General features: G+C 36.4%; 2 protein-coding genes and 1 long non-coding RNA gene across 3 annotated transcripts; all 3 read left to right on the top strand.

Annotated features, from left to right (window-relative positions):
- The first annotated feature begins 5265 nt into the window (after window positions 1-5265).
- Window positions 5266-17589, top strand: LOC140170299 (uncharacterized). The gene is made up of 4 exons (XR_011861521.1): window positions 5266-5343; window positions 12914-12970; window positions 15091-15173; window positions 16816-17589. It is a non-coding gene; the product is annotated as an uncharacterized lncRNA (long non-coding RNA).
- Window positions 17590-17756: 167 nt separating this feature from the next.
- Window positions 17757-19956, top strand: LOC140170298 (uncharacterized). Its single transcript, XM_072193668.1, has one exon. It carries the CDS (start codon window positions 18314-18316, stop codon window positions 19640-19642), a length of 1329 nt encoding a protein of 442 aa, XP_072049769.1. The 5' UTR covers window positions 17757-18313; the 3' UTR covers window positions 19643-19956.
- Window positions 19957-40616: 20660 nt separating this feature from the next.
- Window positions 40617-64872, top strand: LOC140169077 (monocarboxylate transporter 12-like). The gene is made up of 4 exons (XM_072192354.1): window positions 40617-40890; window positions 60086-60229; window positions 62478-63305; window positions 64499-64872. Exons 1-4 carry the CDS (start codon window positions 40686-40688, stop codon window positions 64615-64617), a joined length of 1296 nt encoding a protein of 431 aa, XP_072048455.1. The 5' UTR covers window positions 40617-40685; the 3' UTR covers window positions 64618-64872.
- Window positions 64873-72089: the final 7217 nt, after the last annotated feature.

The raw sequence follows: 72089 nt of genomic DNA, 5'->3' as shown, positions 1-72089 counted from the left end.
GGGGAGACAACCCAAGTTGGAGGGGGAGAACACCCCCATGCCCCTTGATGTCGAGGATTAGAAAAGACTGCCTTATTGTTAACACTTCACAATGCACTGCACAGCGATGTAGACATACGACTTTTTGTAAGGATTCTATGACCAGAAAAACAATCTTGTTGTTAATATTATTTATTATTATAAAAATGAATTTTTACAGTTCACGGCGCACAGGGTGTTTTTATTTAATTTTTTTTAATTTCCAATTTTGTTCTCTGTACATAGGTTTGGTAGAAGGGGACACCAAACTGAACATTCCAGTTACCAGCACGTCTGTGCTCATGTACAATACAATGTATGAAAAACAAGATCATTACAAGTACATTTTCATAATTTATTATTATCAATAAGCAAAGTTGGATAATGAGCTGTGATCTTCATTTTTTTGAGAAGCAAACCTAATGTACAACACAAAACACAGATCAAAGGACAGAGACAAACATGCACTCACACCCAACTCATCAATCATAATGTTGATGGTGCCAAGACAGACATGCTATATTGTAACTTTGCCTTTGATAAAGATCCTGCTAGGATCGAAAGCTCAGGCCCCTAAAAAATTTTAAATTTTAAATAAATAAAAATTCCTTTAAAAAAGGAATGTGGCGTCCAATGTGAGCTGGACGGGATATGGTGAATTCCATGGTGATTAGATTTGGTATTATAATGATTTTTTTAGGGAAGAGTAGAAGATGATCAAATACGAGAGAAATGCTTCATGGAATGAAGCTTTCGTGTCAATTTGCGATTATGTGGGGCGGGAGTTCTGTTTTGGGGGCCTATTGTAGTGCGGATATTGCTTTGGATATTGAATATTGTTGAATTTCGTTATGCAGGGCCTAGGGAGGGCGAGTTAGCGCAGCGGTAATTCCCTCGCTTTGCACCACTGAGGTCCCGGGTTCAAGCCTCGGCGCGGCCCAAGGACTCATGTGCACTTGGTTTATCCCGATTCCACGCTCGCTCTCGCAGGTTTTCTCCGGTTTCCTCCTGTATCGCAAAAACCGGTGATTAGTTGTTTGGTTATCAAAAACTTCCTTCACCCAATGGAATTTGGGGACCTGCACAAATGGAAGAGGAAAATCATGAGGCTTCAAGAACAAGGTCCATTTTTTACTTTAAGTGCTGCCTGAGCAATATTATAATCGATATTTTCTTAATTTTAATCAACTTTAAAAGGCAACAGAATTGGGGTTGGTTGGTGGAAGTTGCATCTGTAATTTTTTGTCATCATAGAAGAGAACAACGAAATATAATTTCATTTAACTACGAACACGTGCATGTTACTATACTCAAGTGGAATATATTGAATAAAAAATGTTATAATGAATTAATAATTATTAATAATATTTATTATATTATTTGTAATATTAATTTTATTTAATAATAATAAAAATATGTTATTAATAGTAATTTACAATTTGCATTTTTGTTTGCTAACCAGTGCCGTCTGACATGTTAAGAGCTAGGATATGTGCGTTTCGTGGTTTGAATTCCGGAGGGAGGCTGTTCAGAAATTGCATGACCTTTACCTCTTGATAAAAATATTGAAGCAGAACTGGGGATTGAACCCGGCACCTAATCGGTGTGAACTGTGGAACGCGTTTATTTTGTGAGGATATCCAGGGACAGGAAAGACAACCTTGTTGTTACACTTCACAATGCACAGTGATGTCTACGAGTTTATTTTGTGAGGATATCCAGGGACTGGAAAGACTACCTTGTTGTTACACTTCACAATGCACAGTGATGTAGAAGATTTTATTTTTGTGAGGATATCCAAGGACTGAAAAGGCCAAGTAAAATAAATAACATCGTCTCCGCCCTCACCGGTTTTTAGATTTTTTAATATTTTTGGGTTTTTTCTTCTATGCTCGTTTACTTTGTTTCTAAAATTATTATAATGAAAAGACATGTTAGAAAGTTATTACACTCAAGTGGAATATATTGGAAAAAAATGTTATTATGAATTAAAAAAATAAAATAACATTTATTATCATTAATAACATATTATTGTTATTATTAATTTTATTTGATAATAATTAAAAATAATATTAATAATAATAGGATCAATTGTGAGCATATCCAGGGACTGGAAAGACTACATTGTTGTTCACTTCACAATGCACAGTGATGTCTACGAGTTTATTTTGTGACGATATCCAAGGACTGGAAAGACTACCTTGTTGTTACACTTTACAAAGCACAGTGATGTCTACGAGTTTATTTTGTGAGCATATCCAGGGACTGGAAAGACTACCTTGTTGTTCATTTCACAATGCACAGTGATGTCTACGAGCGTATTTTGTGAAAATATCCAAGGACTGGAAAGACTACTCTCTAAATTCCAAAGATTTTAAAATAAGTCTAAAAAACTTTTGAAATCTTTATTAGAGTATAATTTAAATCCATTAGATTTGAATTTTAAGTCTTTTCAAAGTTTTGTCATTTTAATAAGTCCCTGGAATTTAGAGACTACCTTGTTGTTACACTTCACAATGCACAGTGATGTCTACTAGTTTATTTTGTGAGGATATCCAGGGACTGGAAAGACTACCTTGTTGTTACACTTCACAATGCACAGTGGTGTCTACGAGTTTATTTTGTGAGGCTATCCAGGGACAGGAAAGACTACCTTGTTGTTACACTTCACAATGCACACTGATGTCAACGAGTTTATTTTATGAGAATATCCAGGGACTGGAAAGACTACCTTGTTGTTACACTTCACAATGCACAGTGGTGTCTACGAGTTTATTTTGTGAGGATATCCAGGGACTGGAAAGACTACCTTGTTGTTACACTTCACAATGCACAGTGATGTAGAAGATTTTATTTTTGTGAGGATATCCAAGGACTGAAAAGGCCAAGTAAAATAAATAACATCGTCTCCGCCCTCACCGGTTTTAGATTTTTAATATTTTTGGGTTTTTTCTTCTATGCTCGTTTACTTTGTTTCTAAAATTATTATAATGAAAAGACATGTTAGAAAGTTATTACACTCAAGTGGAATATATTGGAAAAAAATGTTATTATGAATTAAAAAAATAAAATAACATTTATTATCATTAATAACATATTATTGTTATTATTAATTTTATTTGATAATAATTAAAAATAATATTAATAATAATAGGATCAATTGTGAGCATATCCAGGGACTGGAAAGACTACATTGTTGTTCACTTCACAATGCACAGTGATGTCTACGAGTTTATTTTGTGACGATATCCAAGGACTGGAAAGACTACCTTGTTGTTACACTTTACAAAGCACAGTGATGTCTACGAGTTTATTTTGTGAGCATATCCAGGGACTGGAAAGACTACCTTGTTGTTCATTTCACAATGCACAGTGATGTCTACGAGCGTATTTTGTGAAAATATCCAAGGACTGGAAAGACTACTCTCTAAATTCCAAAGATTTTAAAATAAGTCTAAAACACTTTTGAAATCTTTATTAGAGTATAATTTAAATCCATTAGATTTGAATTTTAAGTCTTTTCAAAGTTTTGTCATTTTAATAAGTCCCTGGAATTTAGAGACTACCTTGTTGTTACACTTCACAATGCACAGTGGTGTCTACGAGTTTATTTTGTGAGGCTATCCAGGGACAGGAAAGACTACCTTGTTGTTGCACTTCACAATGCACACTGATGTCAACGAGTTTATTTTATGAGAATATCCAGGGACTGGAAAGACTACCTTGTTGTTACACTTCACAATGCACAGTGGTGTCTACGAGTTTATTTTGTGAGGCTATCCAGGGACTGGAAAGACTACCTTGTTGTTACACTTCACAATGCACAGTGATGTCAACGAGTTTATTTTGTGAGAATATCCAGGGACTGGAAAGACTACCTTGTTGTTACACTTCACAATGCACAGTGATGTCTACGAGTTTATTTTGTGAGGCTATCCAGGGACTGGAAAGACTACCTTGTTGTTTTGCTTCACAATGCACAGTGATGTCTAGGCCTACTAGTTTATTTTATGAGGATATCCAGGGACTTGAAAGACTACCTTGTTGTTACACTTCACAATGCACAGTGATGTCTAGGCCTACTAGTTTATTTTATGAGGATATCCAGGGACTTGAAAGACTACCTTGTTGTTCACTTCACAATACAAAGTGATCTCCACGAGTTTATTTTTGTGAGGATATCCAAGGACTGGAAAGACTACCTTGTTGTTACACTTCAAATTGCACAGTGATGTCTACGAGTTTATTTTTGTGAGGATATCCAAGGACTGGAAAGACTACCTTGTTGTTACACTTCATAATGCACAGTGATGTCTACGTGTATATTTTGTGAGGATATCCAGGGACTGCAAAGACTACTTTATTGGCAACTATCGCCCTCAGATATCAGTGCTACCTATTATTTCAAACATTATTGAACATGCATTTCATAATCAACTTTATGAGTATCAAAGGCATTCTTTCCCCAAGTCAATCTGATTTTCGTCCTAATCATTCTTGTGCCGCCACTTTACTTGATGTTCAAGATTATATTTTGAAAAATTTGAATGATCGTCGTGCCATAGGTGATATTTTTAAAGAAATCCTTGCAGTGCATGGCATTAATGGGATTACCCTGCTTAAGGGATCTGGAATGAGTGTTTCAACAGTATTTTTGTGGGACATGAGAGCAAATCAGACATATCGAATTGCATTCTGAATACGAAGAATGTCTTTCTGATATCAAATAATTTTCATTTTTTGAAATTCACGATAGGCCTATAATACAAATTTTATGACAAATTATTAAAATTTGATATTTTTCACATTTTTGATATAACAGTCCTCGAAGTAAATCTTATAAATCTAATGATATATTCTTAAAGTGTAGCTGAGAGGAAAAGCCGACGATCAATTGAAAATTTTGACCCCGGGTTTTGACCTTCCATGTTGAAGATATGGATTTTTTCCCCCAAAAGACCTAATGCTATATATATATAAAAAAAAAGCATTTTGAAAAAATTGTCCCATGCTTCCTTTTGTCAGACAAACAAACAAACAAACAATATTATGTGAAAAAAAGTGCTGCTCCCGGTGCTGCTACATGTAGCTATCTTCAGTAGATAGCAATACAATATTTTATACCCCACAGGGATTTCGGAAATCACCTTAGGGGATTTTGGCCCCTGGAATTCGCAAAGAACTGGCAACCTGCGAATTAAAAAAAAACATCGATAAACAACTCAAATCTGGCATGCAGCGGAAGCAAAGATCTATTGTTCCGAGATTTCTGGGCTTTTTTCTAATGGAATGCTGCGGAAAAGCTCCGTAAACTAGTATAAAGAGGTAATTTTGGTACATCTTAATATTGTTTAATAAGGAATATTTTATATTCCAGTATAATTTGGGCGGTGAATGAGCAGATCAATTTTAAGCTTACCTCCGGCTCCGCCTTTGATGCACTCAACCGTGACATTCATGATCGCTCACGTAATACAAAGAAAACCACACGCACTGCACGGACACGTACACAACTTACATCTTGCACAACTTACTCGAGAACTAGCTCTAGCTTCGAATTTGCATACATTCTTTGATATTTTCTATTTTCTAAACACAAATCAAGTGATCAAAATATTTGAAAGGGCATTTTGGGGCGATCCTGACTTTTAGACCACCCGCGCTATATAACTTGAGGTACAAATTGCAAATTTATCATATTAAACTTTCGCAACAAGGTTAAACATGATTTCAACTGAACAAACATACCTTTTATTCCATCGAACAAGCTTTATTTTGTTCCAAAATTCACGTTTTTATAGCTATTTTTGACGTAAAAGAGCTGGTAACAAAACCGGTGATGCCAGCTCCGAAGTTTTCGCGTAGCACAAGCGCTTGATGTACGCTCGTTTTGACGGCAATTTACGCGAGTGTATCATGCACTTTCAAGCGTGTTTGACATCGTTTTACTGCGTGACGCAATTCTGCATTCATTCAAGATGGCGAATTTCTCGAAAAACGTGATGTATTTTGCCCCGTAATTTCCCTCAGTACTCAAAGCCCTGCCCTCTTTCACAATATTTTAGCTTCTTGGATATCATCGGAAACATAGATTAGTAATATTAGGTGGGTCACTGTATTTTTAAAGATTTTTTAGATGATTTTTACGATGAAAAAATTGATGTTTTAAACTTCTTTTCAAAAATTGGTTTTAGCTTGTTAAAAAACGGGTAAAAAATTGTTTTTAGCTTGTTGGATATTTTTGCTTAATAGTTTAAAGCTTGACTCCTAAGATGAAACTTTTAGTTTAAGCTTGTTAGAATATTAAACCTTGATCTTGATGAAATAGTAATATTTGAGCCCTATATAGCGCGGGTGGTCTAAAAGTCAGGATCGCCGCATTTTGTGATCCAGACCACACGCTCTGCATCTGCCTGCATCTGCTCTGCTAACAAAAGTTGAGATTTGTATACCACAGCCTCTGGTAGCTCGAGATACTCTAGCTAAAATACAGGTTTCATTTCACTATCTTACATTATCTTGCAGTATTTCAGCTAGAGTGCCATCTAGATAGAAAACCTGTTTTTTTTCTGAAAACTTGTTTTTACAAAACACGTAATCTTTTCATGACTTGACGCGACCAAGAATCCAAGATGGCCATCATTTTTATTCAGTCACCATCTGCATCTGCATCTGTTTGCTACTGCGTAAACACCTGGTAGAGGTTATCTCACACAGAATTTTATAGCGCATCAAGGAGTCGGAGGGCTAATTTTTGCTACTCGGTCGTTTGTGCAGTTTGTCGATGTTGATGGTCTATATTAGGGTGCATCAAACGCCCCTCATGTCATGCAAATTTTTTCTACCTAGTCTTAAAATGTTCCATTGGGCTAGAAAACACCCTGTGTAAAATTTGAAAAAAATTGAAGGTGGTCTAGGGTGGCCTCGGTGGCGTTGAAGTTGCGAGGTATTGAAATTGCCTTCTTACATACGGCAGCTATATTAAAGACACCTTTGTTACCACAAGAAAAAATAGCTGCCATTTGTTTTATTGCCTACATTGATATTAAGTGATCATAATGGATATCAAATATAAAAACAATCATGCATAAGCTTTAGAATCCTCAGTTATCATCTTACAAAGGAATAGCTGCCATATGTGCTATTTTCTAATAATGCCTGTATGTTGTTTATCCTCCTAGTTCCTAATATACGTTAGGTTTAAATGATATTTGTTTCTGCAAAAAACATAAATGAGGTATTCCCAATGCTTAGAACCATTCATTTCTAACATAGTATAATAAACATAAGCATAAAACATAAACAATGCAATTTATAAAGTTCCTTTTACCAAAAGTAGGCAAAGCGCTAAAAGAGAGAAGACAAGAAAGGAAAAGAGCTAATCAGTAGGGAAGAGTAGAGGTGAGTTTTAAGGAGATTCTTGAAGCGTGATAATATTTTCTTGACCTCACCTCGGACAGTGGTGGGCAACTCCAATGCCTATCATTCATAGAAGTTGGGAATGCTGCAGATTTCAACATCTGGGAAATTTTGAGCTGTAATTTAGTTCAAACGACCTGGCGCACTGCATCTAAGTCTTAATTGATGGCAAAAGTCTTGTATTCAATAAAGATCTGTCTCCTAGAAGAATCCATTTAAAAGCAACTTTCTGCAGGAATGATCACAAAGAAGCAGCAGTTATCAAAGTTGCAAGACTTTGTGACTTTTGTAACACCCTTGGTGGATCACTTGCAGTGTAGCTGATGCTCCTTGGAATGATCTGCAGCTTTTTCAGTCTACTGCATTACTATGCTGTGAACCCTGATGTCCCCAGCAGCACTGTCAAAGCCTTTAAGCATACCTCTGGTACTTAACACCTGAAATGGTACCACTTTCCTCTCATACCTAGTACCTGAGGATGAGGAGCAACAGTTGGCTGATGGACTCCTTAAGCTTCAACCAAGTGAAGAAATACAAGCACCAAGAGACAGATTTGGCACAGGTTTGGAAGTTCCCAGAAGATATCAATGAGTCCACTACTTTAAATTATTTAGTGTCACAAGACTTCTAAGTTATGGTTTACAATTCAGCATCTCCACATCAACTCCACTTGGGCCAGTGAGGAATTCCAGGTTGATAACTGCTGCTTCTTGGTGCTTGTTCCTGCAGAAAGTTGCTTAATAGATTAGATTCTTGTACATGTAGGAGACAGATCTTTAATTGAATATAAGACTTTTGCGATTCATCTAGACTTATGCAGTGCCCCCAGGTTGTTTGAACTTATAATTACAGCTCAAAAAGGATTCTTTTAGGAGACAGATCTTTATTGATTACAATTACTTTTGCCATCCATCTAGACTCAAGCAGTGCCCCAGGTCATTTGAACTTAATTACAGCTCAAAACTTCCCAGATGTTGAAATCTGCAGCACCTCTGTCACTTTCAAAGAGGTATTAGAGGAATTGGATGAGACAGGTGCCCTGTTCAATTCTAAGCAAACTAATGCTGTATTGATTACAGGGTCATTATTTCTCAAATCACCCAAAAAAAATATGATTTTACACCTCACCCCCTTCAAATTTGTTCAAAATTGGTATACAAGGTGATTTTGGCTGGCAAAGCTCAAATTTCAAATTTTAGCTTAATCGGACATACAGTTTTCGCTATGCCCCGCCCATTTTGGAGATTTCAGCGAAAAAAATGGCGCCCATCACAATATTGTCGCGACCATATCTCCGTAACCGTAGGTCCTACTGAGCTGAAATTGGTGTCATTTTTTAGCTAATCTCTCAAAGAATCCAAATCTACTATCATTTAGTGTGTAGGAGGAAGAGAAAAAATGTGACCTCTTTTTCTGTACTTTGACCTTGAATTTGACCTTGTTGCCCACGTGACCGTGAGGCGAATTTGCGTTGGAATTACACCTCCATATGTTGTCTACATAATATCAAAAAATTGGAGGGTAATATTTTTGTTTTCTTGCTAGGCTTTCATAAAGCAAGCATGTGGTTGAAAAACTGTAATTTTGTATGTAGGCTCAGTATATTGTACACATGATACTATTATAATATAGGCCAATTGTACATAGGCCTATATGTACATGCATTAAATACATATGTTTTCACCTGCATGCCTGCTTTGTGAAAGCCTAGCAAAAAAACAAAAAATATTACCCCTCCAATTTTTTGATATTTTGTAGACAACCAGTATAATTCAACCCAAATTCCAGGGTCACGTGCAACAAGGTCAAAGTGCAGAAAAAAGGTCACAAATTTTCTTACTCCTACATACTAAATGATAGCAGATTTAGATTCTTTGATAGATTAGCTAAATAATGACACCAATTTCAGCTCAGTAGGACCTACAGTTACGGAGATATGGTCGCCGATAATATTGATGGATGCGCCATTTTCACAAATCGCAAAAAAATGGGCGGGCATAGCTAAAACCTGTGACGTCGGATTAAGCTAAAATTTGAAATTTGAGCTTTGCCAGCCAAAATCACCCTGTATACCAATTTTGAACAAATTTGAAGGGGGTGAGGTGTTTCCCATTGGGTGAATTGAGAAATAATGACCCTACATGTTTATTTGCTCCAATATTAATGCATCACAGATATACTTAAATTTAAATATCTGTGATTGCATTCACATTCACGAACCTCCTCTCACAGTGAATGAAATTTATCCAGCGTGACATCACTAGGTGTCACCATAGCTGGAACATAAATGAATGGTTTTAAGCATTAGGAATACCTCATTAAATGTGTTTTTGCAGAAACAAATATCATTTAAACCTGTAGCATTGTCAAGAAACCAACATATATTAAGGAACCAGGAGGATAAACAACATACAGGCATTATTAGAAAATAGCACATATGGCAGCTATTCCTTTGTAAGATGATAACTGAGGATTCTAAAGCTTATGCATGATTATTGTTTTTATTTTGGAACTTTTTGATATCCATTATGATCACTCAGTATTACTGTAGGCAATAAAACAAATGGCAGCTATTTTTTCCTGTGGTAACAAAGGTGTCTCTAAATAGCTGCCGTATGTAAGAAGGCAATTTCAATACCTCGCAACTTCAACGCCACCGAGGCCACCCTAGACCACCTTCAATTTTTTTTAAATTTTACACAGGGTGTTTTCTAGCCCAATGGAACATTTTAAGACTAGGTAGAAAAAATCTGCATGACATGAGGGGCGTTTGATGCACCCTAGTCTATATAGTTGGTCGGGTAAAACATTCCAGGTGGGTATAGTTCTTGGGTAGTATAGAATGATCTATTAATGTAGCAGTTCTTGTTTGCAGAAACATGGGTGTACTGTAGATGAAATTCCCAGCACTTTGTCGCATCTTTGGTCTAGATCCCGGGGGGGGGCACTCAACTTAAATTTTGGTAGGGGTGTGCGGCGCGGAGCGCCAAACTTTGGGAACTAAGAACTGATTGTTGGCCAAAATAGGGGCTTGAAGAACTGAAATTAGGGCCAAATTATAGGCTGTTGAGCTAAAAATTTCTAAATTATTTCCAAATTTGAGCTTAAAGAGCTACAATTGTCAGAGTTTGAGGCTCAAAGAACTGGAGCAGATCCAAATGTTGGGCTTAAGGAACTGCCGGAGAGCCTGAAAAAGGGACCCTTGAGCGCCGCACATACCCGTACCACCTTAACATGTGAGTGCCCCCGGGGTCTAGATGTCTGGTCTTGGGTTTTGAGGAGGTGACTAATATTGTTTGGTACAAGTCCATGGGTTTCTTTGTAAACAAGCTGAAGGCGGGCTCTGGTGCGACGAGTTTCGAGGCTATCCCAGTCAAGTTGGCCAAGCATGTTTGAGACACTTGAGTGGCGACTGTACAGTTAGCAACCTGGACAACCGATTCTTTTGTTATGCAAGGCTCACTCAGTCATTTAATGAGGCAATACAAACGATCGAATTTGGTGTTGAAATGAGCTAAATTTTGAGTGACACCTTTTCAATGTAAAATTAATTTTCTCGGCCAAATGAAAAGCAATCATTTTCATTTTTTCAGTAAATGTCAGGAAAAACTGTAGTGCTTGATACTGTATTTTTTTTCAAATCCTAGTGTTAAACTTACATGTAGGCGTGAAATTCAGTCATTTAGTGTAAGATTTTTGATTATGATAGGCTTAAACTCTGCCCATGAGCCTTTTTTTTTTTATCAACCTTTTAGCTTTTCAAAGTAATATAGTTCGCTAATGAAGGATTTTTCCCAACTTTCTAACGCACATCACCGTGAGCGATATATCATAGTTTTGTCAGAATTTCCGCTTTGATTTCACCATTTTTTACTGCCGGCTGAAAATTTTTCAAAATCAACGCGTGAAATCTAAGGCTAATACTAGCATTGTGGATCGATATCCCTGGGTTTAATATGTAGACCGGCATGGCTACAGTGTTGCCAGAACTGCAAAGAAATTCCCAGGCCTTAAAACCAATCTTTGTGAATTGATTGTTTTTATGTTTGATGGTAAATTTCGTGCTTTACGCGCTTTGAGTTCCTCATCGGAAGATATTGTGCATTATAAGAACCATTCATTATCATTGTTAACTTTTACAGGTTTTTGTTTTGAAACAAAAACAAAAACCTGTTCAAGCAATTATTTAAAATTGCTTGCCTAAAAACAGAATAACTTGGATGTTAATACTTGACGTAGTGTTTCAATTGTCATGAAGGTGACTGGGTATGGTGCCTTTTGTTTGTGTTTGTTTGAAACTGATTTTGGAAACCCACCGAAAGTCATAGGCCCTAATGAAGCAGCCAAAACAATACCAGGTTAAACATGAAGTTTAAAAAAACCTTATAACCTAAAGGAAAAAAAATGAGCCTTGCATTGAAAGTCGTGGTTAAAGTGTGTTGAGTACCACCCCAGAGTTTCCCTACATACACCCCCACTACCCACCTCACACACCTCTGCACCCACCCTACCCCATAGGCCTACATGATATTACACACTGGTACATAATAATATTTATATAGCACGACTATAGCTATACATTTAGGTATAGCGCTAAATTATGACAAATAGGGTTATAGGCCTATACATGTCAAATTAAAAACAAACCCGAACACAAGTCTGAAGGGTGTAATGAAAATGCCAACACACGATGGGGGGGGGGGCATACAAAATTCACCTGGAGATAGGAGGGACAGAAGATTAAAATCCCCTATAATAACACGCTAATTTTTCTAGGTTAGGACCGTGGATTTTCCCATGGACCTCAAGCGTGCGTCTCTTAATACGGACTAACCTAGGTAAACAAACAAACAGACAGACAAAATGGTTTTCATAATCATGGAATAATCATCGCAACAAAATCAACCTAACGTTCTGTTTGCTTTAACATTACGGTACTCGAGAACTCTAGCTTCGAATTTGCACACAATAGTTACGCATTCGATGCTTGAGTGCGTTGCTATTGTTTTTTGGTCGGACAGCGGTGCAATTGTTTGCACCGGAGGTTATTTATTCTGTTAATGTTGAAATTTGGATGAAAGTTATTTCGATGAGTCAACTGCATCTTTTGAGCAAGATTTGCCTATTTTGGACAGTCTAAAATTTTGCTGAAGTGTAATTTTAGCAACATTTTTGATGTAATCGCCTATCGTGATATGCTGTGTTTATATACTTCTGAACTTCCATTGCTTTACACGGTGGCGTGCTTCAGCGAATCCGACTAGATTTTGAATGCAATGGTCTCTAGCCTAGAATGTGAAGCTATTGGTGAGCAAATTCTTGGCTAGACTTCTCGAGCAACTTTAACAGCAACTTTAATCAATAATATGCTTTCTCCATGACATATCAGATGTCAATTCCACACCCAAGTATTGAATAACTGCATTTAGTCGGAAAAGTTAAATAATTGCTTTTCTAAATTATTTCTTTCCATTAGATCCCCTTCTTGAGATGTGAATATCGGTGCATGTAACTTCCGGCTCATCGACTCAAGGTATTGTATGCTAAATAGGCCACGTAAAATTTGGTTATTGGGAGGATTTTCTTGAATTGACCAGGGCAGAATTTTTTTTTGTGTGCAAAATTGGCATTGCTAGCAGTTGTAATCCTTTTTTAAAGGGTGTCTCTGGCAATCACAATATTAAGCTTTATAAATATGTTAGAAAATTAATTATCAAGCACGAATCACATGGTTTTATTTGAAACATACTCATATTGACCATTAATACAGCCGTCTCTCAACACACGATATTCAAAATTCCTGGGCGCCAAAATTGTCCAGTGCAATTACATCCATACAATTAAAAAATATAAATTGTAAATGAAGGCTGACAACAATTGAGCACAAATAACCATGACATCATTGCACTAGATTTCGGTGCGAGAATTTTGAATATCGTGTGTTGAGAGCCAGCTGTTTTTATTCATTTTTATGGTCAATATGAGTCTGTTTAAAACCATGTCATTTGTGCTTGATAATTATTTTTTAAACATTTAGGCATAATGTTGTGATTGCCGGAGACATCCTTAAAATGTATTTTTGGAAAACGACACTTAGGCACCCGCACTTTTTATTTGAAGGTTCTGTCAAGGTGTAGAATAGGGACTGCCTTTTCAGGAGAGCGAGACCATTATTGCTCTAGATTGCTCTCCTTAAATCTGATATAGGAGAGTGATTTTAGCTCTCCTTATTTGACCACTCTCTCCTTACATTCTATTGTAAATGCTCTATAATGCTCTCCTTGAAGGCCCCAGAAGAGCTATTTAATGCTCTCCAATGCTTTCACAAGGTCATATCTTAAAATTCTGTGCATCAAAATGAACCAAAATTACACACAGGATTACTTCAATACTCTACTCTAAACACATGTCAGTAACCAAGCAGTTGTCCAACTGACACAACAGTAAAATGCACTAACATGGAACAGCTTCCTGGACAGCATTCACAGCCCAATAATTGACACCCAGCACAAGAAATCTGTGAGAATGCATACGATCCTTACAAGATGACAATTTCCAAAGAGTAAGTGGAATACATGTAGTCTCGAACGGGGCTGAATTTCTGCTTTTCACACACTTTCCTCAAGAAACAGGTCTTGTTCTACATTATTCCACTTACTCACTCTTGTGTTTAGAGTCTAGTATTGAAGTAATCCTGTGTGTAATTTTGGTTCATTTTGATGCTCAGGATTTTAAGATATGACCTTGTGAAAAATTGTAAGTTCCTCTTTTGGCTTAGTGTATGATGTGCAATTATATAATTGATGATCGTGTGGTAGTGAGTTAGAAATTTCTCCATTTAGTTTGCTTGAAATCCTAAATGTGACACGATCTGGTCCATGGGGGCCAAAGGAGGCATTTTTGAAAATTGAGTTACTGCAATTATTACATTATACATTCAATAGGCTTCCATTTACTGAAGACACCAAAGGTCTAGCATACTTGGATCAAAAGTTATGAAGTTTTTTGATGCCTATTTTCTTATGTATTTTATTGTTTTTTACTCCATATTTTTACCTTTATCTCAGTTTCAAATTTGCAGCCTTAGGCCCCCATGGACCAGATCATGTCACAAATGTGACCTGCTATCATGAAATGAGTGTAAGGTCGCAAGTTGGTAGATTTGAGATGTCCTGACTGCTGTGTCGGTGTGCTTTGTTTCACATGCACCTGTTCAAGCCAATATAATGCATAGTATGTATGTCCTTTGTGAATTGGGGCCCAATGGGCCATTCACAAAGGACATACTACTGGCTTGTACAAGTGTGCAGCAAACAAAGAACACTAACTCAGCAGCCAGGATGTCTCGAAACTTTAGGGTACACCCTGTCAGTCCGAAACACCGTTGATCGGATCCCCTGTCCGTCCGAAAATCTAATTGAAAAAGACGTCAACCCTAGCCCTAACCCTCGCCACAACCTTAACCCTAACCCTAACGATTGATGATGGTTCGGACTGACGGGGAGACCCACAACTTTACGCTCATTTCGTGGTAGCAGGTCATAAATGTGTTATGGAATTTCATTAAGATATTTTGCAAAATTTGACTTGAAATGAAATTTATGTGAATAATAATTTAGGATCAATAACTTTGATCTTTTGTTCTTCCTATAGGTATACTAATTGTTCTATGCACAGTTCCGGTGACTGGTAAGGCTACAATTTGGTGGTGTTGCTGATGGTAAAATAAATGCTAGGTAAGAGACATATGTCGAGCATTGTAAATTTGTAAACAATCTGAACATTTTGCTTTGGATATTGGAATTATCCTCAGTTCCAAGGCAAAATGTTTTGATTTTTTACACTGTCCTCAACTGTTTTCAACTGTCTAAAATCATACGCCCAAACCATTGTGAGTCTCAAATCCATTGTGACTTGTCCATAAGATTTCGTCGTCTGCATCACATACATGTCGTATCTCAAAAGGCTGCCATGTGTGATTTTTATTATCATTGTTGTATTTCATATTGTTATATATTTCAACATTCTTTGTTCTTTTATTAGGCCAAAAAAAAAAGTTTGTCTCAAAGCTTGCGTGCGCATGTGTAAAATCACACAATTTGAAAAAAAATGCGGAAATTTATTTTATTTCAAATTATTTTTTTAGTTTTTTTCGGAAAAATTCGGCAAAAATCATCCTTTTTTTTTCCAAATACCATAAGAATACCAAGTCGGGAATAAAAAAAAAATCATTTGTTTTCAAACCACTTGTGAGCTTTGAGACAAATCTTTTTTTGGCCTTAATAGAATAATTGTAATAATGTAATATACCTCAAAATCAAGATATTGAAGTTACTTTCACAGTGTATCTCATCACAATTAAATGACACTAATAAAAAGTCACACAAGGCAGCCTTTTGAGATATGACAGTATGTGATTCAGATGATGATCATGTTGGAGACTTAGAGTTACAGTGGGTTTGGACTCACGACCGGGTGGAGGGATTTAGGTCACAGTTTGCGACAAAAAAGTGTCAAGTGATCAAATGACTGGTAGCAATTGTTATGGGTGTCTGCGTTTACACGTTTAACCGACCGTAAAATGCACCATCCATTTTAGGAAAATCACTAACCGTTTAAACATTAAAAAAAAAAAAAGTAAAAGTTCTGAGGTTTTTATTCAAAGCTGGATAAAGTTGCACACTGTACTTAAAGCCATATTATAACATTTGCTGAGGAGGACGCCCTCGCTGATTTTTTAAAATTCATTTTTTACACGATTATATTGTACTTTATTAAACCAATATACCCTGCAAAAATCAAGACTCTAGGTGCTGTAGTTTTGTCAAAATCCGAGATTTTGAATAAAATGACGGAACCGGCGTTTTATTATTACGATGGAATTATTAGTCGAACGCATACACAATGTTCATAACACACAGTACGTACATGGCGTGCGGGACGGTGATCTACACAACAAAGGGTTGTACCATAACATGACCGAAGGAGTGGTACGTATTGGCGACATATGCGCTGGTAGTAAATTCCAATTTTCTTTGCTTTGCCGTAGTTGTTCGCTCAAAAATAAAAGGGATATATCTGACAGTAAAACTAACATTTTATGGCAAAGAAATGCTAATCTATTTTGTACGAAAATGTTATAATATGGCTTTAAATGACTTTTGCTTCTATTTAACAGCTAGCAACGCATGTTAATTCAATTATTTTGGTACCGATATCGGATCGGATATCAGCAGATATTACAAAATCGATATCGGGGATCGGTAGAAAAATGCCATATCGGTTGAGTCCTAGTAAAAACAAAAATTTGTATTGTTTATTCTCCAATTAACCTTTATAGTTACTGTTTATTTTGTTCTAAAATCATCTCTTCCACAGAAAATCTAAACGGCGAAATAAAGATACGAGGAGATCCTACTATCTTCATTTTAGTGCAACACAAGACTTAATGGCAAGAATGCTGTAAACATAGACTTATTGTTCCGACATCATACAAGAAAGGGAACACACCAACAGAGGGCGCAAGATATGTGATGTCACACAGCTCAAGAGGAGCAGGAATCTCCTAGATTGAAGTGATCCAAAAGCATGATGTCAATTGGCTCCAGGGTAGGACAGTAGGAGATTGAAATCCACAAGTTTGTATTGTTGAATGTAAAGACATTTTATAACAAAGGCCTATTGTTATTTTTAGTTAGTTGGGGTCCATATGTTTTATTTTAAGCCACACTGTAAATCAGTGCATGTTTGTGCTGAAAGGAAGGGGAAACTCAATCAATCGCAAGTGGTCATCAGCAGCATAAGTGGTCATCATCAGGGCTAGAATTCTCCTAAAGACTCGTAAACAAATTGGTAGGAATCAAACTTTTTAAACTTTTTATGGTTTCACGGCAAAGATTGGGCGAGAATCAAATTGCAAGATTCAAGTTTGGTTCTGGCACTGTATGACAAAATCTAGGGATAGAACCCTAGTCACGTTTGGAACATATTATGTTATTTTGCCCACATCTCTGCACTGATGAGAAGGATGTGGTTAAAAGCATAGTTAGCATGAATATTCATTACATGACATCATCTCATGAATATTCATAGTTCAGTGTAACAGGTGTATTAATGTTTTAATCAAGTACTATTTCCAAGAAATCATGCAAATATTTTTACCCCATTACCTGATAAAATATTTGTATATTTGAAACATTGCAATTTTGAAAGCCAAATGCAATGCATAAAATCTTAACTTCTGAAAATATTGATTGAGAATTAATGTGTATATTTTGCTCAATTGTGTGTATTAATTACTGAACTTGATTACAAAGTTATATGTTTATGTACCAAATGCAGTTTTGGGAAGTGCAATATTAACAATTTTATTTCAAGATCTTTCACAACGACTTATTACAATGTAAGTGTAGCAATACTTTGTTTTTTTATTTTTGAAGCTGAAATCATAAGCACACTTTTTTACCATTCTTAAAAGTTCTTTCATTGTCTTTAAAGTTCTTTCAAAGTCCTAGCAGTTCAGCTAAGTATCTTATAGCCTCTTTGTTTCTGTGACGACTCATTTTTATAGTTATTGTTTATTTTGTTTTTATAATTACCGGTATATTAAAACACACACAAAAAATGGCTGAAGATATGAAGCCTATCAAATGGGGGCGCTTCACTCTCCAAACTTGCTCAGTTGTCCTAAGTGACATAAATGCCACATTTGGTTTCTCACAGCAAGAGCTTGAAGCGCCATTGAAGAAACACATCGAGAAAAATATCGCTTTCCAGATGAAAATGACACATACTGAAGTTTATAAGTGCATCACCAAAGAGAAAATTGAAATTGATAAAGGGTCATGGCGAAGCTGGAACACAGAGTGTTCCAAAGATGTCTGCATCTGGTTTTGAAAGGAAGGGAATGGAGAAGAGTGCAAAGAAGAAGAAGAAGAAGGGAGGAGTAAAACATGAAGATAAACAAAAGAGGTTGGCATCACCAAAGAAAGGGAAGAAAAAAAGGAGAAATGAGGAAGGAGTTGAAAGTGCAGGTGCGCAAAGTAAATCAACATCTCAAATGACAGGAGAATATGAAGATGAGAATATAAAGTCAGAAATGGCGAAATTTGAATGGAATAACGGGGTGGAGAGTGGAAGCGATTGGGAAGAATCAGCAAAATGGAGTAACGGGGTGGAGAGTGGAAGTGACTGGGAAAAATGGACAACACAGAGTAACGGGGTGGAAAGTGGAAGTGATTGGGAGGCGGAAGAAGGGATTTCAGGCGCTAAAGAAACAGCACCGCTAGATATTAAGAAGAAAAACACATGCGCTTACTGTCACAAGAGTTATCCGAGTAAGAAAAGTTTAAATAATCACCTTCATATTCACGGCGCCAAGACGTTCAAGTGCACCATGTGCGCCAAGAAGTTCGTCTTTAATCACCAGTTGACGTCTCACATGAGGACACACACGGGGCAGCGACCTTACGTATGCGAATACGAAGGATGTGGCCGAACTTTTTCATGGTCGACTAATCGCGCACTTCATTACCGCATACATAGGAAAGAGTACCCCCATAAGTGTAATCAGTGCTCAAAGCGCTTTTTAACGTCGGGGAATTTGAAGAATCATGTTCGAATCCATACTGGAGAGAAACCATATGCCTGTGGAGTTTGCGACAAAAGGTTTTCGACAACCAGCAATTTGCGGATGCACGAGCGCAACAAGCACTCCACGTACCGCCCTCATGTATGCGGTACGTGTGGCCGGGCGTTTGCCGCAAGTAAAGATATGCTTCAGCACGAGAGAGTTCACACAGGAGCGAAACCATATCAGTGCAAATACTGCAAGGAGTGGTTCCGAACGTCTGGAAATGTCAGGCGACACGAACGGGTGCACACAGGGCAGAATCGTCATCAGTGCACGATTTGCAAGAAGGTGTACACGCGAAAGTACGGCTTAACTCAACACATGCTGATCCACAATGGGAAGTCAGAGTTGAAATGCCGATTCTGCGACATGGCGTTTTCTCGAAGGCATATTTTGGAAGGACACGAGAATCGTCACCAGGGCCAGAAGCCTTACCAGTGTACCTTCTGCGAGAAATATTTTTATCACAAAGCGACACTTGGAGTGCATCTGAGAGTAAAGCATGGAAAGAGTGAAGGCTCAGTCAAGGAGACAACAAATACAGATAAGAAAAATAAAGAAAATAAGAGCTAAAATTTAATGAAGTGACCACAAAGCAAATAGCTAAAGTTTAGTAGTCACCAGCACCCAGATGTCACAAAGCAAAATGTACTTTTTTATTAGGATTATTTTATTCCACCAAAATATACAGCCAACAAAATAATTATGGTACCAGTTATTTTCACCCCAGTTTTTCCTAAGCAAAGACTAACTATGTCAACATTAAAACCAGCAACAATACCTATACCCTTTACCTCTGATTTAAGACTTGATTAATGTTGAAATCAGTTGAGAATTAAAGGGAAGGAACAAAATCAAAAGTTGCATTTTATAGAAAGCACAATGCTAGTGTGCGCAAGGTCTTAGCTAGCCATGCGTCCACCCGTCTTTAAGACGGCCTAATCTAATTTTAGATGGGTGGATTTAATGGATTTTACAGATGTGATAGCTCTAAAACAGATGATTTTAAGGTTATATGAACTTGAGACTAATTCAGAGTGACATGTAAAGGCCAAATCAGGACATATTTGACCCTAGTGACCCTTCCATGGGTATAGACAAGTTAATTGTTTTATATTTGGGGGTCAAATTTTGGTATCTGCTTGGATGGGTGGTTTCTGCTTTCTGGCTAAGACAATGCTAGTGTGTGTTTAGGCATCCAGTGGAACCATCTGCAACTTTTGAATTTGCATCTTCCTTGGGATTTTGCATCACTGTGTCTTTATTTCTTGACCGATTTTAAAGAATGAGGTCTTAATTCCAAGCTAAATGATGCAGCTATTGGTTGCTGGTTCTAATTATGACATATCTGTCTTTGTTAATGATATACTGTATAAGTGGTAATTTTCGCGTACAGTTATTTTCGCGATTTGGAGTGAGAGACACATTTTCGCGAATGTTATTTTCGCGATTGCCCAGTCCTTCCCTATACTTGTAATACATTATTGCATACATTCGCGAGGTGTTATTTTCGCGGTTGGAGCTCTAATCGTGAAATTTGCGAAAATAAAACCCTCGCGAAAATTACCACTTATACAGTGCAGGGGTGAAAATAACTGGTATATTAATTCTTCTACTGTCTGTACGGGAATAGAAAATTTTGTCAATGTGAATGACAAGACATAAGCATTTTAAATGCTGATCTTGCACATACCTGGTATGTTGAGTAAATGGGCTATTCTATTTAAAATCTGCAATACCCCTGTGGAAGATTTAAGAAACATCTTCTACAGAGGGAGTATGTTTTTCAAATGGAATTGGCCAGGGTTAATTATTTTGAAAGCCATGCTGCCGCTGTATATGGCTTTACTTATATCTTCCACAACTGGAGTGAGTATTTCAAATGTAAGTTACCCAATTATCTATTCTATTTGAAACCCATACTCCCTGTGTGGAAGACTTTAGCTAAATCTTCCACAGGGTGAGTGTCAATTTTCAAATGTAATAGCCCATGGATGCACAGGGTATAGCATTGTAATATGAACTTATGAATTATGAATGTTACTATAACACACCAAATGTGTCTTTTATCACACTTTTCATGTTTTGTTTTTTTATAAAGTGTTAAAGTGTTTGGTGTAGCGCACTATAAATCACCTCTGTTTGTTGTATGTGTTTATGTAATATTATGTGTTAGTATTTTGAATTGATGATATAATTGACATGCTCACTCATCACTCTGCACAAGCCACAATATAGGCTAACATTCCATTTGGAAATTCCATGATACACACCTAGAAGTGAAGATGTTAGCCTGATTTATTAGGTATTTTAACCCCCTAAGCACTACCTGCCAATCTAACATTGCCTGTGATTGGTCAGTTACATGATATCTTCATTTTAATCACCAGTTTTGCAAATAATTCACCAATTTTTTTTTGCATGGTGAAATTATTCTAACAATGTTGCTGATTGGTGCAATTGATAATGAAAACTTCTTTTTGACCAATAGGCAGGTAGTTCTCATGGGGTTAAGCAGGCATGTATGTGACCCATATTGGTAAAAGTTGCATTGTTCAGTTTTTAGATATGGTTGAAAATAGGTTGATACGGTGACATACTGCCCTCTAGAGGATTTGCTATTATCAGAGACAGAATTAAAAAGACTAGTTTGCGTCTGACGTCATCTGTCTATCAGGCTCGGGCATGGTTTGTTTACGAGCATCGTGAAGATTGAGTTTTTGAACGCTCCAATAAAACAGTGTGCCTTATGGTTAACCTTGCACCTTTAAATATATAAACTGTCTCAAAAGTTATGTCTTAGTAATAGGAAACTTTCTTTCCGCCATTTTCTACGATTCCTTTTCTCCGATCGGAACCAGATGAATCAACCTCCTTTTACGTGGTACTATACTAACCAATCAAGGGTTGTGGGGAGTGTGACGCAAACTAGCCTTTTTAATTCTGTCTCGGATTATAAATCTTAGTATCTAGATATGTTCCACCATTAGTGGATTTTGTTTTTTGATCACAAAGGTACTAAAAATCAAGATCTTTTTTTGAAGGAGTAGGAGCATTGCTGGGGCATAATTTGTAGACTGTCTGTAAATGCTTATTATGTCTAATAATGAATATTTTTGTACAGAGTTTGCTGTGATGGGTCACAGTGGCACTATTGTGTATGTTGTGTATTAATGAATGAGCTATTTCTCATATATAATATAGGTTGTTAAAAGTACACCGAAATGTTGTTGTGTTTTGGTACCTTATATTGTAAATTTACATAATTATATGTAATTTTAATGAGATTCTCTTTAAATGCTGTTCTATATGGAATCAAATCAACACATGTAGTAATCTTTTTTAAATTCCCGAGTTGATATAAAATCTGCTGGACATGGTGGATAGTTCTGATCTATAAAAAAAAAGTTGCAATTAGGCAAAAAAAAAAAAAAAGTTTGTTTCCTGTAGTTGGAATGAAAACCAAAATGCCAAATAAATATTTTATTATTGAAACATGTCTCAAATAACAAATAGTTAAACTCGAAATCAGTGGAGAGTCGATTAGATACGAAAAGTTTTGGGATGATTATAGATTGGTGATCATAGGATTTAAGGCTTTCATATTGCTTGTAAAACAAAATTGGCTGATCCATTTAAAATCCACACTACCCCTGTGGACGATTTTGGAAATAACTTCTGCTGGGGGAGTATGAATTCAAATGGAATGAACACATTAGCAGCTCCATTTGAAACTCACCCTCTCTCAGTGGAAGATTCAGGTTGAATCTTTCTCAGAGGGTTTATGAAATTCAAATGGAGCTGCCTAATGTGTTCATTGCTTTTGAAATGTGAATGATATTTCCAAAATCTCCCACAGGGGTAGTGTGGATTTCAACTGGAATAGCCCAATATTAGCATAAGATGTGCATATTATGTCATGAATATCTTCATCAATGTTGCACCTGGGATCATTTGCATAATTATTATTGATAATCATGGTTCAGTGAATTTTTTCTGGATTTTTTTAAAGCTTTTTCTATCCTTTTTTCAAATGAAAATTAACAATAAAATTGTGTAATGCACAATATAAAGCATGGTATAATAATAATGACTTTTGTTAAGCTCGTTATAATATCAGCTAATTTTTTTATGCAGCCCTAATGCAATGTTATATTTCCAACAAGAATTTTTTACTGGTCTAGGAGCAAAATGCCAGTCATATTAGGGCTGTTGTTGAGTAGAACTTTTATTGTTGAAAATCTTCAAATCTCAAGGTCAGTACTGTTGTCGACAAAGCAGTGCACCAATAAAGTTGACTAAATTATCAGAATATTGGGATTGTAATGGAAAGATAATCTGCACCACTTACATCTTAGAAGACTGATGCAGTTTTATTTCAGGTAAATAATGGTGATGTTAAGAGAACTGGAATGAGCGTTTCAACAGCATTTTTTGTGGGACATGAGAGCACATCAGACCTATCGAATTGTATTCTGAATACGAAGAATGTCTTTCTGATATCAAATAATTTTCATTTTATTAAATTCACGATATAATACAAATGTTATGACAAGTTATTAAAATTTGATATTTTTCACATTTGGAGATATAACAGTCCTCGAAGTAAATTTTATAAATTTAATGATATAGTCTTAAAGTGTATGTAGCTCGGAGAAAAAGCCGACGATCAATTGAAAATTTTGACCTTTCATATTGAAGATATGGATTTTTTTCCCAAAAAGACCTAATTTTTTTGGTGTTTTGGGAAAAAATCCATATCTTCAATACGAAAGGTCAAAATTTTCAATTGATCGTCGGCTTTTCATCCCACCTACATACACTTTAGGTAGAAATCATCAGATTTATAAAGTTTACTTGAGTACTACTAAATATCAAAAATATCAATTTTTAATGATTTGCCATAAAATGTGTATTAAATTGCGAATTTCAAAAAATGAAAATTATTTGATATCAGAAGGCCATTCTTCGTATTCAGAATGCAATTCGATATGTCTGATGTGCTCTAATGTCCCACAATAAATACTGTCCAAACGTTCATACCCCTTCCTTAAGCTTATCTCGAATATTTTTTTTTGACAATTAGCCCCTGCATGTCGACAATTAGGAAAATGAATTTGTCAACAATATTTTCGACAACAGCCTTGCCGACAACAGCCTTAATGTTGATCCAAAAGATAACAAAAACATCAACAGTTAAGTGAGAACCTTGGTATGGGTAATAGAAATGTCTAAATAAAGGTAAAGGGACTGGTCTATCAATATGCTTGAGGGAATAGTATATTGTGACCACTTCACTGTTCAATGGTCTTATTGTCTTTAATATGATTTGGTGCAAGTATTAAATGCACATGTCCTCAACAAAACAGGATTGCGTGCATACTGCTGGGCAAAGAACAATGAGAACTGCCGGTTAAAGAACAATGAGAACTGCAGGGCAAAGAACAATGCGGAGAACAATAAGAACTGCTGGGGGAAAATAACAGCGATAACTGCTGTCTTCTGGGCATAGAACAGTGACAGCTGGCATGCAAAGAATAATACTGGTGACCAATTAGTTTAGAGAACATCATCACCTCATCTTTTGTACTTTTTGCCCTCTGAACACATTTGCTTTCATAACTTAACTTAAGGGGGTACTACACCCCTGCCCAAATTTGTGCCTATTTGTGCATTTTCTCAAAAATTATAGCGCATTGGTGACAAGTAAGATTTGTATATTATAGGGGCAAGGACTACAACTACTGCACTGGAAATGTTATTTCAGCACAGACAACACTTGTGGAGTTACAGTCAAAAATGAGGGAAAACCAATATTTGATCTATAAATCAATAACTACTTGCCTTGAGTTACTGAATTTTTCAGTGCAGTAGTTGTAGTCCTTGCCCCTATAATATACATATCTTTCTTGTCAGCAATGCGCTATAATTTTTGAGACAAATGCAAAAATTGGCACAAAATTGGCCAGGGGTGTAGTACCCCCTTAATGTTTCAAATTGCAGTACATGCAGCTCATTTGTAATGCTCAACTCCAAAGATGTTATTTACAGTACTAGATGTAATGCACCTTATAACCAGTTTGGTTTTGTAAACGTACTGACACAACATACAGTGTATATTTTGTTATCATGATGTGATATATATATTGTGATTCTTTGCACGTCTCTGAAAATTCATCAGTATACATATTTTTCATAAAAAGCACCCATATTTGCCCTAATTGGGCACTTTTTACCCAAATGTGCCCAATTTGGCGCAATTAATGGTCTCCAGCTCCACTGAAAACCCACCCATCGCTATACCAAAATTGCTGAAAAGGTAAACATGGTAAAATGTTAGCACATACCCATATTCTGTCGGTCCGTGTCACGTCACTTCCGGTTGATGATGTTCGAGTGAAAACAAGTCCCTGATTCGATTTTTGTTGATGATTTCTGTCATTGGTGTTATGTAAATTTCGACCGCAAATAGTCAGTGGAATCACACAACCGTTTCTAAGTCTTCAGAGTGGAAGAAACTTACTTGATTTACCGTTTATATACTGACAAACTTAAAATTAAATTCCATGGTCGAGTGTTGTTTTTTCCGAAATTGAATGCCATTCCAGCAACTTTGCTATGTAGCCTCCTTCACAGTCGGTTTCTGTTGTTCATAACAAACCGTGAGCCACATGCAGTTTGGGCCCGAGACTAGAGATAGCCCGGATGTCCGGCCGACAGAATACCATCAATCAGAGAGGCCCCCCATGGTTTGCATCACATTCATTGGCTTAGTTGGTTCATAAATGGGGAATAAAAAAAGTTCAGAATATCTGCTTTAGAGTCAACAATAAAGAATCACACTATAGTATGCATAACTTCCTTGAGGCAGTAAAGTAAAATCAATTTTTGTTATTTTCTCCAGAACTGCTCATTTTTTGCAGAATCTGGATTTCTTTCATAATTGCCTTTTTGAAAATGTGTACTTTTATCTTCATTACTTTTAAACATACAATAATAAACAATATCTAAATTACTGACTCAGAGGGAGGCATACGGTTCATAGCAATTTAAAGGAGGATTTCGTGATCCTAGCATCCTCTTTTTATGACATTTTTCAGTAGATATCCATGAAAAAGCTTATTTCCAAAATTTCAGTTGATTCCGATTTTTGCGTTTATGAGTTATGCATGATTATGTGTATTACACTGCTCTATAGACAATGTGTTGTAATTTCGTTCTGGTGCACCAGAACGAAATTCAAATTTGGTGATATTTTTGCTAAACGAATTAATCTGCAAGAAATATATTGGTACATAAACATTATGTAGCCAGAGGTATCCAGTGGTGTAAAAATCTCAACTTTTTTGGGAAAAGTGGGGGATGAGGCTGTGGATCACGAAATGCCCTTTAACAAATAGAAATATATTTTCTTTGTGAACAAAAAGTTCTTTTAAAATGTAAATATATGGGCTGTTCACCTTTTAATCACATTAACTATAATAGTATAAGGACAATGGAATTTCAATCCCATTGAAACCAGAGATTTACAGAATAGTTTCCATACAAGTGTTTAAATGTAATCAGCACAAATCAAATGGGTTCAAACTGGATCAAGGTCATGGTCAACTTCAGTTTACTTGAGAAAATGTAGGGTGTTTATCAAACCAAGAAAGTGCATTTTGGCCAATACTGGGCAAACAATCACAAATATGCCAACTTGATGAAAATACTATACTGCGCCAATAAAGTATCCTTACACTTGGAAAAATAATCACAGTTTCAAAACTGAACTATATTGGGGTAAATTTGTTTTTTTAATAGATGCTCCATCTAATCCTGCACATTATGAAACCACATTGAATCCAATGTGACCTCAAGAAGTTACAAGCAATTGAATAGACGAAGGTCCAGTTTTAAAAGTGACAAACTGGCCTATACAAGGCGCAAACAGATTCCAACAAGCGCTACAAAGAGACAACACAGTTTCTTCAATGAAGCGTTATTTAAAGCAGTTTTATTTCAGTTTTTACTTCTCTGTACTTTTCATCACTTTCAGTTTATTTTTCAGTTCTTTTGTTTCAGTTTTCTTTTGTTCCTTTTGTTTTAAATTAAAGCCAAACGCATAAATTAGCCATTCACCACTCTCAAACCAGATGTCTAGTCTGTGGAGTTTTGAATAGGCCAGTTTGTCACTTTTAAAACTGGACCTTCGATCTAATCAAATGCTTGTAACTTTACTTCTTGAGGTCACATTGGATTCAATGTGGTGTCATAATGTGCAGGATTAAATGGAGCATCTATTAAAAAAACAAATTTACCCCAATATTGTTCAGTTTGGAAATTGACTATTTTTCCAAGTGTAAGGATACTTTATTGGCGCAGTATATTTACTTATTTGTTGCTCTCAATGGAATTATGTGACCTGGTTTCACAAAATGCCAAACAAGCTGGTAGATTTGCTTCTTAGATAAAGACCTCCAAAGAAGCATGCCACCAAATATTTTCTGAAATGTGATGTTTATGGGGGTTAAAATTGGGGGTATTTTCTTTAATGTTGAAGATTGTTAAAATTGTGAAGACTGACCAATTTGTTCAGTTCTACAAAACAAGATGAAAATGATAAAAATTGTAAATTATTGTTTGTGATGTATTTTAGTGATTTCTTCACCTCAATATAGTGACTGCTGGGTACCAGAAGTGGGTAAGTGCAATAGCTGCCATATGTAGATGTGTACAACATATTGTGCGTAAATTGCCAAATGTACACAGGGCAGCTATTGCACTTACCCACTTATGGCACTGAGCTGTCGATAACTACTTGACTATGCACAGTATTTTTGTATTTCTACTCTAGCGTAAATCATGTTGGTTGTAACTTTTGTATTGATTGTAATTGAAAGTTGAGATTTTTGTTCACAAACAAAATAGGTGAGGTCATGCAAACTACGTGTATTTCAACGATTTCTTATATAATATAGTTGGAAAAAATCTTTCAGTGTCAAAGACCCTAAAAAAGTTTGTCCCTTGTTATCCGCACCCACGTTTATAAAATGGTGCAGAAAAACATTAAAACATTTTTTTAAAAGAAATTATCCAAAATCCTTGACAATAATTGAAAAATTATACAGGGAAAAACACAGCATACTGCATTGCATTTCCAAACTCCTGTAAGACCAGAGACAAGCCTTCTTTTTTTTTTTGGGGGGGAGGCGGAGGAAGGGTCTAACTTGTAAAACAATATTGGGGTTAAAGGCATATTCAGTGATCCTTGCGAAAGTGTAAAAAAATAGAAAATGTGTATAAATTACCTGAAAGTAAAGGATAAGTCATTAAAATGGTCATTAGGAATTATTTTAATGACAAATTTGGCTAAAAACAAGGAAAACAGCATTACTGACAAAGTTGAAGCCCCAATCAAATACATGTAGTTAATTTAAATTACAGATTCATGTAAAATGTCTTATTTTGTCTTTAACACACAGCTTTCGGCTTAACCACTGGCAGAATATGTTAGCACATCTGTGACACATACAATGGTGCTAAAATCAGAATTTGAATGATTTTTCAATCCTCCGCCCATGAGCAAATCACTGAATAGGCCTTTAAAGGAGGATAGTCTTATTTTGTCACATGCTATTTCAGCCTTGGTTGAGTGACCTTGAACTTCACTCCCCAACTGTGAAAAACAATTGTTGAACTTGTATGAAAAACAATTGTTGAACTTGTATGAAACAGACCCAAATGGAATTTACAATAAGGGCTTATAGCTCTAAGTATAATCGGTTATGAACTTTGTGAATGAACTTGTATGTCAATGTGTAAAATGTTAAGTTCATTTTAAATGCCATTATTATGCACCTTATCTTTCAACCTTGCAAACTTGTGTTTCTTTCAGTACTCTTAATGGCTTACTTTTTTACATTATAATTATGTATTATTATTTTCAAAATCATGATAATTTGAATATTGCTTATACATGGACAATTTTGTACTATTTCTTTCTTAATTAAAACATTGGGGCATTTCAAGTTTTTCATAAATATATTTTCAGTTTCTGTATTCTGTCCTTTTTGATTGGTCGAGCAAAATACAGAAATACAAATCAATATGAAGTTCAATTGAGACATGTGAGTAACCAGCCTCGGAGGGAGCCAAAGCCCTGCAGCAATATTTTTTTTCATACATCATTTTGGTAATTTTGCTTTTTTTTATAATTTAACACAGAATAAAGAAATACATAGTCTTTGTCACAGACCTCACGATCCTGGAGGGGGGAGCGGGAAAGTCACAACAGCGAGCGCCGAAGGTATAATAAGATACTAAGCCTTTAGTATAATAAGATAGATGGCGCTCCCACTAACAAAGCCTTGTTGAAAGGCTAGAAATGACCCATTGTTTTTCCTTACAAAATGTAATGTACTATGTATGTGTTATTATTAATAATTGAATTGTTTTTTGCTTTGTAAATTTCTGTTCATATATGTATGTATGTTTGATTTGGTGTAATAGATTATAGAGGGTATTTATATTCATTGTAACTGTTTGTTAGTACTTTGTTTGAATTAAAAAAATCCATAATTAAAGTGATCTAGATTGAATCTAGATTGGGATCAAATCTAGATTGGTCTAGATAGGGATCAAATCTAGATTGGGACCAAATCTAGATAGGGATCAAATCTAGATTGGGATCAAATCTAGATTGGGATCAAATCTAGATTGGGATCAAATCTAGATTGGGATCAAATCTAGATTGGGATCAAATCTAGATTGGGATCAAATCTAGATTGGGATCAAATCTAGATTGGGACCAAATTTAGATTGGGACCAAATCTATTTTGTGATCAAATCTAGATTGGGACCAAATCTAGATTAGGATCAAATCTAGATTGGGACCAAATCTAGATTGGGACCAAATCTAGATTGGTCTAAATTGGGATCAAATCTAGATTGGGATCAAATCTAGATTGGTCTAAATTGGGATCAAATCTAGATTGGTCTAAATTGGGATCAAATCTAGATTGGTCTAAATTGGGATCAAATCTAGATTGGGATCAAATCTAGATTGGTCTAAATTGGGATCAAATCTAGATTGGTCTAAATTGGGATCAAATCTAGATTGGTCTAAATTGGGATCAAATCTAGATTGGGACCAAATCTAGATTGGGACCAAATCTAGATTGGGATCAAATCTAGATTGGGACCAAATCTAGATTTGGATCAAGTCTAGATTGGGATCAAATCTAGATTGGGATCAGATTTAGATTGGGACCAAATCTAGATTTGGACCAAATCTAGATTGGGATCAAATCTAGATTGGGACCAAATCTAGATTTGGATCAAGTCTAGATTGGGATCAAATCTCTAGATCAAATCTAGATTGGGACCAAATCTAGATTGGGATCAAATCTAGATTTGGATCAAATCTAGATTGGAATCAAATCTAGATTGGAATCAGATATGAGCCTTCAGTGGTTAGTGCAAGAAAGCCTTATCTGTAATAGCTGCCCTATATACATTTGACAATTTCTGCATTCAGGAAAAATCTTCTGACACCTGGCAGCTATTGCAGATAGGACAAGTTTACCATATTGTCATATGTGACCTGGCAGCACAAATGAGCCGTAAATTCCCTAAATTGCATTCTGAGTTACGGTGTAAAATGTGTACGAAGGTCATATTCATCGGTAACTTATGCTGGCCCGACATCCGTCTCATTTTCATAGTCAAAAACTAATCAATAATCCTATTGTTGAAGTGGATAATATGCTTCTACCTTAGATGGCTATAGAACTTTTAATAGCTCGGGTCTTTGTTTGCTTTTGCTAAATCCTGTTCAAGTGGTGAGTTACCAGGCATTGTATTTTGTACAGGTATGCATAACCAACAATTAACAATGAGAGAACTTTCTTAAACCTCGTTGACTTGGGGATGATTTGAAATGACCGCCAATTATGACTGTTTGATATTTATTGCCAGCAATGGGGAAAAAGAGACACATGTAAAACCGTAAAAAGCTATAATTGTGTTGAAGGAGCAAAGTTTATCAAACCATAACCCCGCTTCTGGATATCGTTTGAAGTCAAATGATATACCATTTTAAGTTTATGATGTTTATTTTTAAACACGAAATAAAACAAAATTGACAGGGGGAGGAATTTACGGCTCATTCGCCATGGACGGTCACATATCAAATTATCAAAACTAAATAATTTCCACTTTTACAGTAAGATCAAAATGTGATCTTGACCGGGATGCTCATTGTATTGATCTTGATTTAAAGTGTTTCACATTGTTTATTCTTGTATTATGTCCACTTCAAAATAAATATGGTACTGAAAATGATAAACATTGTATTTTGTTTGTTTGTTTGATTTGTAAGGGAAAAACCAAGTCTTATGACATCCTATAATTAATGATTGTGCTTTCGTCAGGAGGTTCATCTAACATCGCCTATGATTGGTCAATTACGTGATATCTTCACTTTAATCACCAATCAGAATAGAGCTTTGCAAATAATTGTGTGGTGAAATTATTCTAACAATGTTGCTGATTGGTCCAATTGATAATGAAAACTTCTTTTTGGCCAATCGACAGGTAGTTATCATGGGGTTAACTTCCCCTCCCTTGTTGAAAATTCCACCCAAACGATCAACCATTTTCAACTTTGACCAATATTTTTGTTCACGGTGTGAACATTTCCCCCACTTGAACCCATATCTCATATGCACAGTTTATCCCTTACGTACACTGCGTCTTGAATAGCTATTGTAGCACATCAACCCTGTGGTTAAGATGCTAGGAAATAAATCCTAATGTCTCATACCCAGGTTTGTATCCCTTTATCTAATCCTGCCCCACATGACAAGAACCTTTTAGCATATCTTATCTTGTATTGAGACAATGGCAACCAGGACAATTTGTTTGCCTTTTTTCCAAGTATGTTTATTATTGAATTGAGCCATCACATGATTATAATAGGCTTTACTGATTGGTGGGTAAGGTCAACGCTATTGTTTATTTTGTGATAAGGCTGAGCATATTACTGCATACACCTAGCTCGTCAGTTATATTCATCCTCGCTGTTCAATAACTTGAGAATTTTGGATTATTCTGTAATATACATTTTGTTAATTGGACTTTGCTTTCTCATTTGACACCCTGTTTGTGTAAAACGAACAAGAATTGACCAAGATATGCGCCTCCAAAGCCTCAAACCCCAAAATCAAAAGTTGCATTTTCAACGATTTTCAATGGGAACGCATCGTTGTATTGCACACAAGCACCACGGGCCAATCAATAAAGCACACAGTTTAACAGGCACAATTGAATCGTTAAAATTGTAACTTTTCATTTTGGGGTTTGAGAGTTTGGAGGCGCATATCTTGATCAATTCTTGCTCAATGTTCACGAACAGGGTGTCAAATGAGAAAGAAAAGTCCAATTAACAAAATGTATATTTCAGAATAATCCAAAATTATCAAGTTATTGAACAGCAAGGATGAATATAACTGACGAGTTTCTTTTTGTGCCTGGTGTATATGAAAAATACACTGGGTATTTTGATACAGGCGATTTACTCAATTACTTCCAACTGACAAAATTTAGTTCCCGTTATCTACCCAGTAATGTTTGCTTAATTGGAACCCTAATAATTATTGGGCCAAGGTTATTATCTGCATGGTATAATTGAATTATAGTGATATTGATTTGAAAGTTTGTATTTCAATGAGTTTCTTGCTGGAGAGTGCTGCCAGAGTCAGGATGTAGGTATCATTATGCCTCAAATCACTAATTTATTGTAAGATCAGTGCAGAGTAGGTTAGATATGAAAATGGAAAGTTAGAACAAATTACTATACACCTGATCCGTGAACTGTCTTTTTGGAAGAGTTTTGAAATACTCTTCTTGTTCAGTTTTTGTCTCGCCTAAGTATGTTGAGAAAGAGACCTAGTAACCAATTTCTCTCTGTCCGTCCATCCGGATCGGATCCATGAACCCTATAGGGATGCCACTAGAAGGGACGACAGATATCCTGCGGTTGTGTATGTACGTTTTCGGTGAACAATATGCACAATTTCGAATAAAGTTGTTCGTAAAATCATCCTAAATTGATAGCAGTCTACCTCGTAGGCCTATACCCATTTGTTAAAACAATCGTAATTTCTTTCACATATCCTGCTAAAAGAAAAATTGGTGAGCGATCACAGGGACTTGGTTTTGAATTTGTGGAAGTAATGAATGTCAGAGAGGTAGACAAATTCATAGCGAAGCTTGTGGACAAATTATCTGAAGATCTGGCAGGTATATGGTAGCGAAACCTGGTGAAAGGAATCGTATACACTCCTGCTGTGTTGGAAACGTTGTGGTAGGGGTGGAGTAAGGGTGCAAGGAGGGGTAGGGTGTGGTTGGTGTTAGGGGTGGGTCCAGGATGATGCAGCATGTTGTTACGCACATAGTGTGTGGATAGGAAACTGACGTTATGGCATGTATGATCTGAGGACAGTAACATCATCGCCGGGCATCATCGTTGATGAAATGTCGACACTGGCAGCGGCAGCGGCACTTTTCCACGCTTAGCGAGAAAAGTCGCTACTTTCATATTTTGCGCACATTTGCCCTATTTAATGTTCATACTTGTATGTAGCTTCAAGGCAAATGTTTCGTGCAGAAGTAATTAATCAGGGAGCAATAGACGCCACTTTCAAATTGCACAATTTTGCGCGCTTCACATGCATTTGTCCCCTTCAATGTTCATAATGATTATTTTAGCTTGAAATTGTCAAATCATGGATTTTGTTCAAGAAACTTAATATGGCAGCTAAACACGCTACTTTCGCTCCTCTTCAAAATGTGTCCAAGGATTTTACACCAATCTACATCCTCCAAATGTCACAAAGCAATGTACGCCACTGCTGTTTACATGCGGCTAACATGACCCCACCCCTTCCACCCACAGACACATACACCTCAAAAACGTGACTCAAGTTGTATTGCCCCTCGTCCCTGTTCATGGTGTTGCCCCGCTTCCTGATGGTGATTGCTTCTTTTATCCATCTTTTGTATCTATTGTTCTCTTTGCCCACGATCTTAGCCTCATCCCAGTCAATATCTGACGATCTGATAACTGACAGAAAATCAACTGGCAACTTGGTTGCTAAGCAGCAGTCAACATCTGCTGTACACAGATCGGCATTACAACAATAGCATGGCATCGAAAAAGGAAACTGATAGTTTCCGAAACGTCTGCAAGTAAGTGGATATTTTATTGGACTAGTCGTATGAAATCACAATTTGTTCAAGAAGGTCCTTATTCCTTATTACTGGTCACACGCCAGTAATTTTACAGTTATATAATCTAACCCGCTGTTTATTTTATAGTACGCACTGTACATTGAAGTGAAAATAACAATATTATAGTTACCAAGTTGAGTGAAATAAGTTGGATTGTCTTTTTGTGTTAACTTCTTTGTCCATCATCATGGAAACGCCAGTTTTTGATTTCAATCAGTTTGTACTCAACTGGTCAACAGTTGGTCACTGGACATTACGGTTGGATGGCGCTTTCAACAACAAGGTTAGCAGTCTATAATATCGAATTGATTAATTCGAATTAAACAATTCATTGATGTTAACACTGGGTAGTAGCCATTACTGCCAGTAGACAGGAAGTCTAGAAAGTTGACCTCAACGCTGTGGGTGGTCTTCCTGTACTTTTGAATGGGACAGCAGTAACCTTGGGCATGTTTTAGAACAAAATTTTGGATTTTGGGGATTTTTTTCTAAGTTTGTGAGAGCATAACAAGACTATCCGTCGATGGATTTTTATTTCCGTCGGTAGATATTTTTAAAATTAAGTTTTTCATAACATATTAAAAGGCAGAGACCCTGATGTATAATAAATTAGCTAGGTAAGTTTTGAGTAACCTTGATGAAAATTATCAAAAAAGTGCCTATTCAATTGTGTGGGTACGGTCTATCACCTGTCACTTGGTAGTCATGTCTAATGGCGCTGCCCATGGCCACTCGATGAATTGTTTAATTCGAATTAATCAATTCGATATTATAGACTGGTTAGGCCACATAAAATTAAAAATTCGTTTCACTTTGACGTCCTCACCTTTTTGGAAAAGTGAGGTGTTTTTGTTTGTTTGCTGCTACAGCAGTGTAAAGGAAGTCTCCGGCAATCACAACATTATTCCTTATATGTTAGAAAATAATTATCAAGCACGAATCACATGGTTTTATTTAAAACAAACTCATAGTGACCATAAAAACGAATAAAAACATCCGTTTCTCAACTCACGATATTCAAAATTCCCGGGCGCCGAGTGCAATGACGTCCCAGTAATGCAATGAAGGCTGACGACAATTGAAAACAGATAAACATTACGTCATTGCACTTAGACAATTTCGGCGCGGGAATTTTGAATATCGCGTGTTGAGAGCCGACTGTTTTATTCGTTTTATGGTCAATATGAGTTTGTTTTAAATAAAACCATGTGATTCGTGCTTGATAATTATTTTTCCAACATATAAGGCATAATGTTATGATTGCCGGAGTCCCCCTTTAACAATTATTGACATTACTAGCAGTTTTCAGCATATTGGTGTTCCAGAACGAAATTACAACAGTGGCGTATGGAGTAGTGTAATACACATAAATCACGCATAACGCGCTAACGTAAAATCAGAATCAACTGACATTTTAGGACTAACCATTTTTCGTTAATATCTACTGAAAAATGTCAGAAATTGCTAGGATCACGAAATACTCAGTTAATATAGAAAATTGAAAAAAAATTGACTGATCCCAGAAAGCCTGAGGGGGGTGGTGGACGTGAAACTAATTAAAATTTTATTTGGCCTTTTCGTGTTATTTTAGATTGCACCAAATGGCCAATGCACATTCTTTGTTCAATATCTGACTGAGCTTTTCCAGTTTTAAACTAGTATCTCTAGGAAAAATAATAATCAAGTAACCAGATGTCGGGGGCATCATATCACAGGAACGTAGATGGTGGTTGGGCGTGGGTGATAGTTGGTAGTTCATTCTTCAGTCGATTGTTGCAAGAAGGTATCTACAAGAGTCTCGGCGTGTTACTACCAACTCTTTCCGTGTATTTTGACGTTCCTGTGTGGGTGATTGGAAACACGATATCTTTTATGACGGTCATTGGAGGAGTTGTTGGTAAATTACTTTTTAGTTCTCATTATTTCATATAACAATGTAACAGATGTGCTAGTCAGTGGCGTAGCGTCTTAGGCGCGGGGGGGCACGATCCCATAGGAAAATTGCGGAAAACGGCTTGTGCCCCCCCCATCAGACCCGGTGCCCCCAATCATGGTCGGTACCAGTGGCGTAGCGTCATAGGGGCAGGGGGCACGTGACCCCCAATCGATCTGAAATTTTTTAAAATCCCACAGGAAAAATGGCTGTGCCCCCCAAAAAAATCAGACCCGGTGCCCCCCCCCCCCCCAATGTGATGACCCACGCTACGCCACTGGTCGGTGCCCCAGTTGAAGTACAACCAAACAATTTATTTTTTTGGCCTTATGGCATGTACGATCCGACGTCATCGTTGACGAAATGTCGGTACTTTCATATTTCGCGCACATTTGCCCTATTCAATGTTCATACTTGATCATTTTAGCGTCAAAGCAAATTTTCTATGTTTCGCGCAGAAGTACTTAATCAGGGAGCAATAGACGCCACTTTCAAATTGCCCAATTTTTGCGCACTTCACGTGCATTTGTCCCCTTCAATGTTCATATTTTGATTATTTCAGCTTGAAATTGTCAAATCACGGATTTTGTTCAAGAAACTTAATGGCAGCTAAACACGCTACTTTCGCTCCGCTTCAAAATGTATCCAAGGATTTTACACCAATCTACATCCTCAAAATGTCACAAAGCAATGTACGCCACTGCTGTTTACATGCGGCTAATATGACCCCAACCCTTCCACCCACAGACACACACACACACCCACACCCCCCCCCCCCCCCCCACACACACACCTGCAGTCCTGCACGTCATCGCTGGTCCAAGGGGGCCCTGTGCGTTCATTTCACTCTGGGCCTGTAATGGCTCTCGGCGGCACTGTCCTGATTCACTTGTCCTGCGAAGATCCCTGTTCAGCAAAGTCCAATGTACACTTTTATATATCCTTTGGGTATAAAATCCTCGCACAGATGACAATTTCTAAAATGGTGCTGCTTTCACCAATCACTCACTCTCTCCAAGAAACAAGTTTTTTGCACTGATCCACTTTATTGGCAGATGTGTTGTTTTATAAACCAGACTCCAGCAAGTCAATATAAGAATATTAATCTCTTGGGGAGGAGGGGCACTTTCGTGAACTCAAAATCCCATTCGTTCTTGCTCTATTAAAGGTCCGTGACCCGATCGATAGCCTCATCCCCCATTTTAACTCGATAACAAAATTAGTGATCGCTGAAAAGGGAGTCTTAACAGCTCTACATACGCGTCACCTCCAAAGTAGGAGTGCCCCGGGATGATTAGCTATGCAAACTGGTCCACAGCAGGCTCACATCCCTGTTTACAGGCACCTCTCTTTGAAGCACATTATACCACCAACACATTCAAAGTCTACAATAACTCACTTCATAAAATCTGCCACGAGAAAACTATTGCTTTCACCTTTTATACCAAAGTAGTAAAACTGGAAAATTCCCCAGCTATAACCAATATTCCTGCTACAACCATCACCTTGTCCTTAATACATCCAAGGGGAATTTTCCACATCATGCAATACAAGGGTCACATTGAGAGGTATGGTGATTTCCATGATCCAACAAATAGACATGATTGAATTTGTATTTCTGCTCAAAACGGAATTCACCAAATTATATTATTTTTACACAAACTCTTGCATGATTACTTGAAAGGGAATTCCCATCTCTCATGAAATAACTTTAAAAGTTAAATGATCAAATTAAATTACTCCGATGGGGCACATCACACTACATTGGCGTACCGTGGCAGCTGAAGAAAATTCAATTTTGCCGCCCCTTCCTCAACAGCCCGAAAAGGTTGCCCCCAATTTTTTTTTTTTTTTCGGTCGTTTGAAAAAGTGAAAAGCAAAAAAAAAGGGGTTTCAGGTGTTAGCGCCCTAAAAGCAGCACATTTTGATGTATAGTACCATTTTTTCAAAACATTTTATGCTTTATCAAATTTTTCCGCCCTTTTTTATTTCCTAATTCTGTTTTCCGCCCCTTCGTTTTTGCCGCCCCTGTTTTGCCGCCCTTCTTCTTCCGCCGCCTCTTCTTTTTTGCCGCCCCCTGCTTTTACCCCGATGGGGCACATCACACTACTAACTAGATTAAAATGTATTATAGGTATTTGGTCGAAATGCTCCAGCTGACTGAATCAGCATCTTTTCCTCACACAACTGTAAAAGCACTGGCGTGTGACCATTAATAAATTATATTTGTGAGCCGAGTATAGTAAAAATGCAGGTGCACAAAGTCAATTAAAATCTGAATCTGAACAACCTGAACATCACATGTTTCACCACTTTCTTTATCATTCCTCTCTATGCAGATTCCACAACACTGCTCACACCACGTCTAAATGAGAGGTCTGTGGTACATGAGGATGTCAACTTTGGAATTCATCAAGGTCTTCCTTCATTCCTTCCAATACTGTGCAGCTCTCATTTGGTCGAGAATAAACGCACAGAAGGACTTCTGAAAACCTTTGATTTAAGATAGCCCCACAAGAAGAAATCCAGTGGTGTAAGATCAGGAGTTCTTGTGAACCATTCCACTTGGTTAATCGAAGTAATCACACGATTGCCAAACGGAGTCTGCAAGGTGGTCTGCCAATTTTCTGTCGTAGTGCACGTTAGAATTCGCTACTTGCACGGTTCCGCCATTATGCACTATGTGCGGGGAGAGCCTCGAACTGGCAGCATACATGAAAGGAAGAATTATGTAACCTTACACAGAACGTTATGACTAGTTCAATTCCCATTCATGTATGCTGCCAGTTCGAGGCTCTCCCGCACATAGTGCATAATGGCGGAACCGTGCAAGTAGCGAATATCACTCATTCTTTTCTTTGTTACGAACCACTGATCGAAATGGTCACAACACAAAGCCTATGGCATATCAAAATTCGGAACAGGTGTATGAGCCCAGGCTTGAACCAGTAACGAATGGTTACTAACGTGCACTACGGCAGCGAATTACTAGGAAGAAAGTGGCGAAACGTGATTTTCATGTTGTTTTGATTTTAATATATTTTGCGCAGCTGCATTTTTACCCAGCCCACAGAAATAGCCACATGGGTCCTTATTCCTTATTACTGGTCACACGCCAGTAATTTTCCAGTTGTAAAATAACCCAGGAATCTAACTGTTTATTTTAATACGCACAGTACATTGAAGTGAAAACAATAATTATTGTACTAGTTACCAAGTTGAGTGAAATAAGTTGCTATTGAATTTTCTTTTTGTATTAACTTCGTACTCCATGATCCATCACCAGGGGATCACCAGCCAGGGAAACGCCAGTTTTTGATTTCAATCAGTTTGTACTCAACTTAAAGGTCACTGGGCATTACTTTTTTTGTTGTTAATGTGAATGTTGGCGCTTTCAACAACAAGGTTAGGCCATTTAGGTTTAAAAATTCGTTTCACGTCCTCCCCACCATGGTTGGGAAAGTGATGTTATTTGTTTGTTTGTTGCTACAGCAGTTTTCATTTTTCAGCAAGTGATTCATGCTGACTAATAAATTTGTTTATCAGCTTTAACACTTACCATGGTTTTCTTTAAGCATTTTGTCGAAGGGGTATACACCGCAAATACACGTGATTTGTGCGTTTAAGTAAACCCTGACACTTAAAAGTATTTAGAATCTTAAAATTTAATATGTGACCGTACACCACAAACCAGACCTAAAGTTGGCCAAATTAATTGTATTCTGAGAGCAAAATGTCCATGAAGGTACCTCATTTTGTTAGTGCCAGTCAAACACCTTTCAAACCTGTCTATAGAATTCTTAAATAGCCCTAGTATAGTCTTTGTTTGCTTTGGCTACATCCTGTTCAAGTGGTGGATTACAAAGCATTGTATTTTGTCTAGGTATGTATAACCAACAATTAACAATGAGAGGACATTCCTGAACCTTGTTGACTTAGGGATGATTTGAAATGACCGCCAGGTATGACTGTTTGATATTTATTACCAGCAATGTGGAATGAGACACAAGTTCAAGTTCAAGTTTATTTCACCATCATCATATCATATAGGTAACACATGTTGAACTGAAATAAGGTACCATTTTGTTCAAGTCAAACGATATACCATTTTATTGCTTGTGATTTATATTTTTTAAACACGAAATAAAACAAAATTGACCGGGCCGACTTTACGGCTGGTTTGTGGTGGACGGTCACATATGGAAAATTGGAAAGAAAAAAAAAAAGACTGATCCCGGAAAGCCTGGGTGCGGATGTGAAACTAATAATTTTTTTATTTGGCCTTTTTCATGTTATGTTAGATTGCGCCAAATGCACATTCTTCGGTAATAACCACTTTAATAATATCGGACTGCAGAGCTTTTCCAGTTTAAAAAATATCTCTAGGAAAAATAATGACTAAGTAACCAAATGTCGACGGCATCATATCACAGGAACATAGATGGTGGTTGGGCATGGGTGATAGTTGGTAGTTCATTCTTCAGTCGATTACTGCATGAAGGTATCTTCAAGAGTCTTGGTGTGTTACTACCAACTCTTTCCGTGTATTTTGACGTTCCTGTGTGGGTGATTGGAAACACGATATCTTTTATGACGGTCATTGGAGGAGTTGTTGGTAAATTACTTTTTAGTTCTCATTATTTCATATAACAATGTAGACTATGCCATAGTCGAAATGTATTAAAAATATGTTATTATTAGTCATGATGAACCCATTTCGTTGAACTCAAAATTTTACTGATGTTTATTAAAATTAAAGTATTCAATAGTAAAATGGTCATAAAGAGTTAAAAATATCAGACGATTAGTGACAATAAAAGTAATTGAATGCAACATTATCTTGCATAATTATAACGGCTCACTTTAATACTGAACAATTCTGATTTTGGAATCTACCAGTTTATTGATAGCGAACCCCGAAATTACAAACAGAGGGAGTAGGTTGACTGATCAGATGTGAAAATCTATCAATTGTGCACACATTAATTAAATCAGAGTTTTAAGCTTAAATACAATATCCAGAGTATATATCACAGGGAAAATATGCCACATAGTGCCAGGTTGGCACTTGCCAACTACATGCCAATGTGGCATTTGCCAGGTTCGGCCAAGAAGAATGTGCAAGGGGTACGCACAACCAGGCATATGCAGTCACGGGCCAAATTGGCATTTGCCATCAATATCCAGAGTGTCAGAAATCATTGGCATCTGCCAATTGTACCAGGTTGGCAAGTGTCAATCTGGCAGGGGTTGGCATTATCATTTTTTGGTGATTTATAGATTTGTATTATTTTTGAACAAAAATGAGATTTTTAGATGGTTTCCAGTGTTTTAGGCTCCATATTGTTTTGAACATACAAAACATTGCATGATCTTTGTTTTCATTGGTTTTTGTAATTTGAATAAATCAAAACAATGATTTTGTATAAAAATGAGCTATTTCTGATGATTGAATTTCTTTTTCATGTGTTTTTAATTTTATTATTCTAATTTATTTTGGAACAAAAATGCAATTTTTGGATGGTTTCCTGTGGTGGTTCCCGGGGTTAGGCTCCAGGTCGTTTTGATAATAATTATGAATTTGCAGGTTTGTACTTTGATGTGTTTTTGTTATTTTTCAAGATTTAAATTATAATGGAACAAAAACAAAAATGCATTTTTGGCTGGTTTCCTATGGTGGTTCCCGATGTTTTCGGTATCGTGTTGTTTTGATAGTAATTGTGCATTGGTTGATTTGTGCTTTCATATGTTTTTGTTACTTTGCAAGATTTAAATTATTTTGGAACATTGGATGCATTTGTGGATGGTTTCCTGTGGTGGTTCCCGGTGTTTCGGCTCCGTGTTGTTTTGATAGTAGGCCTACTGGTGCATTGGTAGTTTGGGCTCTCTCATTTGCAAGAATTAGGCCTAAATTATTTTGGAACAACAATGTATTGTTAGATGATTTCCTGTCCTGGTTCACGGTGTTTTCGGCTCCATTTATGCATTTGTGTTCAGTCGTGAGCTCCCTCAAATGCTGTTGTATGTGAAAGAGCTCTAATGACAAATTATCATACCAAACCAGTAAATGTGCACGTCGCAAAAAAAGTAGATTTAAGATTATTCAGATGAAAAATTAGTGTGTGTTTCAGTCAAAAGTAAGAAGAAACGCCATTATTAAACTTCATTTTTTGTGTGCAATTTAAATAACACAATCTTAAAAATCACAATGAAAGATAAAACGGTTTTGTACACAATACCACGGAAATGGTGTACATATTGGCGTAAATCAACCGGGAGGTTGACAAGTATTGGCGAAGATTAAATTAAATGAGTTTTGAAATTTTCAGTCTTTTTTTTTAATTTTGTTTACTTTTTTATGGCTTGAAGAACTGAATCGCGTATTACGCAGCCCACCACTCGCATGGCGCAGAGCGCCACGCAAAGTTCATTGCGCGTACCGGCGCGTAATTTTATCGCAATCGCGGATAAGCCAAGTTGATTGATCGGTGACGCAAAATCACGCACGAGAAATGCATTATTTACGATCTGCATCATTTTCTAGCTCGGAAGGCGCGCGCGCAAACGGCTATCTTCTGTACAGTCGGAGGGCCATCATGCGCGTTTTCTGTTAAAGGTCAAATTATTAACGGACGCGACCTTGGCAAAAATGACCGTCGCACTCTTGGGTATGCTTTTTACTTTTCCGCGGAAAATTTCGATTTGAAATGTATCGTATTATGTGTAGCCAATCATCTTGGGCAATTAACAAATAAGTTTTATTAGAAAATATCTTCACAATTCTCTACTTGATTTCCATTTTGTCTACTTTTGTCGTTAGAATTCGTGATTTTTGCGTTTGCTTTACCTTCAAATTTATTTTCGTTGCTAAGGACTTCTAACCCGGATATTTTCTGTCTTAACGCTTTAATCATTCTAATTTTTAGCCAGACAAGTAATTTCAACCTTTATCTATCGATTAGTCTTTGTCCCAAATTTTGAACTTAAAATTCTAAATTGTTATAATAGTTTAAATTGGTTACCCAGATTAGGCCCATCGACGAAAATTAAGTAAACAACTTCATAACAATACCGCGTGACTTGACACCATGAACGAGTACACGCGCGTGACTTTGTTGCGCCCAAGCGCGCCATTCATCTGCGTTCAGTGAAATACGCGCTCGCAGTTTAACACTGCTCGCATGAACCTTCTCAATGCTGTTGTCGCATGGCCTACTGTTTACTGGTATTTTTCCGTCTTGTAAAATACCCTTTTCATCCCGGCAGGTTTTTGTCTTAACCAACCAAAAATCTTGATTTTTTAATATGAGGATAATAAGCCATGTTTCTAATCATATGCAAATTCCTGATTTATGAACTCGCACCATTTTTAAAATAACGCAGTTTTTCTTACTCTTTTATCTCAATTCATGACAAAAATTTGTGTTTATGTGCCCATATCATATTCTTTGCAAAGTTACGGTATTTTTTGTGAACATATATGGAATGTTGAAAGCCTTTCTTGTAGTTATATATAAAATATATAGCTATTAAGAGTTGTAGAGAGAAATTTGGAAGCTTTTAAAACTGCAACCCAAATCAAGCAAATTTAAATTTTCGTTGTGTGCGTATTCATAGCGTACAGTTTAATAATAGCGCGTCAAAGTTGAATGGCCCTCCAACTGTGTAGATAGCATTGCGGGCCTAATAAAGCAACAGAAAACATTTCACGCATTTGAAAAACATCTCTTGTTAGGAAAGTTTGTTTTTGATGTGTTTTGTTTGTTTGTTTTTCCACTATCTACTCAAGATAGCGGTTTTTTTAATAATAAAATAGACCTAAGAAAGTAAGAAAGGTTGACAATATTTTGTTATCTACCATTTGAAACCGTATGAACTAATAAAAAAAAAAAATATAGAATTTACGGTGTGATTTGCAAATCATTATAGGCCCTTTGCGACATCACGAATCATGCATATGCTGTCAAAAAACGCGCTCAAATCCTACTTACGGCCTGCATCATTTTGTCGGCACTCGCAAACGGCTTTACGGGCTTAATAAAACAACGCAGAAAATATTTCACAAATTTAGAAAACGTCTGTTAGGAAAGTTTGTTTGATGTTTTTTGTTTGTTTATTATTATTTGTCTGCTTGTTTTTCCGCTATCTACTCAAGTAAAATACAAAGAAATTGAGAAAGGTTGAATATATTTTGTCAGGCCTATCTACTGATGATAGCATTATAAAACCTAATGATATAATACAAAAAGAAGGAAATTATAAGACTTAGCATGAGACGAGTCAGAAAGATAATTTGATATGTTTTTGTATATTTCATGTTTGTTTGTCTGTTTTTTGTTTTTTATCTACTCAAGATACCATTTACAGTGCGATTTGCAAATCACCCGTTGCGACATGCATCTGTGAACACGCGCGAGCCCACTTACGGCCTGCATCATTTACGATCTGCATCATTTTCTCGGAAGGCGCCCGCGCAAACGGCTATCTTCTGAAGATAACATTGCGGGCCTAATAAAGCAACAGAAAATATTTCACACAGTTAGAAAACATCTGTTAGGAAAGGTTGTTTTCGAGAGTTTTTTTTGTTTGTTTGTTTGTTTATTCCGCTATCTACTAAAGATTTTTTTTTGTTGATAAATTACAAAGAAAGTAGGCCTAAGTAAGAAAGGTTGACAATATTTTGTTATCTACTGATGATACCATTTGGAATTGTATGAACCAACAATTTCTTGTTTGTTTGTTATCTACTCAAGGTAGAATTTACGGTGTGATTTGCGGCACCAAGCATCATCTGCTCAAAAAAACCCGCTCAAAGTCTATTTACGGCCAGAACATATTTCACAAATTTAGAAAACGTCTATCAGGAAAGTTTGTTTTGATGTTTTTTGTTTGTTTATTTATTTATTTGTTTGCTTGTTAGTTTTTCCGCAAGTAAAATACAAAAAAAATGAGAAAGGTTGTTCGTTAGGCCTATCTACTGGTGATAGCATTTTTAAACCTAATGAAAAAAAAAAAAAAAAGAGGAAATTATAAGACTTAGCATGAGACGAGTCGGAAAGATAATTTGGTATATTATTGTATTTTCCATGTTTGTTTGTCTGTTTTTTATTTGTTTGATTTTTACCTACAAAAATGAATTTTTGACAATTTTTGTTCTGTACATCATAACAAAAAAAAACACTCTTTCCAAATTATTTTTAGTTTTTTGATATTAGCCTTATTTTTTGAGATATTGACCATAGGCCTATAAAGCATCAAAATGTACTTTTTAAAATTCACAAACGCCTATTTGCACAAAATGATGCCTAAAATTGGAAATAGACTAAAATATAAGAAAATGAGAAAAACGTTTCTTAAGTCGATCATGCGTTGATGAGTTATCGTGTACCTAAATCGTCATTTTACCGAGAAAATGAACATTGAAATAAAGGCAGTTGAAGTTTAAAGTGGTCACATTTTGCACTTTGATCAAAGATCACAGGAGAATGCGGCATTTCTCGTCTTTCTTCCTTACATTACGTGAACATCGAGTAAATCCACAGCCCCTTGAGAAGTTTGGGCGAAATCTTTTCATATCTTGATGTTAAAATCGGGGGAGAGAACTTGAAAAAAAATCACAGTAGCTAAAACGGAGCCCTTTGACCGCAAGGTTTTTTTGACATCAGTGCTTCCGTGGTGCTTCCATAAGATGCGCCGCGCATGCAGATAATCGTTGCGTATGCGTAGCGTATCCGTGCGTTAACAAATTGCGCGACTACAAAACGCGATGTGTTGTTCCTCGCGTGTACCCCGATGGTACAACAAAGATTTCCTTTCCTTCTAAATTGCGGAAACAAATGAAATAGTGAAATAAAATCCATAAAATAGAACAGTTAGAGTTAACAAATCTGGATTATTTTTTCTTGTATTTATGAAAAACATAACAAAGTAAATACATTTCAAAAAACTCAATTTCGCGAAAGAAACAGTGTCTACGCCCCATTCCAGAAAAATACAGAACTAATTTTTGTGCGATTAAAAAAATATTATCCTGTTTTGGCAAATGAAACATAGCGAAATCCTAATCCTTTAGTTAGTCCTAACTGGAGATAAAAGAAAAAGTTCACTATTTCACTAATATCTTGAAAAAGAGCCAAAAACATGCATTTTCGGCATGTTTTCTGACAACCGAGTCACGAAAATCACAAACTTGGAACAAATCTAAGAATTTAAAATCTTCAGTATATGCCGAAATTTTGATCTAATTTTCACTTTTTTTGTGTTACTTTAATAAATGGTTGCTTTATATAAGAATGAAACATGTCTTTTCCAAAAATTAGAAGGCATAAAATGTTATTATTCTTAGTTCAAGTCTTTGGGCTTGATTATCACAACATACGGAAAACACCCTAAAACGCATGTTTTTGGAAATAAATAAAAAAAAGTGGCTAGATATCAAAATTTGACTTTTATTACTAGGATAATGTTTTTTTATTCAAAAAATTAGTTCTGTATTTTTCTGGAATGGGGAGTAGAGTACACAGCCATGTTAAACTCGTACTCGTATGATAAGCATATTTCAGCAGCTCAATGATCTAAAGGTTTAAAAGCACGATAGGAATGAAAAGGTAAAACATAATTGGGGTGTTCTTATGTCAGTTTGTTACAATTTCAACTATTATGAAATTATCAAAATAGAATAGCTAAATTATTTGAAAAGTACATGCTGTTGACTGTTTTCAGGAATATACATGACGTAGGTTAAAATAAATGTTCGGGTAAATGTCAGCAAAAAATATAAAACTTTCTTCAGAACTTATACTAGCAGCTGTAGATTGCGGTTATTTGAAAATGACTATACAGGCCTTAGGCCTACCCCGGCACCCTAGTCAACACAAAAGTTGACAACCATGAGAGTTACCAAATTGAAATTGCGCGGAAAAGGGGTTATTTTTTTACCAGCAGCAAGGACTAGCCTGAATCCTTCTGGCCTCTAATGGCGGCGCCTTTTATTTACCCACAATTTTTCACATTGCCTTAACCTGATGACCGTGCGTAGTTGTTGAAAGACTGAAGGATCCAGTCTAAGCAAGGATCGTGAAATTGGCAAAATATGGTGTAGGGTCTATTTAATTTGTTGACATCGAATTTGCATGAAAAGGGGGGTAAATAACCGTAAATTTGATGAAAAATCATTGCAAAGGGGACCTTTGAAAGATTTGGTTACTCTCGTGGTTGTCAACCTTTGTGTTGAGGGGGGGGGCTACATAGGCCTATTTCTTTTACAACCATGAGTAAGATGAGTCGAGTAGACCTACCGTTTGATGGTTAATATTTCAACAGCAGTTTCATTATTGGTGTTATTCGACATAATCATTTTTTCGTTTGTCGTACATTATTTTTGTAAAATCAGTTGATTTTGAGAAAATCAGATTATGTACAAACGAAATAAATAAAAATTGACACAAAACGATGTCGTATACATTTTACAATTTTTAAACTGTTGAACTTTTGTATCACTAAATTGAATATATTATGACGGTTATGACAATGTCAGGTTTCCAAAGATTACATGTAAATAATACATGTAGAACAAAGGACTCGTTGACTTGAAATTGTAGAGGGAAATTTAAATGCAAATAGAAATGGTGCTGGTGCAATATCACTCGTAATTGAGAACAGAATTTTTCACAAATAATAGGAAACATAACCTACTACCCTATTACAGCTTGCTACACAAAATTATTTAAATGTCGGTAAGTATTTAATTTAAATTTTATTCATTTATCAATTCATCTTATTTTCATTTTTAAATAAACATGCGCAATTTATTTTGAACTAAAAGCGTCTGAGGGCAGTTGAGTGATCAAACCGTTGTAGAACAGAATACCGTAAAACCCCGTCTACAAGGATATACCTAAGAAACGCCCTCAATAAAATTGGTTGCTTGTTGTATTTGGAGTTTGAGCAAATATATACTGGCACTGGGTGGCTATGCATTCCATCTAAGTATGTTGTAACACCAATCAATTGTATTGACATAATAACGACTGTTTCGTATATCAGGATCGTATAGCTAAATTGATAGAGCGTCAGACTTTGGAACTGAAGACATGCTGAAGAGAGCATGGTCCGGGCACCGGTTCCGTTTTTCATTCTCGTTTAATTTTAACTTTTGACATGTTCTTTTTATCTTTCTTCAAATCTACCTTTCTACTTTTAATTTTAGGTGTTTTTTTTGTTTTTTTTTTTGTTTTTAGTTTTTGTTTTTGTTTTTTTAGTAATTTTGTGGTTTTATAGAAACTAGTAAAAGCATTTATTCTAAATAATAGCGAAACCCACGGTTAGACAGATGTGTTGTAACTACTTGTCTGTCCTCGTCTTTGCAATAAAAACCTATGTTGCACCTTTGTGCCATCCCAATTCTTGAGGAATGGTAGGTAGGGTGCGTTTTTGGCTTAAGCACGATTTTGTTTCTACTTGAAATGAAATCAAAATAAATATTGTTCTGTTGCCACAATTGCAGTTTTTTCAATAAAAAAAAATAGATGAGGAATAATAATTATTCCATATTTGAATCTATTGTCCCATCAAGAATGATAGAGTGTCTTCAAAACTTCAATCAATTCATCTGACAAAGGAAACTATTCTGGTCATTCAATTTTGTTTCGCTTGCACCTGTTATATCACAGGCGTTGGTAGAGAAGGCACACTTCTCTTGTCTTCACCGAAGTAGTGATGTAAACACTAACATGATTAATTACCATAGCTAGCAATGGACATACACTATTTTTTGTTCCACTTGAACCCATACTATATGCTATTCGCTGTCGATGTGACGTAATTAATCGGATTAACTACCATAGCAATTGATGAATACAATTTCGAATATATAGCCCTGCACTTCATCGTTCACGTGGCACCTATGCATTAAACCATAGTTGTCAAAGAAATGCTAATCACTCGCCATGTAAGATTAGTATTTATGAAAAGAGTGGTATTCAATCTATGTTTGGTGACATACGCGGGTGATTAGTGCAATCTGCTTGATGGTAGTTATTGCGATTATTACGTCACTTCGACAGCGAATTGTAGTATAGACGAATCCAACAAGCCAAGTGATGGTCAGAATTTATTCGGCCATTATACGCTGGTGAAGTTGCGTAATTAATCGGATTAATTACCATAGCAATAGGTGAAAACAATTTTGAACATATCGCGCTGCGCTACAAGCAGGTTACACTCATCACCTGTACTGTGTATGTCTGCAATCATAGATTGAATACAATACTGGTCTTTTCAAAGATCTTACAGGTGCAGCATGATATGGTTCAATGAAGAGGTACCGCCTGAACGTATCAGTGTATAACGCGGTATATTCAAAATTGTTTTCACCTATTGCTATGGTAGTTAATCCGATTATTACGTAACTTCGCCAGCGTATTGAAATAAAACAGGAGGATGTGAGTTCATAAGGGCAATGTCGGGGATTATAGGTGGAGAGATGAGAGGTCCGACCAACAGCCATAGCGAATGGTTCATGTTCAACTAATTCCAGCGGACGGTCTGTGGCTAGTAAGGAATCGTCTTTGACCACATGCGCAGATCTGTCTCGTCAGGAAGATATTTAATATCCCGAATTTATAATAGGCCTATGCCTACCAGTTCCATCGTATAACCGATCTGCTAGAGAATATTTGTTACCATGTTTAATAAATTCGTATTTATCGTATAATAAAATGTAGCCAAATGTAGGCCTATATTATGTGTCACACGGTTTTCTGCTGAACCACTAGCAGGCTATGTTACCACATCTATGACAATGACAAAGGTGAATTTTGATGATTTTTACGATCGTCCGGATGAGCAAATCACTGAATGGGTCTTTAGTTCCTCCTCTCCTTATCCTGCCAATATTATATGAATCAAAGAAAAATAAAGAAAAAATAAAATTAAACAAGAAAAAAAGACAAAGAAAAGAAACAATAAAAGAAAAACAATAGAATAAATTAAACTAAATATGAAAAAAAAATGATCACGAAAGGAGTCTTTAGAAAATGCAAGAAAATATAAATGAAAAGTTTGAACAATATTTTGTTTATAAAAGTTTGTGTGACCGTGATGAGGCTCGAACTCACCATCTTCCGATCTAAAGAACCAAAGTCTTATGCCTTGCCAAGTGAGCTATGCTCGTGAGATGCGAAATAAAGATAAAATAATACATTGTATACCTGCTTGTGTCGGTAAATGATTTGCTCAAATTCCATAATGATATAATATTGTGGAGGGCGCTAGCGTGAAATATGCTATCATCACAGTCGCTTCTATTCCTTATAGACGGGTTTCTACGGTATTTGATTAAAATACTCATGTGTGCAACATCGTTTTTGGTGTGTTTTCTAAGAATGTATTTTTGAAGTTGGGTACAGTTCATTTTAAATCACCCTGTATTTTAAGATTATAGCCTATACACGCCCTTAATGCCCTTATAATAAATAATGCCCTTATAATAAATAATGCCCTTATAATAAATAATGCCACTTAATAAAATACAACGTATTTTTTCTATCGAGATCTTGCACGAACCCAGCAAACACAAATTATTAAAAAACATTTTTTTCACATATTTTGTTTTACATATTTAATAGAAAACCTAAATTAATTTATTACCGATTTTGACAAAATACTTTTATTATAATCAATGTTTTGTTTATGAATAAAAATACGCCGTATTGATATTGACAGTAAGCCGATATGATTTGTGAAAATGTTAGAAAAACGTATACAACAATATTTAATTTAAGGCACCGTTAGTAGGCCTTTTAAAAATATTATGAAACGTTTCATGATTTTTCTGGAAAGTATTTAATTAAACCCACCAAAATTAGTTTTACGCCTACTTATACACGTTGCTTGTCTGGGCTATATACGTTTTCTAAATTTGTGAAATACTTTCTTCTATGATTTTTTAAAGATATTAGTTCATACGGTTTCAAATGGTATCATCAGTAGATAACAAAATATTGTCAACCTTTCTTACTTTCTTAGACCTTAGGCCTATTTTATTTTAAAAAACTACTATCTTGAGTAGATAGCGGAAAAACAAACAAACAAAACACATCAAAAACAAACTTTCCTAACAACAGATGTTTTTCAAATGTGTGAAATATTTTCTGGCCGTAAATAGGCTTTGAGCGCGTTTTTTGGACAGCAGATGATGCTTGGTGTCGCAAAGGGCCTTTAATGATTTGCAAATCACACCGTAAATTCTACCTTGAGTAGATAACAAACAAACAAGAAATTGGTTCATACGGTTCCAAATGGTATCATCAGTAGATAGCAAAATATTGTCAACCTTTCTTACTAACTTTCTTTGTAATTTATCCAAAAAAAAAAAAATCTTTAGTAGATAGCGGAATAAACAAACAAACAAACACACAAACAAAAAACCCTCAAAAACAACCTTTCCTAACAGATGTTTTCTAAATGTGTGAAATATTTTCTGTTGCTTTATTAGGCCCGCAATGTTATCTTCAGAAGATAGCCGTTTGCGAGTTCCGAGAAAATGATGCAGATCGTAAATGATGCAGGCCGTAAGTGGGCTCGTGCGTGTTCACAGATGCATGTCGCAACGGGTGATTTGCAAATCGCACTGTAGGCCTAAATGGTATCTTGAGTAGATAAAAAACACAAAAAAACAGACAAACAAACATGAAATATACAAAAACATATCAAATTATCTTTTGACTCGTCTCATGCTAAGTCTTATAATTTCCTTCTTTTGTATTATTTCATTAGGTTTTATAATGCTATCATCAGTAGATAGGCCTGACAAAATATATTCAACCTTTCTCAATTTCTTTGTATTTTACTTGAGTAGATAGCGGAAAAACTAACAAGCAGGCAAATAATAATAAACAAACAAAAACATCAAAACAAACTTTCCTCACAAACGTTTTTTAAATTTGTGAAATATTTTCTGCGTTGTTTTATTAAGCCCGTAAAGCCGTTTGCGAGTGCCGACAAAATGATGCAGGCCGTAAGTAGGATTTGAGCGCGTTTTTTGACAGCATATGCATGATTCGTGATGTCGCAAAGGGCCTATAATGATTTGCAAATCACACCGTAAATTCTACCTTGAGTAGATAACAAACAAACAAGCAAACAAACAACAAACATGTAGTACAAAAAATACCAAATGAAATTTCCGACTTCTTTGATTTTTTAAAAAAATTAGTTCATACGGTTTCAAATGGTAGATAACAAAATATTGTCAACCTTTCTTACTTTCTTAGGCCTATTTTATTATTAAAAAAACCGCTATCTTGAGTAGATAGTGGAAAAACAAACAAACAAAACACATCAAAAACAAACTTTCCTAACAACAGATGTTTTTCAAATGTGTGAAATGTTTTCTGTTGCTTTATTAGGCCCGCGATGCTATCTTCAGAAGATAGCCATTTGCTCGCGCGCCTTCCGAGCTAGAAAATGATGCAGATCGTAAATAATGCATTTCTCGTGCGTGATTTTGCGTCACCGATCAATCAACTTGGCTTATCCGCGATTGCGATAAAATTACGCGCCGGTACGCGCAATGAACTTTGCGTGGCGCTCTGCGCCATGCGAGTGGTGGGCTGCGTAATACGCGATTCAGTTCTTCAAGCCATAAAAAAATAAAAAAAAAAAAAAAAAAGACTGAAAATTTCAAAACTCATTTAATTTAATCTTCGCTAATAATACTTGTCAACCTCCCGGTTGATTTACGCCAATATGTACACCATTTCCGTGGTATTGTGTACAAAACCGTTTTATCTTTCATTGTGATTTTTAAGATTGTCTTATTTAAATTGCACACAAAAAATGAAGTTTAATAATGGCGTTTCTTCTTACTTTTGACTGAAACACACACTAATTTTTCATCTGAATAATCTTAAATCTACTTTTTTTGCGACGTGCACATTTACTGGTTTGGTATGATAATTTGTCATTAGAGCTCTTTCACATACAACAGCATTTGAGGGAGCTCACGACTGAACACAAATGCATAAATGGAGCCGAAAACACCGTGAACCAGGACAGGAAATCATCTAACAATACATTGTTGTTCCAAAATAATTTACGCCTAATTCTTGCAAATGAGAGAGCCCAAACTACCAATGCACCAGTAGGCCTACTATCAAAACAACACGGAGCCGAAACACCGGGAACCACCACAGGAAACCATCCAAAAATGCATCCAATGTTCCAAAATAATTTAAATCTTGCAAAGTAACAAAAACATATGAAAGCACAAATCAACCAATGCACAATTACTATCAAAACAACACGGAACCGAAAACATCGGGAACCACCATAGGAAACCATCCAAAAATGCATTTTTGTTTTTGTTCCATTATAATTTAAATCTTGAAAAATAACAAAAACACATCAAAGTACAAACCTGCAAATTCATAATTATTATCAAAACGACCTGGAGCCTAACCCCGGGAACCACCACAGGAAACCATCCAAAAATTGCATTTTTGTTCCAAAATAAATTAGGATAATAAAATTAAAAACACATGAAAAAGAAATTCAATCATCAGAAATAGCTCATTTTTATACAAAATCATTGTTTTGATTTATTCAAATTACAAAAACCAATGAAAACAAAGATCATGCAATGTTTTGTATGTTCAAAACAATATGGAGCCTAAAACACTGGGAACCACCGCTGGAAACCATCTAAAAATCTCATTTTTGTTCAAAAATAATACAAATCTGTAAATCACCAAAAAATGATAATGCCAACCCCTGCCAGATTGACACTTGCCAACCTGGTACAATTGGCAGATGCCAATGATTTCTGACACTCTGGATATTGATGGCAAATGCCAATTTGGCCCGTGGCTGCAAATGCCTGGTTGTGCGTACCCCTTGCACATTCTTCTTGGCCGAACCTGACAAATGCCACATTGGCATCAGTTGGCAAGTGCCAACCTGGCACTATGTGGCATATTTTCCCTGTGTACACAATGGGCAGGTGGACTACGGGGTAGTCTAATAACAATGTAACAGATGTGTCAGCTGACATAGCCTGCTAGTTTTAAAGACAGTCTTAAAGACAAGATAAGCAAAGGAAATGCCACTTACAGGGTGAGTCAAAAAAACTGCAATAGAGCAAAGAATCGATATTTATGTAAGAACCAAATCGAACTTTCACCATATTGAAAGATTTCATAAATGCTACACTCAATGGCCACCTTCTGTGAAAATATGAAGTGAATCGCAACTACCGTTTAATTTTGATGAGTCCTATTGTTGCGATACCCAATTTCGTTATTTGTCCACGAGGTATCATGTATTTTGAATGAGAGCACACAGTGCGCGGTAAAGGCACCATATCTGAAACTGACTTTAACTTAAATAAGGTTGATTTTTGCGTTAATTTAATTTCTTTTTTCTGTTCAAACAAACTTTCTAACATTACTTTAAGTCCTTCATACCTCACTCGACTCCAACTCCAGTTTTTTAATTCCAATATGTCCAACTTACTGGATATTTTGTAATTCACTCCATTTCAATTTGCGCGCATTTCATTTTGACATTTGAAAAACCCGTCTGCAAATTTGTATGTTTTTGATAGAGAATAAACATCTTTACAGTAAAGGTAAAATGAAAATAACAACAAATAATGTTTCTTCTCCTTAAACAAGACCACGGGCAATATCATTTTGGATGCTCCATTTTATTTTAATGCCAATGAGGTTAAGAAAATGACAGTTGTTCCAAATCTACCTTACACAGAGTGGGCTGACATTCAAATTTTAGATGTCTCTTGGACAAACATTAAAATTGGCTAGCGCTATAAAATGTGTCATAAAAACAAAACGGGAAATGCTAATTCCTTAATTTTTACACACAAGGTCACTGATGGAAATACCATATATAAAATGTTTTCAAACCTAAAAAGTTCAACTCGGTTCTTAAGTAAAAATGGATTCGTTTCTCTATTGCACTTATTTTTGACTCACCCTGTATATATGTTGATCAACATGATTTTCTGAGTAATAAACCCATAATTCATCAAATTTTCAGCTGCATTTTTCATTAACTTGTGGAATACATCTCTTTTGATGTATTCCACAAGTTAATAAAGAATGCGGCTGGAAATTTGATGAATTATGGGTTTATTACTCAGAAAATCGAAATTGCAAATGAGAAACATGTAAAATGACTTAGGCATTTAGCGTAGCAGGCTGACGAAATGTAAAATAGAGCACAAACAATCGATTCATCTTACAGTTACATTGATTTATGTTTACCATGAAATTTCTTCAAAAACACATTTATTGTCAAATTTGTGACATTTTTAAGGACTATATTTTGGATCTCTTTTACACATCCTCATTAAACGTTTATTTCATGTTTTTGTTCAAAATTGCTCAATGAGAGTTGACATTTTTGTTCTGTAAACTGTGTTTTTCATTTGATATAATAAGTTAATCTATTGATTATTTGAGATAAACTAAGGCTATCTGAGATAAACAAAGTTTATCTGAGATTGTAAACAAAGTTTATCTCAATAAATGTCTGTAGCGAACAAGGATTGTAACAAAGTTTATACTATATTGTTCCTGGTGATGTTTTGGAGGCCGAGGGTCCAAACAAGCTACCAAAAGTGCTTAATATTGGCTAGGGTGTCATCTAAATGCCTACTTTTCCCAGTAGACCAGGTTAAAACTGAGCTAAGTACCACTTGGAGAACGAGAAATTCTCATATGGTTTATCTGGACCAGTTTTGCATGGGGAACAAGAATTTCTTGGGTAAAAAGCCCGTAACCTGAGAACTTTTCCGTGAGGGCGCTTTTTTTCAAAATGCCAAAATGGTTAAATTAGTCACATTAGGGGCATATTTAACCAGATGTTGGATTTTTATTGATAGCAATAATGTACTACTAAGTCAGGTTATTAATATGAAGGTAACAGGATGTCAAAGCTGAGGGCGCTTTTTTCAAAATGGCCGCCAAACTCAATGAAAAACATATATATGGCTAAATTAGTCACTTTAGGGGCATATTTAACCAGATTTTGAATTTTTATTGATAGCAATACAGGTTGTTCCTACTGATTTCTCTATTATAGAGTTATACAGTAAGAAATAACAAATAAGTAGGGATTTTGTGAAAATCTACTGCCTGGACGAAACATACTCCGATCTTACTGATCGGCACAATAGTAGTATGTAAAATTCTTCGAGAGTTCCAAGTCGATCCGAGAAAAAAAGTATTTTTCGCCACACCCTAATTAACAATCAAGTGCAAAATTGCTGGGACACTTGCTCAGTTTAATGTTGTATACCAAACGCCTCAATTTGAAATGCGTAATATGTTTGCTCCAACATTGCTTGGTGGGGGCGGGAAGGGTTCGAAATAGGTTAGAATATATACGCTGCCATTACGTAATAATCGGATTAACTACCATAGCAATAGAGGAATTTTTGAATAGATCCCCCTGCACTACAAACACATTGCACTAATTACCTGTTTATGTATGCCAACATAGATGGAATACAATACCGCTCTTTTCAAAAATACTAATTTCTATGACATCTATGGTTCAATGCATAGGTACCGCGTGACATGCCGCGTGAACGTTTTAGTGCTGCGCGATCTATTCAAAAAATTGTATTCCTCTATTGCTATGGTAATTAATCTTGTTACATCATCACTTCGACAGCGTATATATACAACTAAAATATCATATGATGAACTTCACATGGACTATTTTAATTACCCACGTGCGCAAAATATAAATAAGTATAAAGTGTCGCAGGGAATGTTGAACATGTTGAACTTGATCGAAGCCGACCTTAGACGTATTGCCACGAATTTCTGATTGGTCAGATCACCAATCTATTAAATAAAGATGAGAAAAGTTTGAAATGGTGGCCATCACGTGACGCAGGTGTCTGAGGGGAGATGTGCCCCTAAGAATTGGGTAATGCTTCAAAATGAATTCCCAATTGAAGCCATTTGGAGCTATTTGGTGTACTTGTTTACACTATATAATGTGTAAAATATTTCGAATAGTTTTTCACTAATATTACTTCATTTTTTTAGAAAAAAAATCTTTCCCTTCCAGTAAATTCAACCTGCCCATTGCCCAAAAATGCCAACCCTGTTATTATTTTCCCTAAAATAATTAGGCACCAGGCCCCTTCATACCATACAAATCTGATTAGATTAAAGTACCGTTACAACTAAAAGCAGGAATAAATGTCAAAGAGTAGGAAGCTAATATCATTTGTTGAGCAATAGCTATACAAAACCTGAAAGAATTCATGGAGCCCATAATTCCCATGTCTAAATATTGATATAGCGGCGCTAACAAAAGGTTCTCACCAGGGTGTGTTCATCACAACATGAAGCAAAATAAACATCTCAAAAAAGTAACTTACCCCCTTAAATAATGGCCATTATTCAAAAACCAGCTATTGTATTACAAATCTGTAAAATGCGTTGGAAGCAGAATTAATTTCTGCGCATTTTGACACCTTATTTGATACGATAGCCCAGAAAACAATAAAACACCGGTCAATTTAATGTAGTGAGGTCCAGATTTGAAAGTTGCACTTACATACAATTCGAAAACACTCAGATATCACTACACAGATTTCCTTCCATTATACTGAATACAAAATCAATAAAATTTACTGCAACTTTCAAATCTTGGGTTACATTGATTTAAATGTACGCTGTGAGGTCAATATTTAGTCAATTGCTACAAATTAGGTGTCAAAATGTGCAGAAATAAATTCTTATTCCAACGCATTTTACAGATTTGTAATACAATAATTACTCGTGTTTGAATAATGGTCATTATTTAAGGCGGTTAGTTACTTTTTTTGAGATGTTTATTATCGATAAGGCTGAACGTCAAGACGCCTTACCTATGCATGGCTTATTAATGTTTAAAGCAGAAATAATATGGCAACAAACTGGAAACTGAGTAGTTTTGTGGTAGCCTAATAAGTGTGAATTCAGCTCACACCTGCATGCACTTTTTGTACCGGCCGGAGGCCGCACAGTGTCATCGCCCCGATATCTTCATGGCAGAAATCGCCATGGTAGGTTGAATCCACAGCCACGCATGGCCTTTTTGTTCCGACCTGTTTAATAGTTTTGAGACGCATAATGGGCCGAGGGACATCCGACTAAGGCTTTTGACAATAGCCTGGTGACTGACCTCTGTGTGTGTGAGTGAGCATGGTATACAATACACCATGAGGTCATCTGTTTTTAGACTGCCTCCACGAGTGGCCTACGCTGCGCTATAGTTCGGCACATATAAAATCAGAATTTTACGGGAGATATTCATAATTTTCTATCCCGGTATCCAAAGATTTATCGTCTGAATATCAAATCGTGCATAGCACATTCACGTGTATCGATCCCGGGTATTGATTTTAGTGTCTCTGCTGTACAATGTAATTATTAACCAGGCGATGTCAGTGTGGGCCGGTACTATTATTCTCTGGCCGGTACTAATATTTCGATTAGAATTGGTGTTGTTTCTAACTTTCTATTAGACAATTAATGAACAAAACTAAATATATTGCCAAAAAATTATGAAGTGGTCATAACAAATAGGAATACCAACATTGGTGGGTGAAAATAACAAAAGTTTTGTGTTGATTTTGTATTATTAAAGTAAAATATTAAGTATATATTTTAGAAACTTTTTTTTTCTGAATTAAAAATGTTTGCAAATTCTCTGGTTCTCTTTACCTCTTACCATGCACACCGACCTTGGTAGAGTATAAAGCACAGGGTACAATACTGATGTAATACACAATAGTCATGTATCAGTGCATCATGCAGTTATTGTTAACTACATGTGTGCACACCCCCTAGGGGCTCTCACAATAGGCAATTGACCCGTACTGGTAGCGCTGTGTTGTAGATATAGGAGATGAACTAGTTAGCGTCATATATCAAAAAGTATAAAAGCTATGATTTTAGTACTTTCTCTATGTTTCAATTACTTATTCTTTTCAATTTATAACCCGTACAAGCTTTAATAACGGGGAACCATACATTTGTATCAGAAAGGAAATCTACATCTTATCCAAACTCCTGTGTTAATCCAATACACACTTTGCTTCAACGAGCCGCCCTGACTTGGTTGCATTTGCAAGAGGGGTGCCACGAAACCGTAATAGGTACAAATTTAGTACTTTCTGTCAATCAAGTATGGTTTATTCTCTACATGTCAATTTGTAAATTATTAACATAGTCCTTATAATAACGGGGGACCGCTATGATAAGTAAATGATAGCAAACCAGTGAAAAATACCCCAAAACGTAGCGGACAATTCGATCGCTCATTGGATTAATATTATCACGTGGTAAGAAATTTGCATTGGACAATCGATTACTATAATGGTTTAGTACTGCATATTTCGGTTTAAACTTCACTAAGCGGGTTTATGGCTGAAAAGGTCACGGTGAATTTGCCGTGGACAAAACTGCACTATGGTGTTAGGTCATGACTAATTTCAAGCAGGGCAAGACATGCAGGCTATCTAAACTCAACCAATAAAGTATCGAAACGATTATAGATGGTCAGATTTATCGGGAACTGAAATATATAGCAAAAACTTATTTAATGTATATTAAGCACAGCTTTCTCCTGCGCATTTTGATACCTCTTTTGTTGCTCTACGATATCATTTGGTCGAGTTATGGGCGTTTAAGTGGCTTCAAGTCGGATTTTGAAAGTTGCACTTAGCTCCTATTCAAGCCAAATACCTTTTACTAATAGCACCCTTTATTGTCTTTGTATTTCAGGTATTTTATCATCATCACTGGAAAAATCTCTGCCTTCAAGGTTGGTTGTCATGGTAGGCGGTATCCTTACTGGTGCCGGGTTGATTCTCAGCTCCTTCTCAAATAGCTGGTCTCTAATTTCACTCTATCTTATTCTAATGACAGGTAAGAAATATAATGTTCATAATATAAATAAATGAGTTTGGCAAACTGCCGAACATATCAATTAGTAAGCGCTCTTTAGCAAAGTCATAGTTCATTGAATTTACAACCGTATGACAAAACAGGTGAATAGTGACTTTTTGCACAAGATTTGCAATTGAAAGAGAATTGGCCATTGCTAATTCTAATGACTCTAGTATATGGACAATATAAGTGTGCTCTTTCATTTAATGACATAAAATTTGAAAATATTGTAAGGAACACTTGAGGTTTTGACATTTAAAACCTACATTTTGGTCAAAAAATGTGCTTGGATAAGTCGTTTTCAACAGATTTACCACATTCGCCTTGCTATAAACATTGAATTGCGTCATCTGTTGACCTGATGACAAAAAGCATTTTAGGGGTAAGTGTTAGCTTTCGTTCGATATGAAAAAATCTGATTGGATGAAGGGAACACTTGAGGTTTTGAGAAAAAGCAATCACAGATGCATATTTTCCAGCTAGAAGCAACGCAGCTCATATGATGCCTATGCACTTAACCGTATAGTGTATTGAATGACAGTGTTGAGACAATTCACTGCTAGCTAGGACGAAATTGTGCGCTCAGGTGTATCGAGGTGGAAACTGCATAGATGGTTTATAAGAGAATCGTTTTTGTAGCCAAACCTTTCCATATGTAGCGAGTTCCATCTCTTTGTTAAATTCATATTACCGATCATGAATTCTCCTGAATTGGCAAACAGGGGATCTCTATCAGCGTGTTTATTTTGGGAGAAGATGTGCGGTTCATTGCGGTATAATTTCTGTCCGGTCAGAAATTATCCGGATACTTGCCCACCATAAACACTAGCAGTATGGCGGTACATTCTTCTCAACCGAAGGACATTGTCGCGAGATATTTGCACTATAAACACACCAGTATAAATTGTGTGCGGTATTGCTGGAAGTAGAAGCAGGATGGATGCGTAGAATGCGCGCAGGACATTCGGAACGATTCTCACTCCAAAAGTTATCAAAACAGAAGCTACATGTTTGCCGCCATGATCATATAGTTGAATGGGGTGTTTATAGATCGCGCCACAATATTTACACATTCCCCGTGTGACCTCGGGGTCATTGCAAATGTTCGGTTATCTAAGTTGGTATATGATTTGTGCGGTAACTGTGTCTCACTATAAACAGCAAAAGTATCGGTACATATACAAGGACTATCGTATACGGTATACTCAAAATACCGTATATTCAATATAAACACGATTGGAAAGCCAGAGGGCAGCATATCATTTATTTAACGGTGATTAAGCGTGATAGTGAGCGAAAGAGGGCGGCATACAGTGTTAGTTACATTGAAATCGCAATGCCCCTCCGCCTCCGCCGAGTTCTCCTACGCGTACAGGTAACCGAGACCTGGGACCGATTGAAACAAGCATTTAGTTCCAGGCCCAGGGAACTGCAAGTTAGCTCAATTGTTCACAAGAACAGACAAAGACTGTACCGGGGCTCAAACCGGGTATGATTATCAGAAAGCTGAAACTTTCAAAGTAAAAAGCTTTAGGTGAGAAATAAATGTAAACTTTGCATGAGGGATGGACATTTGGACCTTATTTGTGACCTGCTACCACGAAATGAGCGCAAGTCGCAAATTGGTAGTTTCGAGATGCCTTGCCTACTGCGTTGGTATTCTTTGACGCGCACCTGTTCAAACCACTAGTATGTCTGTATGTCCTTCGTGCATGTCTCGAAATTACCAAAAATTGCGACTTTACGCTCACTTTTTGTGGTATCAGATAGCAGGTCACATGGTCCACATTTTGTGATGCTGTCATGGCTTCTGGGGGAAATCATCGAGTTGAAAATTAAATAGTATTGTATCCGGGCCTGCAAGAATTTTTTATGAGCATTTGGCCCGAGGGTCGGCTTTAATAGCGTCTTCTTTCGAGCAATGTATCGTCCGTACCTTTTGGGGGGCAAGTCATTCGGGATTGTTACCAATAAAATTACCTGACAAATATACAGCAGTCGTATTGGCAAACACAAATACACCATCCATGCAGACATACGGCATGGACGGGCTGGTTATTTTGAAATTAGAAAACCCCAATATAAGTACTGTAATAGGCTACCAGCCATTACATCTGGTATCCATATTGGACCACTGTTTCAAAAGGGAAACATTGTGCCAATTTATTAAGTCGTATAACAGTCATGTCACTTAATATTTCAAATGTGTATTCTTTTCTTATGTCAGGAGTTGGTGTACGATACGCAGTGTTAATCTTAATGAGCGTTATTGGAGACTATTTTGATCAATACTACGCCATTGCAAATAGTGTGGCCATCTCGGGAACCAGCGTGGGCGTCATGATCTTCGCTCCATTGACTCAGTTCCTTTTGGACCAATACGGCTGGCGTGGCGCCCTATTTCTACTTGGTGCCATTTATTTCAATTTATCAGCATGTGGTGCATTGCTAGAACAAAACCATGGTAACCGTCAACTAAATTCCTACCAAACTTTTGATAATGATCTAAATGAAAAAGATGAAAAGGCGCCTTCTACCAGATGGACTTGCACGTTGCTTTGTGACAAGTTGAAACAATACTCAGGAGATTGCGAATTTAGTTTGTTCAAAGATTCCCTCTTCTTAGTCTGGTTAAGCACAAATTGTTTATTGGAATACACTTGGGCAGGATGGTTAATCTATCTCGTCCCTCATGCCGAAGACAAAGGTCTTTCTCCATATCAGGCAACAAGTCTCGCAACCTCTGGTGGAATCGGGTTCCTATTTGGACTCTTCCCGACTGGATATATCGTGGACAAGAAAATTCCTAATTTTGGATCAAATGAAATTCGAGCTCTGACTCTTCTCCTTGGTGGTATAGCATTATTAATCGACCCTTTGTGTGGATCTATGGTGATACTAACTCTTCTTTCAATTTTATTCGGGGCAGCTGTTGGGAGCTTGAAAGTGACTAGTTTTTCTACCGCTAAAGACATTGAGGGCGATCTGACACAAGTTTTGTCATGGTCGTTTACATTCATAGCCCTGGCAAAAGTAGCAAGTGGATTCTTAACTGGTATGTACAAATTGTATTTTACATGTTGAGGGTTTTGGGGAAGAAACAGGGTCAAACGTTTATATTACCCCCTGCACTGTAAGGTGAGGTGACACATCTTGTATGTGCGTGTGTGCGGACTGGATATGTATCAAGCCTCTTGGACAAGTCGAGCAGAGCAGGAAGGAATGCGACTTTTTGCAGGTTACAGGCACTGTGTTCGGGAGTGGGAAATTAGGAGCCCCTGGCTCACCCTGCAAGAAGCCCCAATGTGAGGGAAAAACAAATGAGCATATGGTTTAGTTAAAGGGGCATTTCGTAATCCATAGCTTTATCCGCCACGTTTTTCAACTGGAAACAAGTTGAGACTTTTGTACCATCATCAGAAACCTCCGGCTAATTTTTGTGTGCTAAATAGTGTGTGTCAAATGTTCATGTTATGTTAACAGAACGAAACTACACCACAGTGGCTAGACTCACGCAGCCTGACCTTTTTTTCTTTTTCCTCTCAATCTCAATCTCAATTCGCTAATTTGCTGCGTCCAGTCCCACGAAAAGTCACCCGATTGAGATTGAGAGGGAAAAGAATTGAAAAAGTCAGGCGGTGAGGCAGTTTACATGGTCCCCTATCATGGAACAATGTATTACATAATCATGCATAACTCTCAAAATCAGAATCTACGGACATTCCTGGTCGATCTCGATAGGATTTCGGTCATAGGCATGTTAACACAGCTACCCAATAGAGGTGAGGTTTAAACCTCTCCGGCCGAATGAGGTAGTCGAATTTGACAGGCGATCATGCACGGAGGCTTATAGGCTTGAACAGGCCATACTTGTCATTGATTGGTTAGGGTTAGGGTTAGGATTAGGGTTAGGCTTAGGGTTGGGGTTAGGATTAGTTTACACAAAATCATTACATAAGGGTTGGACCCATAGTAGCTTGATGAATCAAAAGCTAGAGAGCCCTAGAGAGAGCTCAGACGAGATCAAAACGCTCATCATGGGCTATCATGAAAGTTTCTCAGTATTAAGAACCGAAATCCTATCGTGATCGACCAGTAATGGAAATTTTGGGAATGCACTCATTTCTTGCAAATCTACTTAAACATGCCATAAAAAGAGGATGCTAGAATCACAAAATACTCCATTAAAAAGAATTTATCCATGTCCAATTAGGAGATTAACTAAATTGTTTCATTCTTTCGTTACAGGTTGGCTGTATGAGTACACCCAGAGTTACGATGTATCATTTGCAGTTCTTGGCTCTGTTATGCTCTTTGGATCACTTATACAAACACTCTACGTTGTGTGCACATGGAAACAAGACTAACGGATATACTTAGCCAGTGGCGTAGTTACCCAGCAAACACAAGAATATCTTTAAAAGGTTTTAAGCATGTTATATTTTGGGTTTTGGTTTAGATAAAAACGTTTTAATAACTTTATTGTCGGGTTATATAAAGGTCATGGAAACGTTTTCAAACGTTTTGTATGAAACACATTACAACTATATTTTTAAAATGTTTTCAAAATGTTATTGTAAAATATATTTTGCAAACATTTTTTGCCAAATATTTTGTCGACACTTAAATAACAATATATTAGAATATTTGCAGTAGGTAATCAACAAATGTTTTTGAATGTTATGAAAACATTTTATACACTTTATATGTCCTTTATATAACCCGACATTTTAAAAGTCATTATGCACACGTCCTATCACATCATTCTATTTTGTCTCGTAATAAACTTTTTAGGCTGCGTCTTTAATGCAGCGCCTCTAGCGGTGACCTGTTTCAATCTAATTTCGTAGCGGCTCTGTCATTGGTTACTTGCCAACAAAGCTCTAGCCTCCATGCTATACAAACCATGATTAAGGGCACACAAACCGTCGTTTTATCTTTTCTGTTTCGGTTTCGGTTCCAGTTTTCGGTTTCGGATCTCATTGTTATTTTGAAGTGTTAGCATATATATGGTACGTGTGAACAATCCTTTTATTCTAGTCTTTTGTTGCCTACTGAAAAGTTGAACGAAGATATTTTCTGTTTTCTGTTTCGGGACACAGTGTCATCGCCCCGATATCTTCATGGCAGAAATCGCCATGGTCAGTCAACATTAATAGGTATATTTTTACGGGAAAATTTTCGGACACGTGACCAATGCATATCAATGTGAGTATGACCTCGAGACTGATCTCTAACCCCTGGCGGTGACCTCGCTATTCAAGTCTTAGTAATTTTGAATTGGAATAGTATTCTTGGCTGCAATTTCGATAGAAATTCGTGTATTGCAAATTTATTGAATATCATGTGATCTTAATTTCTTCACAATATCATCAAAACGTAATTTCAAAAATATCTATACCTTCGGAAAAAAATATGTATCTACGGAAATTCTTACTATAATATTATTGGGCCAGAGCCAAAATTCCTGTTTGTGGCGGGACGGAATTTTGATAGACCTTTTAAATTGCAGCTCTGTGACTGTTTATTTTATGGATTCTTCATGTTCTTAATATAAACAAGTAAGTTACAGACTACATTCACACGCAAGAAAAATAGTCCAAAGAAGCAACATGTTGCCACGGTAACACAAATTCATCGATGTAGCGGGACGGAATGATAAACTTCATGTATTTGTGAACACAGTACATTTGTTGAATTTTTATCAAAAGTACTGGGATAAAACACACACATTTGTTTCTAACATTGGTATTAACTTCAACTATCCTTCTTTTGTTATGGAAGGAAATATAAAATTCACCCCCCCTCTTTATAGTACGCTCATTAATTTTAAAAAATCATGTCATTGTGGCGGGACGGAATGTGGCGGGACGGAATTTTGTCCACCATGTCAAAATCAAGAAAAAAAGCAATTGATTCACTTTAAAACTGACAAAATTGTCTTTTCTTTCACTTCCAATGAAAAATTATTGCAAAATATAAACTGAGAAAGAAAATTTTCATCCCTTCCTGAACTTAAAAATATCATCTCAAAATGTGACAGGGCCATGTTTTAAAATGGCTCCGAGTCTAGCAAAGTTGATGAATTCAATTTTTGTATACTCAGGAATGTTTATTACCATAATAGTTGATATTTTGGAAAGTTTTGACTAAAATTTTTTTTTTTTTTTTCTCCGAAACGTAAAAAAATCACCTCAAAATGTGGCGGGACGGAATTTTACACATATTTTAATTTATTTCTTTATTTTTGCAAAGTTCACTGATATTTTTTTTAGTGCTGAAATTGTCTATACAGAAGACCTTTACAATACCATAAACAAAAAAACCCTATCTTTTTTTAAATATGTAGTAACATCAAATTTAGCAATTCCGTCCCGCCACACCAAGAGGGCGCTACATGTGTATTTAATTGCTTGCAGTCCGAAATTGACAGGCAAATTTTACTTTTTCTTTGCCGACTCATAATCTTTGGTTAGTAGTCTATTAAACCAGAGGAGAAATTCACTCCTGTGACAATTTCTAAATTTTAGGTTGAGTGATGACCATTTTTGGCTCTGGCCCTATTATCTTGCGACAAGTTACTTATTTTGCATCAAAGGCGGAATTCTTCCTATTCAAATACATTGGCAGACCTACCGCTGTGCTCGGGGTCACATTCTATAATGCTAATATGTCTGCGCCCATGGGTGTCACGTGTCCAGAAAATTTTCCCGTGAAAATTTACCTATTAATTCTGACTGATGGTAGGTTAAATCCACCGCCACGCATGGCCATTTTGTATCGACCTGTTTAATAGTTTTGAGTCGCATAATGGGCCGAAGGACATCCGACTAAGGCTACTGACAATAGCCCCGATTAGCTCGGTGACTGACCTCGCTGTGTGTCAGTCGAGCATGGTACGCCATAGGTCATATTCTTTTAGACTACCTCCACGATTGGCCTATACACTGCGCAATATAATTCGGCACATATAAATCAGAATTATTGTCAGTTTTTGACTCAAGACGCAAGCTACTGTCTCAAGACGCAAGCTAACGACTATCATATCTGTTCAAAATATATATTCAAGTGCAAGGAACCACATCTGGTTTCTTTATACGAAATCTTTTACGGGAGATATATTCTTTATTTTCTACCCCGGTATCCAAAGATTTTATTTTTATATCAAACTCGTGCATAGCAAATTCACGTGTATCGATCCCGGGTATTTATTTTAGTATCTCTGCTGACAAAGTATATATTTATTAGCCAGGCGATGTTAGTCCATACAGGACCAACGCAATATTTAGTACTAATAATCAACGCCGTCAGGCGTTGGTCCTTATAGATTGGAGCTCTGCCCCCAGCAGCGCAATCGAATTACCATAAGCAGTGATCTGAACCAACCCAGTTAATGACAACGTAATAACTCCAAATATGGTTGGTAACCCCGCCCATCATTTAACCGCATCTGTTATGTAACTGGGACGAGTACGCTAGTCATCTCAATCGATTGATTTTGAGATTGCATGGATCAAAACACTTCACACTTTTAAAGTAACTTGGTTTACCAGTGTAGGCCTAAATCGTGATATCATATTGATTTATTTTGTAAAATCAGTGCAGTCATTATATTAGTCTGGTTCTATTTTGGAAATGTGCTTATATAAGCATCAAGCGGCAAGTTGGAACTCCGTGACCCTCAAAAAGACCCAAAAGACCTCTCAAACACCATACATACTCATAGTCATATATAGGAGGCAAAAATTAAACATGCTCCATATTCACTAAAAACATGTCAAATTATTTGTCTGGGTATAAGGATCACAGTGTAACATATTTGCACTCAGGACACATAGTTGCCAAGTTTTGAGGCTCGACAGGTCCAAGGTCAATTTGCATGCTAGGGATGAAAAATTAAAAGTTACTCCGATTTTCGACAAATGGTTGCAAACTGACATTCTTCAAGTTCAAGGGATTCTTAGATTAATCACTCAATCGTTGGATCATTCAACCAACCAATAAAGTATTCAACAAACAATCAAGAAAACAATCAGAATTATTTAATGAATTGATTGATTAATCATTTAATTGATATGGTCATCCTATCAATCAATATAATATAATAATAGAATCACAATAACTTATTAGATTGATATGAATTAATAGTCAGTCAAGCATTAAACTACTCAACAAGCATCAATTGATAATCATTCGTTTGATCAATCGATCAATTATGATTATTAACAAATTACATTGTAGTCTCGTAATTAATGTACCGTATCTTGGTGTTAAAATATCAATCAATTAAGTAATCGAGTCAAGCAACCACTCAATTTATAATCAGTCTCTCAATTGGTAGGTCTTCATGTCTTACACTAGGATCCACAACATGCTCATCTAATGAGGGCACAATTCTTTACCCCCAATACATTTGTATATTCATTGAATGACCTTTGAAAATTTGGGTACAAAAACTCATACTCTGCAACTTGAGGTCAAATTTGCACTATTGAGTATTTAATTGAGGTTATTGAACTTTGTCATTGGGATGAAAATCATGGTATTATACCCCTTAAAGTAAATAAATAGGTGAAACCCAAAGTTTTTATGAAGCGTGTGTCCTCCAATTCTATATTTTTCTTAAACATGTTAAACGAATAGGCCAACTATCACAATTAATAGAGGTTGTGCATATGACGTATCATACCGTAAATATGGTGGACTCCTCAAATCCATTCAACAAAAGCATGATTGCAATCTACCGAAACAGTTCGTCTCACGCACATAACAAATGCACTACGAACAAATAGGTTGAATGACAACATTTGATCGAATGGACTGCACTGCACTGCCCAATTATTACGGTGAAGAACATCGGTTCAAATCCTTTGTTTGTAGCCAATCAATAATTTCAAGCACAACCTCTACAAAAATAGTAACGAATCGTGGTTAACCAGGACAATATTAAATGTAGTGATGACAAAAGGAACTGATTGTGTGCTACCTACAGGTCAGTGAACTGAGGGTAAAACCGAGTATTATAATAGCATTAACACATATGCAACTGAAGAGGATTAATAATCAATTTTGTTACGCAATACTGGTGTCAATCCCAAGCTAGAAGCTAGTGTTCTGGTAGTAGGTAGGCAAGCCACACCTACTGACAGCTATTGATGATATTCAGTCGATCGGATTGGCTGAATATCATTAGTAGCTAATCAGTAGGCGTGGTTAATCAGTTTGACATTTCCCCCGACTTTCCGGGAAGGATTTGTCGAATGTAGAAGGACCCACGCCTGACGGCGTGGACTATCGTACTAAATGGAGCGTGGTCCTCCTTGAAGGACTAGGCGATGTCGGTGTGCGGGAGTTATGTTAATTTTTGGCGTGAATATGTGAGATGAGAGGGTTTGTGCTTATCTAGACAAAATAAGTGTCTAAATTTTACGGTCGTAAATTCGCGATAAATTGTACGGGTTCAATTGACTTGCATTGGGTGTATGGGTACTTCCGCCTAGGCGGGAGTGGCTCGTGAAAATAGCCAGCGTAGAAATATACACTAATATGCTAACCAGTGTTGCCAAGAATTACGTATACTTGTTCGTGCAATCGCGCAAAAATCGGTCATTATGATTATATAGAGATGAAACGGGGAATTATTTTCGTCCCAAATACACCTTAAAACTTCCGTGGTGTGGTAATATGCAACACCAAAGAAGTGCGTTGAAGTGAAACTAATTGGATTTCTTTCATTGGAATTGGTAATCTGATAATTGCTTCATGGGTCACTCCATATCAAATCAAGGAGGCGCCCCACCTGACCCCCTCAGATTTGATTTATATTTTAGTCATATGTTGTACCTGTAAAAATATTAAAACCTGCAAATTTGAGGTCTGTAGCTCTTACGGATTTTCTGTGGCAGCCATTTAAAGTTGGAGTAGGGGAGTCTAAATTTGGACCCAAAAGTTGCCCTTTAATCTTTTTTCATCTTTGGGCGTTTGTGCCTTCTTTATAAAAAGAAAGAGAGGTCTGAAACTTTGCATACACACTAACTGCATGCCCAATTTGTCAAAAAAATAAAAAATAAAAAAATTCTGTAATTGCGCGTTGTGTCACGGGCTCATTAAATATGCAAGAAAAAATGTAATGTTTTGTAAACTGGCAAGTTTAGCCCCCCTTAATTCACATTTTTTGTCAGATTAATTATTTTTTGTTGTCACCGATGCTATATATAGGATAAATACAATGCATACCCAAAAATTGGGGTCACAACTCATTTACATTTCGAACAGCGCCCTCACGAAGATGGAATTTATTGCACATTCAACATTTTCAGGGGCCCAAAGTCGATGTGGTCCACCTTCAAAGTTTATAAAACATCACTTTTATATAACTACAAGTCTTAAATTACAACTTTGCTAAGTCCCAGTAATTGTATAGGTTGACTTCATATAAAATGACAAGCCCAAAGTTAACCATTTTCTTATGATTGCATGTAGTGCAAATGTGCCGAATTCGGAAGGCTTGAAAGTCAAATTGGCCCCAATATTGAAAATAAAATGGAAATAAAAGTAAATAGGGCCAATAACTATGCATCTAGTCATTTATTTTCAATATTGTGGCCATTTTGACTTTTAAACCTTCCGAATTCGGCACATTTGCAGTACATGCAATCATAAGAAAACGGTCAACTTTAGGCTTGTCGTTTTATATGAAGTCAATCTATAAAATTAATGGGATTGAGCAAAGTTGCAATTTAAGACTAGTAGTCATATAAAAGTGATGTTTTATAAATTTTGAAGGTTGACCACATCGACTTTGGGCCCCCTGAAAATGTTGAATTTGCAATAAATTTCATCTTTGTGAGGGCGCTGTTCGAAATGTAAATGAGTTGTGACCCCAATTTTTTGGGTATGCATTGTATTTATCCTATATATAGCATCGGTGACAAAAAAAAATTAATCTGACAAAAAATGTGAATTTAGGGGGGCTAAACTTGCCAGTTTACAAAACATCTTCGTGAGGGCGCTGCACTCCAACTTTAAATGGCTACCATAGAAAATCTGTATATATTGAAAACGAAATGGAAATACAAGTAAATGGGGCCAATAACTACTCATCTAATCATTTATTTTTAATATTGTGGCCAATTTGACTTTCAAGCCTTCCGAATTCGGCACATTTGCACTACATGCAATCATAAGAAAATGGTCAACCTTGGGGCTTGTCATTTTATATGAAGTCAACCTATACAATTACTGGGACTTAGCAAAGTTGTAATTTAAGACTAGTAGTTATATAAAAGTGTTGTTTTATAAATTTTGAAGGTGGACCACATCGACTTTGGGCCCCTGAAAATGTTGAATTTGCAATAAATTTCATCTTCGTGAGGGCGCTGTTCGAAATGTAAATGAGTTGTGACCCCAATTTTTGGGTATGCATTGTATTTATCCTATATATAGCATCGGTGACAACAAAAAATAATTAATCTGACAAAAAATGTGAATTTAGGGGGGCTAAACTTGCCAGTTTACAAAACATTACATTTTTTCTTGCATATTTAATGAGCCCGTGACACAACGCGCAATTACAGATTTTTTATATTTTTTATTTTTTGACAAATTGGGCATGCAGTTAGTGTGTATGCAAAGTTTCAGACCTCTCTTTCCTTTTATAAAGAAGGCACAGACTCCCAAAGATGAAATTTATTTAAGGGGTAACTTTTAGGTCCAAATTTAGACCTCCCTACTCCAACTTTAAATGCCTGCCACAGAAAATCCGTAAGAGCTACAGACCTCAAATTTGCAGGTTTTTAATATTTTTACAGGTACAACATATGACTAAAATATAAAGCAA

The sequence above is a fragment of the Amphiura filiformis genome, chromosome 14 (genome assembly GCF_039555335.1).
Source record: "Amphiura filiformis chromosome 14, Afil_fr2py, whole genome shotgun sequence".
NCBI lineage: Eukaryota > Metazoa > Echinodermata > Ophiuroidea > Amphilepidida > Amphiuridae > Amphiura > Amphiura filiformis.
Note: the sequence above shows the minus strand (reverse complement) of the source record. Positions and strands in the feature narration are given on the sequence as shown.

What these genes read in the sequence shown, in the direction of transcription:
- LOC140170298 (XM_072193668.1), top strand. Translation starts at nt 18,314, where the DNA reads ATGTCTGCATCTGGTTTTGAAAGGAAGGGAATGGAGAAGAGTGCAAAG.
- LOC140169077 (XM_072192354.1), top strand. Translation starts at nt 40,686, where the DNA reads ATGTCGACGGCATCATATCACAGGAACATAGATGGTGGTTGGGCATGG. An exon ending in GGTCATTGGAGGAGTTGTTG is followed by an intron (nt 40,891 to 60,085) that starts GTAAATTACTTT and finishes TTTGTATTTCAG; the next exon opens with GTATTTTATCATCATCACTG. An exon ending in AGCAAGTGGATTCTTAACTG is followed by an intron (nt 63,306 to 64,498) that starts GTATGTACAAAT and finishes CTTTCGTTACAG; the next exon opens with GTTGGCTGTATGAGTACACC.